The following is a 72,089-nucleotide window of genomic DNA, read 5'->3' on the forward strand; positions in this document are numbered from 1 at the left end:
TGAAAACTTCCAGGAATGCCCCCCTCATGAATATCCTCACATCAAAACAAGGCTCCCAAGAGTAATGTGTTAAATGTTTATTATGTGGACCATCAGAAAGTGGGTGTATTCCAAGCGAGTGTGAGGGAAAACACTCGCACACCAGTACTTGAATTCCTCTTATAGATACGTTAGGGAAAATTAGCTTCTTGTTTATAAAAGTTCAGCACTCATTCATGAAAAAGTTATCCCGTGGCTGACACAGCTATAATAGTGAAACCTAGCACTATGTCAGACAGGAGTTCTGTGAACTGCAAGCTCTGACTTTGAGAGGCAGTACTGAACAGCTTACCCGCTCCAAGGTTAAATGTACTTCTTTAAAAATTTGATATACAGCTTTTGTAAATTTTATCAGAAGAACAAAGAGAGAGAATACATTTAGTAGGAGAGTTTTTCTCACGTTGTAATAAAAAAAAAATTTTTTTTTTCAAAAAGTGGACCAATGAGGAATTCAAGTGTTTTATAAAAGGCTCTGTGTTTAGCAGAACCTTTTGTAAAATACCACTGAACTGTGAATGTCTTGACCAGGTTGTTCCAATTCCTATCTCAATGTTCAATGTGGTCTTTAAATGTTAAAAAAAAAAAAAAAAAAAAAGAAATCAGAACTGCCCACAGGACATTTTGCTCATGTTATTTTTTTTTTTCTGAATGTTTTTCTCCCTTTCTGCATAAAGATTTGCAATTTGTCCACCACTGTGCAGTTATGCTCTGAGTAATATACCGAGGAGAAATATCCTACCAAAACCTTCCTGACAACATGAATTAAAACATAAAAATTAAACAGAAAGAAAACCAAAATCAAACTAGAACATTTGTTTAAGAGGAGAGTTAGGCTATAAAAATGGATTTAGAAACTGACTCAGCATCTTTGTCCTGAACATTTTTTAATTTTATTTGTAGTGACATTCCTTTTTCTCCCTGTTTTTATAAGGATTAGCACTTACTGAATGCTATACGGAAGACGTGACGATGACGAAATACATGAAAACAATAGTATCTGACATACATAGCAAAGTCCTTATGAGAACTATTTTTATCCCTTCAGCTTAGCCTTCAGGCCCACAGATACTTAGTACCAATAGGGCTGCAAGCAGAGTTTCCAAGGAAAATTCCCTATGGAGCTTGCCTTTAAAGATTTACTGGCTGGAGATGTGGATAGGCCTTTCTTCATTCACTTTGCAAATATAAAAAAAAATGCAGGAAAAAGTAGGAATCAGGAACAGAAGTTCAAAATGAAATCCGTGTTTACCTTCCGCTGGCCTGCTCCCAGCAACACCTCTTCTGCCTGCAGGAAAAAAACACAGCACAATCCTAGCAGCAGCTATATTTTTCATTACAAACGGCATGACACATGACACAATTTCTCAAGAGGCTTTTTGCACAGGTAAGAACTTATTTATTCACAAAAGTCCCCTAAACATTTGCCCCATGTAGGTTACAACTAAATTGGTTTCAGCGAATAAGAAAATCTGTCTAAGAACAGTAACAAAACAGAAGATGGCAGATAAGGGCCATGCCAGTGAAAGATTTAGGATTTTTCTACTTCTAGTTACTGTTGGTGCTGAGCCCTCCCCTCCCCCCACTGTTTCTTAAAGCTAGATGTTATCAGGGTTGCCAGATGGGCGGTTTTCCCGCCCAATTGGGCGGTTTTCCGCAACCCGCCGCGGGAAATTTTTGCCCGCGGCGGGTTGCGGTTTTTTGGGCTGCTTTTTGGGCTTCGGGGCGGTTTTTTGGGTGGCATTTTCGGCCGCGGGCGGCGGAGTTAGTGACGTGTTTGGCCGGGGTTAGTGACGTTTTGGGCGGGGTTAGTGACGTGGGAGGCGGGGCCGGTGACGGGGGAGGCGGGGCCGGTGACGGCGGGGGTGATGACGCGGGGGTGGGGGTGTCAGGGGCGGGGTTTGAGTTTGGGCGGGTTTTGGGCGGGTTTTATGCCGGATTGGGTGGGAAAAAATTTTTCCACCTGGCAACACTGGATGTTATCCTGGGCTGCAGGACAAACTGCAGTAGCAGCAGGATAAACTGACACCACCACGAACCTCCCCGACTTTCCACAGACCACTTGGGGTGGAAAACTCTGCTTTTCTTAATGGGATGTACAATCAGGTAACGGGGCGTGTGTATGGCTTATTAGTTGTTGCATAGGGGTCAGCCTTTTTATCGTACAACAGCTTGATGTTCCTGAAAAGGCAACATAGCAAATTGTCCAATAAATTAAACTAGTGGGGCAGGCAACAGGGCTCTGTGGCTTAGATCCACCTAAATACTTGCAGTTTTGCTTCCCATAGATTTTAGATGCTGTGGGCGCAGGCCTGTAGGCCACTGATCTAGCTAAGGTTGTAGTCCAGTGGTTAACTGTCCAAGCTTTACTGCCTGCCAGATAATGCTTTTTATCCAACTCAGTTCTGCTGTATTCTTTAGTTGTAATACTATAGACTATGAAGGGTGCTCGGAATGACCAACCATCACTGTTTCTACCTCTACCATTATAGGATGCTGGCTTGATGAATACAGAAAATTGTATTTAGCCCAGCGCCCAGGCACTCCATCTTCCATGTTTTTTTGCCCAACCTCTTACCCTGTTCTTTCCACTGCCCTCAATTTTTGTCCAGAGCATGCTTAAATTCTGTCAGTTTCAGTTCTAGGCATCTACCAGTCTTTGGATAAAGAAGTATTTCACTCTTTACTTCATGTCAGTACTCCTTGTCCTAGAATTTATTTTTCTATGAAAAATTTCACTATTCTGAAGCCTATAAATAATTGTATTTTAATATCTCCCCCCACCCAACGCACACCTTTGTCCAACACGTCTGTCCCTTTCTACTACCTCATGGCCGTAGGTGCTGTTTAGCTGCTGCCAGCAATCTACAGTATAAATGTTGTGAGTTGTGGTAACATACCATAGATCCACTGAAATGTATGACGTGGAAAATCATAGGTCTGAGTGTCATCAGATATTATTCACAGCTTAATAGGAGCAACAATATATTATAAATGCTACACATTTTTTTCTTTCAAATGAAATCATTCCCGATTGTCCATAGACACATCAAAACTGTACATAGTGCCAACAAAATACAAATATTCTTAATTTGTTTTTTTTCTATGATTCGAGCACATAAATTAAAACCGCCTTGAAACAAACAATTCTTCTTTCTACAAAGTAAAAAGCTCCTTTCTTTAAAAAATACTTATTAATTTTAAAGCAGAGTCTATGCGACAGTTTGGGTCACAGAACCTCAGGCCCAATTTGAACTGTGGGACGGTTAAATGATTTTCCCAGGCTCACATTGTTCGTGATGGAGATGTGACCAAGGCTGGAGCTCTGTGGGTAGCGCCCTGGCCATGGTGGCTCACACATAGCAGTCACGGCTCATTTGTCTCCTCTTTCAAAGGTCAATTTTTTCCTCATATCTGCACATGCATGCTGCTCTCTGGCTCTCCAGGTAAGGCTTACATCCCAAATGTATGACTGCGTCAAACAGCAGAGCCACTGCCGATTCACATGCTACATAGAAACAGAACAGAAACACATTTAATTCACCAACAGAATCAACCATATAAACCTGATACTTCTTAGACCAGAACTTCCTAAACCCATCGCAGTGACCCCACGAACATTGGGTTTTCAGGCCTGCATGGGCTTTTACATGTCAAATATAAATGACCAACAAAATGCAAATAGCTATTTTAGAAAGCTGCTATTTACATGTTTAGAACTACAGCATAAAGTTTCCAAGGGGGTATGTTGTGGTAATAGCGATTAGCTTATCTGGGTTTAAAAAAAAAAGATTTGGACAAATTCCTGGACGAAAAGTTAATAGTCTGCTATTGAGATAGATATGGGGAGGCCACTGCTTGTCCCTGGGCTCAGTAGCATGAATCTTGCTACTATCTGGTTTCTGTCAGGTACTTGTGACTTGGATTAGCCACTGTTGGAAGCAGGATATGGGCTAAATGGACCATTGCTCTGACCCAGTATTGCTATTCTTATGTTGTAAGTGGACTGGAAAAATATGGGCCCAATTTTCAAAAAGACTTGCATATTTCCTAGCTGCCAGTCCTCTGACCACTGCATTTTACCAGCATTATGCAGCTGGTGCCAGTGAAAAATCACTCTAACCACTCTGGCACTATAGGGTTAATTTTATGAATTCAGAAACAGAGATCCAGCAGGAAAGAAGGCGCCTATTTTGAGCTAATTTTATAAAGATATATAAGTGTCTGTCTGTCTTTATAAAATAACAGCCCAAATCCAGCAGCAAGAGTGTGTACACTGGAGGTGCAGACATCATAAGTACATAAGTATTGCCGCACTGGGACAGACCAAAGGTCCATCAAGACCAGCATCCTGTTTCCAACAGTGGCCAATGTAGGTCACAAATACCTGGCAAGATCCCAAAAAAGCCCAATACATTTTATGTTGCTTATCCCAGAAATAAGCAGTGGATTTTCCCCAAGTCAATTTAATAATGGTCTACGGACTTTTCCTTTAAGAAGCCGTCCAGACCCTTTTTAAACCCTGCTAAGCTAACCGCCTTTACCACATTCTCTGGCAACGAATTCTGGAGTTTAATTACATGTTGAGTGAAGAAATATTTTCTCCAATTCATATTAAATTTACTACTTTGTAGCTTCAGCGCATGCCCCCTAGTATTTTTGGAAAGAGTAAACAAATGATTCACATCTACCCGTTGCACTCCACTCCTGCCCAAGAGACGGCGTGTTAGCACTGACCTTTTCATTCTACAACTTGGCGCCTATATGAATGTGCCATTTGCGTGCATAAATTTATAGAATGCCATGCACTTACAGAGATGCGTGTATAGTGTTATTCTATAACTGACACATGCGCATAAATACAAGCAAACGTTACCAAGGGAGGGGCATGGGTGGACCAACATTTATGCATGTCACATTTAGGTGCATGTATTTACTTCCTGCTACTGACATGGCACTAAGCACGTGCACCTAAATGTAGGCACACTGATATTGATTTACACAGATGCTGATTTACACTTGTATTCTAAAATTTATTTATTTGTTGCATTTGTATCCCACATTTTACCACCTATGGAATCTCAGATGCCATTACAGAATTAACACTCAGCACATTGCATTTATGCTCTTAGGGCCTGATTCTATACATGGTGCCTAAAAAATCTGCGTGGAACTAAGCGTATTCTATAAGATTTAGGTACGGTTTATAGAATATGCTTAGTCGATACCGTTGCACCTAAATCTACACGCTCCCAATTACACGTGGAACTTTTGGAATGCCCACGAAACACCCATAAACACACCCCTTTTAAACTATGCATGTTTGAACCGCAGTTCTTTATAGAATATGCTTAGCAATTTCTGCACATAAATTGATATTTGCCAATTAGTGCTCATTATTGCTTGTTAAGTACTGTTAAAAATGCTGATTGGCTTGTTACTTCAATTAAATTACATGCGTATTCCGCGCAGAAATCTAGGTGCCATATACAGGATCTGGGGGTTATAGTGATGTCCAGTATAGAACTGCCCCTACAGAGTTTGCAAGTGGATTGGTGTGTGTTTTATAATCAATGCATATGATATGATGGTCTACAAAGTACTTAGTGGTGTAGAATGGGTAAATGTAAATCAATTATTTACTTTTTCAGAAAGTACAAAGACTAGGAGACACTCAAAGAAGTACCTTGGAAATACTTCTAAAATGAACAGTAGGAAATATTTTTTTTACCCAACAAATAGTTAAGATCTGGAACTCTGTGCCGGAGGATGTGGTAACAGCGGTTCGTGTATCTGGGTTTAAAAAAGGGTTGGACAAGTTCCTGGAGAAAAAGTTCATAGTCTGTTATTGAGATGGACATGGGGGAATCCCTTGCTTGTCGCTGGGATCAGTAGCATGAATCTTGCTGATATTTGGGTTTCTGCCAGGTACTTGTGACCTGACTTGGCCACTGTTTGGAAAACAGGATACTGGGCTAGATGGACCATTGGTTTGATCCAATATGGCTATTCTTATGTTCTTATGTACTCTGCAATTCTGCTGCATGTCACCAAGACCGTGTACCTGGCGAAGCCTTCAGTAAGTCCATGTATGCTAATGCACAGACTTTTACACTACCTAATTCTATAAAATCCACAATACTTGTGTTTATTGTCAAAAAATGCTAAAACAACTTTATAAAATTACATATAAAATCTGGTCACCACCGGTGAAGATATTCAGCAGGTCTAACCGGTGGTGACCAGATTTTATATATATACATATTGTTTTTTAAATGAAGTGGCTGGCAGGAGTCAAGATGGCTGCAGTATAGAGGTAGGATGCTGAGCTCCGAGGCTGTTGGTGAAAGTTAGTGTTGGAAGAACATGCTTAAGTGCAAGGGGAAAACCCATTCTTACCCAAGTCGGATGCTAACCCCTCTCCCACGCTGCAGACCATCCTGACCTATTTGGTTTCTCTGTCCCCGGCATCAAATCCTTGGGACCAGCGATGGAAGAGGGAGCCCTCGTGCAGAGCATCCTGGATGCATCTCTGAGCCCTGAGGCTCACGAGATTCCACCCAGTCCTGGAAAAGGTGATGCATTGCCACTGCAAAGAATGCTTATGAATACCGAAGTGGTTCCTGGAATGCACCCCTCAGATGGAGCAGTGGAGAGCCCTGAAGCAGAGATAGAGTCAGGTGCAATTGGAGATGGTGAAATGGTGGGTTGAGCACCGGATGGGAATTTACCCCCACAATATTCAGCCAGCAGCGGGTCTGCGTTTTTTAAAACGCTGATTGTTGCTGGCTATATTATCCCACGATATTCAGTGCCGGGCCATATTTGGGCACTGGCACTGAGTATCGGGGGATAATTTGGGGCGGGCAGGCTGCAAGAGTTTATGCAGGCCTGGGCAATATTCAGCCAGGGCTGCATAAGAGTTACACGGCCATGGCTGAATAATGGGCCGCTTCGGCCTGCACAACTATTTTTGGTGTTTAAAAATTTTTTAAAAAAAAGCTTCCGCGCTCCCTCCCGCCCCAATGTCCCCTCTTTCCCTCCTCCTCTGTACATTAAGACACCCCCACAGCTTCCACCAACGGTGAAGGTACGCTTACCTACATCCCTGGTGGTCCAGAGGGGTCGTTGGGGTCAGGAGTGAAACTCCCTCGCTCCTGCCCCTTTCGGCACCTCAATAAAGTGGCTGCCGCGACCTCCTATGGTACTAAATGAAGAACCGCGAGCTGCCACAAGAGGTTGAAGCAGTCATTTTACCAAGGCGCCGCAAGGGGCAGGAGCGAGTGAGCTGTGCTCCTGCCCCCAAGGACCCCGCTGGACCACCAGGGATGTAGGTAAGCCCTTTCACCATTGGGGGAGGCTGAGGCTTGGGGGTTCTTGCATGGGGAGGTGTCTTAATGTGCGGGGGGAGGGAAAAATGGGACATTAGGGCGGGAAGTGGCTTGGGGGCTTTTTTTTTTTTTTTTTAAACAACAAAAAACAAGTTATGTGGGTGCTGACCCGATATTCAGAGCTGGCACCCGCATAGCTAAGTAGTCTTATTTAGGACAGCCCTTGAGCTCTCCTACATAAGCCACTTTGCTATGTAGGTGTCAGCATTGAATATTGTCAGCACCCGCGTAAACTGGGGCTCCTCCCCCAGTGCCGCCTCTGACCTGCCCATTTTTTGTTTGCGCTTCCTGATCAGTTGGCTCTACATGGAAAATTGTGCTCATCCTGACCTGGCGCTCCTAATTCCTATCTAGATGCCCTATGAAAAACAGGGCTTTGAATATGCAAGAGGTTTATTTTATTTTGCATACATTGGATCTCAATGTGGATATCCTGAAAATCAGACTGGCTGGTGTTCGCAGCACAGGTTTTCAAAGCTGTTATACAGCCACTTGAGGGTGTATTTTTATAAAAGGATGCTTTTTGTCACAGTTTCAGAAAGGTGCCTGTATTATTAAGGCTTAAACCACAAACACTTCTCCCACAAATATTTATATATGAATTGGACCATCAGATGGTGATTTCAGGGCCCCATTTACAAAGTGGTGGTAAGCCCACCTCAGGCTTAACGCTCGTTAAAAAGGAACTACTGCCGGGCTACCACAGCAGCCCGGCAGTAGTTCCCACCCCCAGCGCGCTGTCATATCCGGTGCTACAAAAATATATTTATTTTTGTGGCACAGGTGTGTACCCAGTGGTAATCGGGCAGTGCTGCTCGTTGCCCAGTTAGCGTGGGAGCCCTTACCGCCACCTCAATGGGTGGCAGTAAGGGCTCCCCACGAAATGGACAAGTAGCAAGTGCTATACTTGCCGCATAGCCATTTCCTGCAGAAAAGAAAGACCTACCTTTTACCTGGCTGCAGTAAAAGGGGGCCTCAGCACGCGTCAAAAAGATGTGCAGACACCAGTGCAGGCCTCCTTTTTCTGCAGCTTGGTAAAATGGGCCCTCAATGCTGTACTGTCACCTAACTGCTCATAGGTCCTTTAAAAAAACAAAAACAAGATTAGTTTTTTAAAATAATTTTGGGGCCCTTTTACTAAGCTGTGCTAAAATGTGGCCTGTGCTATAGCTAGCACGTGGGTTTACTATGACCTGAGGCCACTTTTAGCACGGCTGTAAAACAGCCATATTTACTAATTTCCCCCATTAATGGTTACGCGCTAATTTCTCAATTAGGGAACGAGAAAGGGAAATGGGACTTGATATACCGCCTTTCTGAGGTTTTTGCAACTACATTCAAACCGGTTTACATATATTCAGGTACTTATTTTTGTACCAGGGGCAATGGAGGGTTAAGTGACTTGCTCAGAGTCACAGGGAGCTGCAGTGGGAATTGAGCTCAGTTCCCCAGGATCAAAGTCCACTGCACTAACCACTAGGCTACTCCTCCACTAGCAAAATTCCATGTAGAAGCCTGCCCTTGCAGATCAGCAACGTGGCCGGGTAGGCTTCTGTTTCTGTGAGTCTGACGTCTTGCACGTACGTGCAGGACATCAGACTCACAGAAACAGAAGCCTGCGCGGCCGCGTTGCTGATCTGCAAAGGCAGGCTTCTACATGGAATTTTGCTAGTGGAGTCGTATTTTCAAAGCACTTAGACTTATGGAACTTTGTAAGTCTAAGAGCCCTGTTTACTAAGGTGAGCTACCGTTTTTAGTGTGTGCTAAATGCTAGAGACACCCATGTATTCCTATTGGTGTCCAGCGTTAGTGCTTGCTAAAAATGCTAGTGCGCCTATAGCGTGGCTTAGTAAAGAGGGCCCTAAGTGCTTTGAAAATGAGCCTAATAAACTCCTTCTTGCTGGTTAGATCAGTAATCCATGTGCCAAAATACATGTATTAGTCTTTATGTTGTTTTCTTATGTTTAAATCTTTTTATTGGCATTCAACAAGTCGTACAATAAAATAAGCAGGCATAAATGACAAAAGTATCTACCAAAGAAAGAACCACAACATGCCAAACAAGCTAAATGAACAGTGAAAAGCCTTGTTTCTTATAGCCTCTCACTACAAAAGACACAACCCATCAACCACTGAAATAAACCCTCAATATACTCCCTCCCCTCCTTCCCAATCCTCACCCTTGTTCACGTGGGGAAAAGAGGAGGAGCATGGGTCATAGAATTATTTGCCAAATGCATGTGTGTGTGTGTTTTGGGACGCAGGGATTGGTAGGTATGTTTGTACAGGACCAGATTAACACCATATTGAGCACAAGACAAGCATACATTTGTGGGCCCCCTACTACGGTTCTCCCAGAGATCTTGATTTATTTTCTCTCCCTCCCCACCCTCTGCTTTCAACACTCCAGAAGTACCAGGGAAAAGTGCAATAGCTAGCTCTGTAAAAGTTCTGTAAAGCCCTGGCCAAATTGAGCATGTATCTTTGAGCAGATTGAGCATATCTAGAAAGAAATGCCACTTGGTAGTTGATTTTTAAGGACGGCAGTGGGTACTGTATTTTTGTGTTTGTACGTGTGGCTGGGTGAATGTTCGTTGTGTCCAAATAATCCGCCTTGGTTTTGGCTATCGGTTGTCTTAACGAATCCGAGCACTTGCACTCAAGTCATCAGGAAAGAATACTGGCCATCACTTGGGCACTAGCCACTGCCAGACTTGCTTTCTGACATTTTGTGCTGGGCCATACACAGTTCTCTTCTAATATATTCTTATTAAAACAGAACTTTCACTGTCACAAGGTGATAGAATGTACACAGAGCCATTCCAGGTTAAACTCAGAGTCTGCCATAATTTTTACCATTAGCTACCAGAATAAACAGCTCCAACACCTTTATTATATTAAAACAAAGGTAGGCAGAGTCCCAGGATGCATTGCTACACAGACACCATAAGGGGCAATATATTCTGATTTCACTATAGAAGGTATGGAGAAAGCCATTTAAAGCTGCCCATAACAATCCAATTGAACTGAGCATAATACTGCCTTTCGAGGAAATAATTCATTAACTTACTATCAAAGCCACTTCATGTTTATCGCCTTCAAACCAGTGTGTGTTTGAGGTTCAGAATTGCTCTGCAGTACTTTCTTGGGGTTTTTTGTTTTTGTTTGTTTGTTTTTTTTACGTCAGAGCTTTCTTGCACTTTACAAATTTTGGGAGAGATGCACAAGTCTTATGGGAAGACCTTATTCGGGTTTATAGCTTATTCATATGTACCTATTCTGAAAATTTGGTTGCTGTAGATTTGGGAAGGTACTAAAACAAAAAAAAAAAAACCCAAATTTTGCTCAGATTTCTCAGACCTTCTATGGAAACCTATATGAGCTATAGGTGGGGACACAGAGAGACCACTTCTAAAAAGTAGAGTTATTCAGCCAGAAATACAGGCAAAAATGGATAAAACTGCGTTAGATTAAAAAAGAGAGAGGGGGTTAATTGTAATCTTCCAGAAGAAGTTCTTTCAAGGCCACTGTACAGCACAATGCATTCTTTTCTTCTCAAGATGACCTGATCTATCCTTGTAATGTATAAAAAATGAACTACCAAACACGATACCCCTTGGATCAATAATAGATGACTGAGCTGAGATACACAAGTGTATTGAATTCAGGGAACATTATCCTTCTGAAAAGTACATCCGTCTTTAGGCTGCCAACTGGATCAGCAGATGATCACAGGTGTCAAGGCTGCAGCACAGAGTGTTTTGGAAGATGTGAATTACTACTGCAACTCAAGGGATGCAGTCGTAAAAGTACATCAAGCTGTAGGAACAAAATCATAAATGCACAGGAAGCAGGCTCCTGCAATGATGGAGGAATAGGATGAAGGTGAAAGGGGGTAGGCTCGGGAGTAATCTACATAAGTACATAAGTACATAAGTAGTGCCATACTGGGAAAGACCAAAGGTCCATCTAGCCCAGCATCCTGTCACCGACAGTGGCCAATCCAGGTCAAGGGCACCTGGCACGCTCCCCAAACATAAAAACATTCCAGACAAGTTATACCTAAAAATGCGAAATTATTCCAAGTCCATTTAATAGCGGTCTATGGACTTGTCCTTTAGGAATCTATCTAACCCCTTTTTAAACTCCGTCAAGCTAACCGCCCGTACCACGTTCTCCGGCAACGAATTCCAGAGTCTAATTACACGTTGGGTGAAGAAAATTTTCTCCGATTCGTTTTAAATTTACCACACTGTAGCTTCAACTCATGCCCTCTAGTCCTAGTATTTTTGGATAGCGTGAACAGTCGCTTCACATCCACCCGATCCATTCCACTCATTATTTTATACACTTCTATCATATCTCCCCTCAGCCGTCTCTTCTCCAAGCTGAAAAGCCCTAGCCTTCTCAGCCTCTCTTCGTAGGAAAGTCGTCCCATCCCCACTATCATTTTCGTCGCCCTTCGCTGTACCTTTTCCAATTCTACTATATCTTTTTTGAGATACGGAGGAAATATTTTTGTTCAGAAAGGGTGGTGGAGTCAAGGACTGTATCTGAATTCAAGAAATCATGGGACAGTCACAGAGGATTTCTAAAGAGAAGAAGGGATTGTACAGTTTAGTAACTAGTATGAATGGGTAGAAAATGATGGCAGATAAAGACTACATGGTCTACGCCTCTCTAATCGATGTGAACTCTGACAACTAAATGTTACAGAATATTAGAGCCTATATATCTGCGCACCCTAAAGAGCGTCTGCAAAGCACCAACTCCAGTGGCGTAGCTGGGTGGGGTCATGGGGGCCTGGGCCCCCCAATCTGCTCTGGGCCCCTGGTTGGCTGGCAGGGATCCCCAGCCCCCGCCAGCTGAAGACTTCGTCCAGCGCTGATCTGCGGTGGCGCCACTGCCGCATTACCTGCCCTGCTCTCTCTTCACCTCACGTCGGGCAAGCTCCTTTTAGTGAAATTGAGAGTTTCACTAAAAGGAGCATGCTGGATGTGAGGGCAAGAGAGAGTAGGGCAGGGAATGTGGTGGCGCTGAAGACCAGCACTGGACGAAGTCTTCAGCTGGCGGGGGTTGGGGACTCCCGCCAGCCAAGATGTACAGCGGCAGCAGTGAGCAGCGGAGGGAGGGGGGCGGCAAGGCAGCGAAGGGGAGGCAGTGGCAGTGACCAAAATGAGCCCCCCCTCCACCCTGGGCTCGAGGTCTAGCTACGCCCCTGACCAACTCATCAGTTTCTTGACTTTATGACTTCCCCCTCTGGTCTTAATCGTACCTCTCCTCTCTTTTTATTTGGATATAAGGGACGAGTCTTTCATTAAACCTGTGCTTCCTGGATGGTTTGTTTTAAACAAACAACTTACTTTCTATAGTTATTTATTTGCTGTTCCTGATTTGTGTGTATTGGTAAAACAACAGTACTGTAGTAAGGGTCAGAAGCAGGACCCTGATTTACTTAATGAGAGACCCCCATAAGCAGGAAGAACTTCAAAATACTTTAATCATTAATATTCCCTCACAACTGAAATGAAATATATAATTATTTTTTGAAATGCAGTGTAGACTTGGCGCTCAGAATGTGGCATCAAGGCGCCTAAGTTGTAACACCCAGTTCTAGAACTGTCCCCATCCCTCTAATTCTATATAGTGCACCACAGGTCAGGCACCAATTTGGTAGGTAACTTTTGGCGCACAAACACAAGCTTAGCACCAAAATGGGGGTAAACGGCAGTTACACATGTCCTTGCTTTTAGGAACTATTCTAATATATTAGTGTGTAACTGGAAGAGGGCATGCACACATGCAAAACTTATAGAATAATGTAAATTGCATGCATAAATACTAACATTTACACCTGCTTTTTACATGGTGTAAGTGATAGTGCCCAAATGTTGGCATACAAATACAGAAAGAACGAAAGAGTTGGGGCAGACCGAAGGTCCATCAAGCCGCTATCCTGTTTCCAAGAGTAGCTAATCCAGGTCACAGTAAAACAGATTTTATGCTACTTATCCTTGAAATAAGCAGATTTTCCGAAGACCATCTTAATAATGGCTTATGGACTTTTCTTTGAGGAAATTATCCAAACCAGTTTTAAACCCTGCTAAGCTAAATGCTTTTATCACATTCTCTGACAACAAATTCCAGAGTTTAATTACATGTTAGTGAAGAAATATTTTCTCCAGTTTGTTTTAAATGTACTACTTAGTGGCTTCATTGTGTGCCCCCTAATCCTAGTATTTTTGGAAAGAGTAAACACACAATTCACATCTACCTGTTCCACTCCACTCAGTATTGTCTATTCTGGATAAAGTTATAGAATGCTACCTTTTAGGATTTTAGAATTGTGGGGCACTGGGGACCAACAAGGGAGCTTAAGCTGGCATATAGTGGAAGTATCAGTAGGAGGCTGGAGAAGGGACCGAATGCTTGGCCTGGGGGGACAAGTACTGGGGGAGGACAGAAGCAAGGGCAAATACAGAAAAAAGTGAAGATGGAGGAGAGAAGGTGTAAGGTTGGGGGTGGGGGTATGGTCATGGACAGAGCTTGACACGCCAATAAAAAGGTGCTCTGCTGCCCTGTTTCAAATGGCCTTTCCCTCTCATCTTCTTTCCTGATCAGCAGACCTGCCAAGTCTCCAGCATTCAACAGATATGAGGAGGGATAAGAGACACGAAGGGGAGATGCTCAACGTGGGGAGGAATAAGGGACATAGAGGGGAGATGCTGACCACATGTGAGGGACAGAGAAACAGAGGGGGACTGGGACACAGAAGGGCAATACTGCACAGGACAACAGCATGGACTGAGAGAGATGCTGGTCAGGGCAGACAGAAACACAGAGCGAAGATGGACAATGGACATGGAGAAAGAAGAAATGTCAAAATGAACAAGGAGACAATGGTAAGAGAGTTAAGAGAAAGGCAGAAACCAGAGACTGGGACAACACAACTAGCAAAATGAAATAAACAGCACAAGTAGAAAGAATAATTTTATTTTCTATTTATTGATTAGAATATGTCTGGTTTTGGAACATACATCAGCCAGATCTGGTGTAAGACATGGCCGGGGCCCATGAAAAATAAATCTCACTTACTGGCCTGTAATCTCCAGTACAGTGGTAGCAAATCTCCAGCTTTGAGATGGGCCACCCTTAATGTCTCTGATCCCACTCTGTCAGCAGCAGCAGCAGCATTATTAATAAGACATCATCTTTTGCTATCGCAGGGCCAGTCTTGTGATAAAGAGCTGCAAAATCTTACAGCTCTAATTGTGAGGCTGTTACTGTGGCAGCAAGAGATTACATTTTAGTAAGGCGCCTCCTGCTGCTGACGGAAGGGGAGGTGGCTGGTTGGTGCCACGAAGAATTGGAGGAATAGAAGGATGTGGAATTGAGGTATGCCAAGGAATGGAGCCAGAAGGTGGAGTGGGTGGGGCTAGGGAGGAGTGGGTGGGGAAGGTGTATCTTAAAATCGCCCTCTCAATAACTGGGCTCCTTGGCAGTTCTGGATCAGACACACAGAAAGCACACACACATACCAACATACATGCACAGAAACGGAGCTGGATTAAGGCATAAACAAACTAGGCATATGTATAGGGGCCTTATTAGATTTCTTAAGGACTCGGGTACCTAAAACTGCCAAAAGTCTGAATGTTTTCACAATTTTACAAATTTCTACATTAACTAATTATCTTAAAACCAGAATGATAGCTACTGGGTCTGGATTAGAGAGCTGCACAGGGATAAAAATCTAAGCCATCCCCGCAAGTATTGTAGCCCAACCCATGCCATCGTTCTGGAAATGAAATCAGAGCTGCACATTTCCCATACCTGACATACTCCAGTTGATAAATAAAATAAAATATTTTTGAGCATTTTATTTTTCCATTCAATTTTGTCTGTGTCTTCTGATTTTCTGTGTTTTTTCCTGCCTTTCTAAGGTCTTCTGTTGATTTGCATTTCTTCTTTCCCCATGTCTGCTATCCATCTTCTCTGTGTTCATATCTGTCCTGTCCAGCACCTCTCTTCTACAGTGGGGGAAATAAGTATTTGATCCCTTGCTGATTTTGTAAGTTTGCCCACTGACAAAGACATGAGCAGCCCATAATTGAAGGGTAGGTTATTGGTAACAGTGAGAGATAGCACATCACAAATTAAATCCGGAAAATCACATTGTGGAAAGTATATGAATTTATTTGCATTCTGCAGAGGGAAATAAGTATTTAATCCCTCTGGCAAACAAGACCTAATACTTGGTGGCAAAACCCTTGTTGGCAAGCACAGCGGTCAGACGTCTTCTGTAGTTGATGATGAGGTTTGCACACATGTCAGGAGGAATTTTGGTCCACTCCTCTTTGCAGATCATCTCTAAATCATTAAGAGTTCTGGGCTGTCGCTTGGCAACTCGCAGCTTCAGCTCCCTCCATAAGTTTTCAATGGGATTAAGGTCTGGTGACTGGCTAGGCCACTCCATGACCCTAATGTGCTTCTTCCTGAGCCACTCCTTTGTTGCCTTGGCTGTATGTTTTGGGTCATTGTCGTGCTGGAAGACCCAGCCACGACCCATTTTTAAGGCCCTGGCGGAGGGAAGGAGGTTGTCACTCAGAATTGTACGGTACATGGCCCCATCCATTCTCCCATTGATGCGGTGAAGTAGTCCTGTGCCCTTAGCAGAGAAACACCCCCAAAACATAACATTTCCACTTCCATGCTTGACAGTGGGGACGGTGTTCTTTGGGTCATAGGCAGCATTTCTCTTCCTCCAAACACGGCGAGTTGAGTTCATGCCAAAGAGCTCAATTTTTGTCTCATCTGACCACAGCACCTTCTCCCAATCACTCTCGGCATCATCCAGGTGTTCACTGGCAAACTTCAGACGGGCCGTCACATGTGCCTTCCGGAGCAGGGGGACCTTGCGGGCACTGCAGGATTGCAATCCGTTATGTCGTAATGTGTTACCAATGGTTTTCGTGGTGACAGTGGTCCCAGCTGCCTTGAGATCATTGACAAGTTCCCCCCTTGTAGTTGTAGGCTGATTTCTAACCTTCCTCATGATCAAGGATACCCCACGAGGTGAGATTTTGCGTGGAGCCCCAGATCTTTGTCGATTGACAGTCATTTTGTACTTCTTCCATTTTCTTACTATGGCACCAACAGTTGTCTCCTTCTCGCCCAGCGTCTTACTGATGGTTTTGTAGCCCATTCCAGCCTTGTGCAGGTGTATGATCTTGTCCCTGACATCCTTAGACAGCTCCTTGCTCTTGGCCATTTTGTAGAGGTTAGAGTCTGACTGATTCACTGAGTCTGTGGACAGGTGTCTTTCATACAGGTGACCATTGCCGACAGCTGTCTGTCATGCAGGTAACGAGTTGATTTGGAGCATCTACCTGGTCTGTAGGGGCCAGATCTCTTACTGGTTGGTGGGGGATCAAATACTTATTTCCCTCTGCAGAATGCAAATAAATTCATATACTTTCCACAATGTGATTTTCCGGATTTAATTTGTGATGTGCTATCTCTCACTGTTACCAATAACCTACCCTTCAATTATGGGCTGCTCATGTCTTTGTCAGTGGGCAAACTTACAAAATCAGCAAGGGATCAAATACTTATTTCCCCCACTGTATGTCTACTCCTCATGGGTCCAGCCCATCTCCCTCCAGCCCCCTTCCCAGGGTCCAGTCCATCTCCCTCAGGCCCCTCATGTGCCCCTCTTCAGCTTTCACCCAGCCTCTCTCATGCCCCCACCCCAGCCTTCACCCAGTCTCTCTACGGCCCCCTCCATCCTTCCCACAATCTCTCATGGCCCCCCTCCAGCCATTACTCACAGCGCTGTTTCAAAACCCCTCCTCTTCCCCTGCACAGCGATTGGGCTCTGCAGAGATTTAAGCCACGTGGTGCAGGAAGTTGGGGTAGTCTCACGGTTTGAAGTCCCACGAGACTTCCCCAACTTCCTGCACCGATTGACTCAAGTCTGTGCAGAGCAGCAGAGCTCGATCACTGTGCAGGGGAAGAGGAGGAGTTTGAAGCAGTGCTGATGATTAGGGACTAGGGAGAGAGGTAGCCTGGAATGGCTGTACACTACCGTGGGAAACCCAAAGGACCCGTGTTCATCCCCACGGGAGTCCCGTGGTCCTGGAGGGGATTCCCGCGGTACCTGCGGGGTTCCCGTAAATCCAGTTCCCGTGCAGCTGTCTAGTCTGGATATTTTTCAGAGTTTGGTCCTCTATAGCTCCCCAATCCTCCCCCTCTCTTCAAGTGCAGAGACTGTGGTAGGATCCAGGCTGCTTTAGTTACAGGAAGGAGGAGCTGAAATGCAAGAGCTGGTTTACTTTACTTTATGTTCCTGACCAGTATGAGAAATATCATCCCATCTCCTAGTCTTCATCTGGAAGGATTTCTTATGCAGCAAAATCTCCAGCATTCCAGCAGCAGCTGTTTCTGAGAGGTAATACTTAAGAATGATTCTCATTTGATCTACAGTATTAACTGACCAGATGTACAAGAGTTCTTTTTAGAACTTTTCTTTTTGTGTATTACCCATAACGAAGAGATGCTTCAAAACATGGTCACATTAGCTGTTTTATATTGTTAATAAAGCTTTTTGACACAATCTGCCGGACCTGCTGATTTGTATATGGAACTTGTCTGTGCAGACATTCATCTCAAAATCTTACAGAAAAAGTGCGGGCAGCAAATTGAGAACTTTACATAATGGTGGGTAGAGCTGGTTGAGGGGTGGAAGCACTGACGGAATGAGCAGACAATCAGCAGAAGCAGCACAGCCCCAGCTATGGCCCCCTCCCACCGCGAGGTCTGGCTACGCCCCTGCTACACCTTTTGAAGACAGTAACTTCTAAGGAAAAAAGCTACTGTTTGTGTTTTCTTTGCTTCCTGCTGGATGCCAATACGCCTAGCTGCCTTGTGATACCAAAAAATGGGGCAAGAAACAGAACTAAAATACAGTGCACCACTGCAAGTCACTACATAGGGATCACAGAAGAACTGAGGCACACTTATTTCAGTCTAATAAGAACAATTTTAAAAATATTTCTGTGGGTAGAACCTGCAGAGATGGGCTTATAGAAAACTGCAGTCCTCTATAGAGGAAACTTGCATGCCTAATCACTGTATGTGAGGAAGTTCACCTGCATTTCATAGAGCCAGTCCTAAGGTCAAGGAGCTTTCACTTACAGGCAGACTTCTGAATTTTCCCATTCCACAATCCAATTTAATATACTGCATATAGCAAAGAACCTAGATGATTAACAGTTAAAATAATAAAAAGACTACATTTATAGATAAAGGAAGAGCACAAGAGTAGGCCTAGATTACAAGCAGGGGGAAGGAGAGCGATTGTTCACATTCTCCCCGTGTAACATCTTTAGCAGAGGACAAGAAAACAAGAGTGCACTGTGCAAAGAAAGCATCCAATAACTGGGGGTGGAGTTAAGTGATAATATGGTGACAGACAAGCTAAGCAGATAGATCAGGAAAATGCCTTGGAGAAATTGTATCCCAATGATATTCAAAAGCATTTAACTGGCCAGGATTGGGACCTGGCTGGTTAAATGTCCCATAACTGGCTATCTATGAATTCTCAGTAGGACATGATCGGCCATTACCCGCTGAAAATTCAAGGCTAGCGCGTTATATCACGTGATATAACTGTCTGTCCACCGATTTTCAGCATGGGTTTGGTGGTCACATTCGGCCACGTCAATACGAGGCCTATCTTTGGCCGCTTCAAACTTAATTGGCTAGTGCTGAATATTGGCTTGGCCGATTAAGTTTGAACCGGCCAAAATTAAACCAGATATTCAATGCCAGTCACCGGAAACAGCCCAGCATTGAATATCCAGGCTAACTCCCGAGGTCTGAATATCAGGCCCTATGTCTTTAGCAATGCACTTCTTAAGCGTGGGTTCTAAGAGTATGACCAGTGGGGCTACTGCTGAAAAAAAAGAAGTTCTGGCAATGTGAGATTGAACCTGGAGATGAGCAGGAGTGACTAGCAAAAACTGTTGGGCAGAGTAAAGGGTGCAATAAGGGGTGTAAGGGATAAGGTAACTATGAAGAAAAGAGGGTAAACCTGTGTGATAAATTATGTGAGTTAGAGAGAGGATCTTGAAGTCAGGGCACCTAATGGTCTCATCTAAAACGCTCAGTTATCTGGATACTTACGTTGAATACTGGCAGTACCAGGATAACTTCCAGCTTTGTCCCTCGATTGTCCTGCACTACTAATGCTGTGTCAGCCAGATATAAAGGACTAGATTCTATACATGACACCTAAAAAAATCAGGGCCGAAACGAAATAAGTCTAAATTTCCGTGTGGTTTATAGAATACACTGAGCGCCCGTCCAAGCGACTAAATTTAGTCGTGGGCAGTTACGCCAAGTAAAACTTAGTGTAAATGCCAACATCTAAATTAGGGTCTATTCTATAACAACACACACAGATTTTAGAAACGCCCACGACCCGCCCATTCCATGCCCCGTTTTCAACTATGCGACTTAGAATTTATGTGCATCACATTATAGAATATGCTTAGACTGTTCTGTGCATAAATTCTAATTAAAGCCAACTAGTGTCAATAATTGGTTGTTAAGTGGCAATTATCGGCATTGATTAACTTAAGTAATTAAGTTGTGTGCATAAATCAAGAATACGACTGGATTTGCAAGCAACGTAAGTAGCACTATATAGAATCTGGGGGAAACCCTCTAATATCATGGCCAAGGCTCTTCTGTTTTGTTGCCCTATTCATGTTTCATTTTTCTTATCCTTATCAGAACTTCATTAGATGACCCACCAACAACCCGCTTTGGGACTGCCGGCCTTTCTGTCCAGAATAAAATGTGGCAGAGCTTCAAACACCATGCCGCTAATACCCCTGTCAGTGTAAGAATGCACCACTGTGGATTATTCAACTTGGCCACAACCTTAGGTGGTAGCAATGCAGCAAAATATCCTCCAAGGCTAGATATGCACATGACAAGGCAACAGTGGTGCGCAGGAAGTCAGTAGTCACCTTACCTTTCACGCTCTCCGATATCCCTAACGTTTTCTGCACGTCCCTGCAGATCTTTGAGAGGCAGCTCTGGAATTCTTCATCGCACTCGTTCTTCTTATTACCGCAAACTTCATAACACCGATCATGCTGATTACAGCACTTTGTCATGGAGGGGATGCCAATATCAAACTGGAGAGAACCAGGGAGAACAAAAAAATGAAAGTGTTAGCATTTCAGAACACACTGACAGCAAGAAAGAGAAGACAGTGCAATGGCACCCATGTCTGGAATTCTATGCTCAACTACACTTTTCAGATTCAGTGTGATGTCTACAGCACCAGTCCATGCTCGGGTGTAGTGCTTCTATAGATCACCACTATAGTCACTTCAGAGGTGACAGAAACACCCCAGCAAAAAGCACACATTAGGTATTTGATGCTTGTTTTCTGTCTGCCAAGGAGGCCGATAGTGGAGCATGCAGCAGAATGTTGAAATCTTTGTTCCAGACAAGGGGAGGGGAAGAGAAGGAATGAAGAACAAAATAGATGTATGCAGTTTAGTAGGGTAATATCCAGTCAGCGCAGTCACTGCATCACTTTAAGCAATGGCACAGCTGCTTAAATTAATACATATATTCAGAGCCGTTATCTGTATAGGTAGTGGTGGTGAACATATATATACCCCCTCATTCTCTAACAAGTCATCTAAACTTAGGTGCCAAGTGCGAACATAAATTATAGAATACTAACACATACGAGACTGTTAGTTTATGCGCATAAGGGCTTGCGGGCACGAGGTGGTATTCTATTTACATTTAGGAGAGAAGTCAATAAATGGTGCCGAAACTTGGGCACCAAAAAAATTCAGCGCTAAGCACTATTCCATAAAAGGCACGAGTAAAAATGTTCTATAATCTACTCCATTTTTGCATGTCAAGAGATTTCTTGTAATATTGTTAATACTTATAGAATGATGCTGTAAGTTAGCTGGTTAAGTTATCCGGATAGCAGACTGAATATTGTCACTATCTGGATATGTTTTGGCACTGAATATCCAGATACTTTTGGACCGCCTCAGCCAGTGTTTAAAAAAAAAAAAAAAGAAAAAAAGTTGACTGCAGGCAGCTGAATATCGACCCATAAATGTGTAAGTTGTTCATACACTGGCAATATTCAGCTGCTACCTGGATAATTATTTTAACTTCCTCTTGCTTTGACAAAACACAAAAGCATAAAAGGATTACCCACCCCAAACATCACCCCCACCACCCCAAACATTCTCTCATCCACCCACAGCTGGCCACCAACCCCAAACATCCCATAACTAAAGGTGGGGAGGCAGTTAATTTAATATAATGCATACAGTGTTACCGGTATATACACACCCAACAAGTTTACTTGAAGTTATTGCTGCTCAAGGTTACTAAATGAAAGGTTCACACAGAAATACTTATTGTTGAACCTTGTTACGGAGAAGATAATCTAAATATATCCTCGGGATTATATTTCTCTCTTATCAGGTTTTGGATTAGGATCTAATCATAATCATCCTAAGGGGTTTCACAAATTTCTCTCAGTATTTATCTGCTGACATCTACACTTCTGTATGTCTTTGTAAAAATACTTAGTATAATATATCCTGCCTGAAATAACACCCTTTGTACAAATAAACAAAGGAGAATGAGGTGGCAGTCTTCACCCATCTCTCTGTATATGCAATCTAGGCAGTTTGTCTACTTAAAAAAAAGTATTAACATTTTTGAAAGTACACTATATACTTGACTATAAGTTGATCATGTATAAGTCAAGGGCAGTTTTTGTTGGAATGTAATTGTATTTTACATGCATTGCCTGTCACCTATTATTTCTCTGTGATTACTCTGTGACCTCTGATGTGAATTACTTAGAGAGGTCACACTGCTATGCAACTTCCTGTGGGGGTTAGACACAGCACATGCAGCACATGGAGCACATGGAGCTCATGATCTCTCCTAACCTGAGAGGATCTATGGTGGTGTGAGCATCCATTACCATCTAAGCACATGGAAGGAGCTGATAATACAAATGTATAGTAATATGTATATATAAGCCTGTCTGATTATAATCTAACTGCAAACTGTGAGTAAACAGATGTTTTGTTACTTCAACTTTAAAGTGACTCAGCAGTGAATTATTCAGGGGTGAATGAGAGAGAGATGAAGAAAGAAATTAACATTTCTAAAGCTGAAGCTGTGTGTACTAAAATCTGCTAATTATTTACTACAAATAATCCCACAAAAGGGTTATGGGCCCAGGGCTCAGGAATTGAAAAAGAAGAGAAATATTACCAGGCAGAAAAAAAGGCCACATTTTTTCTCTTTTTTTTTTTTTTATTTATATTTATTAATTATTCATTTGAAATTTTACAAGAAACAACTTGCTTGGAAAAGTGTTTGTTACTTAGGAGATTACTTATAAAACAAAAAGGAATTGAAATACATTCATTTTAGGAAAAATTAACACTCAAGTCCATAAAATGAGATCCAAGAATTCAGAAAATATGGAGAACAATATAAAGAAGGATAAACATTCAGGATTAAACAACTCTGTTAAGTGAAGTTAGTGTCTTATTTATCTATGACGCTTTTCCATTTTTCACTGAGGCTAGAAGCGCCGACAGATGGGCAGGTTCTGTAAATATATATTTCTTTTCCCCAAGTCTTATTATGCACTTGCAGGGGTATCTTAAAAAGAAGGTACCCCCCAAGTGCAATACTTCAGGCTTGAGGATCAAAAATTGTTTCCTCCGTCGTCTTGTCTCCTTAGAGACATCAGGAAAAAGCAATATCTTAAAACCTAAAAAAGGTTTATCTTTATTACGGAAAAACAAACGGAATATCCAATTTTTGTCCGGTAATAAGGCAACCGCAACCACTAAAGTGGCTGCCGTTGCTAGCTCAGTATCAGAAGTCTCAAGCATGAGAGAAACATCTATTGGATTTTCAGTAATTGGATTTAAGTCCTTCCCTGGTATATAATATGCATGTGAAAATGGTGGCAGATTCTGGTCAGGAATATTCAAAATATCACGTAAATAACGTTTCAGCATCTCAAGAGGAGCGACATTTAACACTCTTGGAAAGTTAACAAATCTCAGGTTATGATTTTTGGTGTAATTATCAAATATCTCCATTCTCTGCCTGAGGCTTGTCAAGTCTTTTACCATTGCTGGTTGCATTGTTTCGCAATTCACAATTCTTTGATCAATATTTCCAATTTTATCATTCAGAGCCTTAATTTCTTCCTCTTATTTTTTTAAGTCATTTTCCAGAGATTTTACTCTCGGTTTAACTTCATTAATCTGTGCTATAAAAGTTTGTCCCAGGGTTGAAACCAAGTCCCATAATGCATCCAGTGTTACTTCTCTTGGTTTGACCACTAATGCTGCTGGAAGTTCATACCTTTCAGAAAAATGCCCACGAGTCTCGCCCATTCCCTCAGTCTCTCGACCTTCTATCCGTGGCGATTCTATGGGCAAAATGCCCTCCGCTCCTTCCTCTGCTGTAACAAGAACCTCCTGTCGACGCTCTTCTGGGCCCATGAATCCCACTTGGGGCGACCCTGTCGATTCTGAGAGGAAGGAGCTAGCGCCAATCGGTTGGGGAGGAGGGGTGCGTGCTGCGGGGCTCAAAGTGATGTCGAAACCAGGGGAAGCCGAATTCTCCCTTTCGCCGGCGTTCCCTACTGGAGGCATTCCGCCGTTTAAACCAACTCCCTGTGGTCGCAAAAAACGATCGATAGGACCAGGTAATGGGGAAGGTAGCGGGGAGGCTCTAGCCACTACTCTTCCTCTTCGTTTAGGCATTTTTTTTTTTTTCCAAAGGAACGCGAAGCACAGCGTCTTAACAGGGCGCCGCCATCTTGGATCTCCACATTTTTTCTCTTAAGTTTTAAAGGAAAGATTCAGTCTGTCTCTCTCTCCCCCACACAGCAGACAGAAGGCTAAGAAAATGGCTGAGGGAGGAAATTCACCATTTTTCTATTCTCTCAAGGTGCCTAAATTAACTGAGTTTAATTATCGGCAGTGGGAACTAAGATTCATATGTCTCCTTCGAGCAAAAAGATTAAATATATGCTTAGACCAAGACAGAACAGCTGAAAATATGGCTGAATGGGACAATGCAAACTATTATGTGAAGTGCATGCTTTTGGAAGCTCTCTCAGAGAAACAAGCCATATTAGTGGAGGGAAAAGATACACCAAAGGACATTTTATATAAACTGAGAACTATGTATGCAACTACATATGCAAAGCAGCAACCAATTTGGCTGGCAGAGTTGAATGAAACCAAATTAAGGGATAAAAGTAAATGTAATGATCACATTATGCATCTTATGTCTTCATTTCAAAAGCTAGAACTTTCTGGAATTCCCATGTGTGATGCATTGAAAAGAGCATTTCTTTTTACCTCACTATCAAAGAAGTTTGATGTTTTTAGGTCTGTAAATGAGGCCATTGAAGGGCAATCTTTTGAACAGGCAACATCAAAACTAAGGCAGGAATGCATAATAAATGATTCTGAGGAGATGTGTTCTCAAAGCAAGTCAGAGAGAAATGAAACAAATTTCTTGGCAAAGAACAGAGGAAGGCGGAGCTATGGGAAAACTCCACCCAAGGGCAAGCTGATTTGCTACTCATGTGGAAAGGAGGGACATGTATCTAAATGGTGTAAGGAAACACAAAACACTCCCTCTAGCTCACCTAAGCCAATGGAACTAAAGAATTTTCAAACCAGGAAATGTATGAAGGACAAAGATAAACACAAGGGCTTTCTAATGGCAGAAAAATCTTTGACTATGGTAAATAATAATTCAAATGAAAGTACTTGGATTTTGGATTCAGGGAGCACATGCCATTTAACCAATTGTAAGAATTTCTTTCAGGAAATGTGTCCAGAGGAAGGTATTCTTAAAACTGCAAACGCAGGGACTGCTAAGATCCAAGCAAAAGGTATTGGATTCTTAAAATGCAAAGTGTCTAATGAAGTTAAAGAAATTCCTGTAAGTGATGTCTTGTATATTCCCCAAGCAGTTTGCAATATGCTTAGTGTATCTACATTAGATAAGAAGGGATTTGTGATTCATTTTGAAAACAGTAAGTGCACAATCTCTAAAAATGATGAAGTGTATGCTGAAGCTTTTATGCATAATGATGTTTATAAACTGAGCATTTCAGGTGAAGCCTCACATCTGGCGCAAGTAAGGAAGAATGATGGTAAATGTAGTCTGGAAATCTGGCACCGCCGCCTGGGACATCGTGATTCTAAGGTGATCCAGGATCTTTACAGTGGGCAACTAGCCACCGGCATTCAGATAAGTGCAGATGCTGGTAAAATGGAGAAATGCATAGACTGTGTTACTCAAAAAGGTGTAAGACCCTCATTTCCTGCATACACAGGAAATAGGAGTAATAAAGTGCTGGACTTAATACACAGTGACTTATGTGGACCGTTTAATATCCCATCATTGGGAAATAACAGATTTGTGCTAATATTCTTGGATGATTTCTCTAGATATTGTGTGGCCTATTTGCTGAAAGAGAAAAGTCAAGTCACAGACATGCTGAAGAAATACGTAGCCATGGTGAGCAATAAATTTGAAAGAAAACCAAAGGTTCTTCAGACCGACAATGGTGGTGAGTTCACTTCACGAAGCATGCACACATTTCTAGAACAAGAAGGCATTCAGCATATCACAACAGTAGCTTACACACCAGAGCAAAATTCTGTTGCAGAGAGAAAATTTAGGTCACTTGTGGAAATGACCAGATGTATGCTGTCAGATAGCAATCTCCCTAAAAGACTATGGGGGGAAGCCATTCTCACAGCAGTGTACCTACAAAACAGAATGCCAACTAAAGGCGCTGAGCGCACACCACATGAGACATGGCATGGTAGGAAGCCAAACCTGTCACACATAAGAACATTTGGAAGTACAGCATATGCTCATGTACCAAAGCAAAGAAGGCATAAGCTGGATTCCACAACAGAAAGGGGCATTTTAGTTGGCTATGCTCCAGGACACAAAGGATATAGAATTTTGAATCTGAAAACTGGCATTGTTGGCATAAGACATGTTACATGTTTTGATGAAAACAAAAGGGTTGATAAAGGCTGGATTATCCCAGATGAGCCTTATCATCCAGAATATGAAACTAGAACCATAATAGACATGCCAGTGTATATAAATGCCATACCAAGGCAGATGTCTGAAAGCAACTCACCTGTATCTAACGAGGAACAGGCAGAGGAAACAGACACAGAAAGGATCATTGAAGAAGACAGTACAGTTGGAGAAGGGGAATCAATTGGAGAAGGACTCTCAGATTTAGAGGATGCAGAAAGGTCAGACCAACCTGTTGTCAGACGCTCATCCAGGGAAAACAAAGGTGTTCCACCCCCAAGACTGTCTTACCTAACAAAGTCAGCAGAAGCTCAAGAGCCCTTAACATGGGATGAGATTGAGAAAATGCCAGCAGAAGAAGCTGCTGAATGGCATAAAGCTGCACAAGAAGAAATTGATGCATTGGATAAAAATAATACTTGGATTCTTACAAAATTACCTCCTGGCAAGAAAGCTATAGGATGCAAATGGGTATTCAAGTTAAAAAGGAATGCACAAGGAAAAGTGGAAAGGTATAAAGCCAGATTAGTGGCAAAGGGATATCTTCAAAAATATGGAGAAGATTTTGATGAACTGTTTGCACCTGTAGTGAAACACACGACAATTAGAACACTTCTGAGCATTGCAGTCTCAAAAGGCATGCAAGTCAACCACATTGATGTGAAAACAGCGTTTCTTCACGGAGATATAACTGAAGACTTGTACATGGAACAACCAACAGGTTTCATAAATACAAAACAAAGACAGCTAGTGTGTAAATTAAACAAAGGTCTTTATGGATTAAAGCAAAGTGCAAAATGTTGGAATGATAAATTGCATGAAATATTGACAAATTTAGGATTTAAGCAAGGTGAAGCAGATAAATGCTTGTACACTAGGTGCACAAATGGACAATATGCATACATTTTAGCTTTTGTTGATGATCTGCTCATTGCAAGCAAAAGTGAGCAAGAGTACAAGGACATTGTAAAATGTTTAAACCTCAATGTTGAGATAAAAGAACTTGGTAATGTGTCATACTATCTTGGTATAGAAATTGAGAAACAAAATGATGGTTCTTATCTTCTAAGCCAGAAGCAGAAAATAAATGAGCTTATTGAAAGTTTAGGTATGCAAGATGCCCAAGTTGTAAGCACTCCCATGATCACTGATTTTCTGAAGGATGAAACAGTAAGAGAACCTTTACCAGATAACATCCAATATAGATCAGCCATAGGTAAGCTTTTATATCTAGCTACCACATACAGGGCTGATATAGCAAATGCAGTAGGAATTTTGAGCAGAAGGGTCAGCTCACCTACCAAATCAGATTGGACTGCAGTTAAAAGGATGGTAAGGTATTTAAAGGGTACCATTGATTGTAAATTAAAGATTTCAGCCAATAGTAATCCAAAACTAATATGTTACTGTGATTCAGATTGGGCAGGGGATCATTCTGATTATAAATCCACAAGTGGATATGTGTTTATGTATGGAAATGTACAAATTTCATGGGCCAGTCATAAACAAAGTATTGTGAGTCTGTCTTCTACAGAAGCTGAATATGTGGCCGTATCGGAAGCGTGCAGAGAACTGATGTGGATTGAAAAACTTTTGCTGGATTTCGGAATAGCTGAAAAGAGACCAATCCAGATAATGGAAGATAATCAGAGCTGCATCCGACTGTCACAGAATGACAAGGTTCAGTCACGCACCAAGCACATCGCAACGAAATACCACAACGTGCGAGAGTTGGTGAAAGAAGGGGTCATCAGTCTACACTATTGTCACACCAGTGAGATGACAGCTGACATCATGACCAAACCGTTACCCAGAGAACATTTTGTGAATCTGCGTATAAAGCTTGGACTTTGTATGAATAAATAATTGCATGACAGTTATGCATGAGAAGGGGTTTGTTGGAATGTAATTGTATTTTACATGCATTGCCTGTCACCTATTATTTCTCTGTGATTACTCTGTGACCTCTGATGTGAATTACTTAGAGAGGTCACACTGCTATGCAACTTCCTGTGGGGGTTAGACACAGCACATGCAGCACATGGAGCACATGGAGCTCATGATCTCTCCTAACCTGAGAGGATCTATGGTGGTGTGAGCATCCATTACCATCTAAGCACATGGAAGGAGCTGATAATACAAATGTATAGTAATATGTATATATAAGCCTGTCTGATTATAATCTAACTGCAAACTGTGAGTAAACAGATGTTTTGTTACTTCAACTTTAAAGTGACTCAGCAGTGAATTATTCAGGGGTGAATGAGAGAGAGATGAAGAAAGAAATTAACATTTCTAAAGCTGAAGCTGTGTGTACTAAAATCTGCTAATTATTTACTACAAATAATCCCACAGTTTTGGGGCTCAAAATGGCCAAAATGTGTTTGACTTGTGTATATAAGTCAAGGTCACACACACTTCTCCCTGCCTCACTCACACCCCTCCCCAGCCAGCATGTCCTCCTCCCTGCTTCACTCACACCCCACTACCCAGATCCAGCTGCCCTGTCTACCCATTACACAGGGGTAGAGTTTTCTTACTGCAATTGTAGGTTAAATATATGAATTTGTACCTTGGGAGAGGGTCCGAGCTCTGGACAGTCTCTGAGGGTAGCTGTGAGTGATGGTTGCGTTTCTCACGCGGACTGCGCAAGTGACATTCTGTGACTGCCTCATAGTGCATGGAGCTGGGAAGAGTGCTGTAGGAATGGCCCCTGGTCTGTCGAAGCCTCGGGGTTGACTAGGCTGCACTACCGTGCATATACAATGATGTCACGCACATGTGCAGCACTGCAGCCCAGTCCCGCAAGTCCTTAATTTCTACTATAAGTTGACTGTGCAACAAAAATTGGTTTGCCAAGGAAAGCAATCCTGCCATTTGTTGCCTGAGCCATATAAATATAGGCTGTGCCCTCCAATGGAGGACAGAATTCTACTAAATGCTAGCTGAACAACTTTAAAAGGATAAGTTATCCATATCTTCAGCCAGCCTGTATGTTTAAATGAAACAGTGGAAAATGCACATATAACTTTAAATGCATACCTTAGGTTACACTTGTTATTTAGCCATTTCAATTAAACACACAGGGGCTTATTTTTGAAAAATGTACAAAAATGGAACAAAGCGGCAGATGGATGTTTTCCTTCACAAAAAACATCCAAATAGCTATTTTCAAAACTCATTTTAAGATGTTTTTCTATGCAGTTCATCTAAATCTCAAGGGGGCATGTTAAGAGGTGTGTTTTGGGCAGGACTAGGGTGGGCTTACAAGTTGGACTGTTTTCTGCAATAATGGAACATTGTAAAAATGTCCAGGTCAAAAAAATAGAATGTTTTTAGCTAAACCCGTTTCAATAATGAGTAAAGGCATCTTTTATCAAGCCATGCGGCAATGTCGACAAAGCCATTCAAAATGAATGAGCTTTAATTGGCATTTCTGCACCAGGACACTGCTAAAAGAGGCCCTAAGTGTCAAAAAAGGTGCCTAAACTGACCAAATGACCACTGGAGGGATAAAGGCATGACCTCTTTAATCTCCCAGTGGTCACTGACCCCATTCCACCTCCCTAAGACGTGAAAGTGACAGCACATTCCAGGCGCTATGACAGTTGCAGATATAACGGCCATTCCTCTTAGAGCAGCAAGCAGGTCCTTAGAGTAGCCTAGTGGTTGGTGCAGTGGACTGTAGAGAGAGAGAGAGACCCAGGCCCATATTCCACTCTGGTACACTTGTGAGCACCCCAAAAACCGTAAAATATCTACTGAACCCACATATAGGTGACACCTGCAGGCATATGGGCTATTGTAGTAGTATACAGCAGGGTACAGTACATTTTTTGCTAATCCTGGAGGGCTCACCATACAATATAAAGGGGTTATCACTGTTTTCCTAAAGCTAGGGTTCAAAGCAGAATATAATCAGGGGAAATACTTATACAAGTACAGTAATAGCAGTCTCAAACACATTATAACAATTACTACTACTACTACTACTAATCACTTCTATAGCGCTACAAGGCATACGCAGCGCTGTACACCATACACCAAAAGAAAGTCCCTGCTCAAAGAGCTTACAATCTAAATAAGACAGGTAAACAGACAGAACAACTAAGAGGCAAGGGAATAAAGAGGTGGGGATAAAAGGACAGGGTTAGGAGTCAAAAGCAGTGGTAAAAAGAGGTGGGCTTTTAGTCTGGACTTGAAAATGGCCAAAGACGGGGCTAGACGTACAGGCTCGGGAAGTCTACTCCAGGCGTGAGGTGCAGCGAGATAAAAGGAACGGAGTCTGGAATTAGCAGTAGAGGAGAAGGAGACAGATAAGAGAGATTAATCAACAGAATGGAGTACCCGGGGGGGGGGGGGGGGGGGGGGCGTAGGGACAGACAAGAGTGGAGAGGTACTGGGGAGCGGCAGGATGCACTTATAGGTCAATAAGAGAAGTTTGAATGGAATGCGGAAACGGATAGGGAGCCAGTGAAGTGACTTAAGGAGAGGGCTAATGCGAGCATAGCGACTTTGGCAGAAAATGAGTCGCGCTTTTACTAAAGCTTAGCTAGAGTTATCCACAGCAGGGCCTGTAGGAATAAAATGGGCACTGCTGCACATAACTCGAGCTAAGCTTTAGGAAAAGAACTCCTATATTAATTAAGCCGGATCAAAAAGATATGTTTTCAACATCTTATGAAATGTCAAATAATTCTGTTCCACCCAAATTATTGAAGGAAGAGAATTCCATTCAGGAATAGTAATAGCCAAAAAGACAGATTTGACCACCCTCAGAAAACTCACTTTTCTAAAAGGAGGACTGGAAATGAGCTGATCCCACAAGCATAAAAAGTGAACAAATAATAATGATTTAGAAACTATATTTATTAGTAAATGAGAAGTTGAGCCATAAATAATTTGGAACAGTAGGCAAAGTGCCTGGAACAGCATCCATTCAGTCACTGGAAGCCAGTGTAATTTTGCCATAAATACTGAAATACTAGTAAACTTAATTACCCTAAAGATTAATCTCAGCGCAGTTTTCTGAATAAGTTGAAGCTTTTTAAGGTATTTAGAACATAGCCCTAAGTATGTTACAGTAGCTCAGATGAGGTAATATCAACATCTGGACTGAGAGTGAAAATTCCTCCTGAGTAAAAAAATGACTATTAGCTTGAGGAGAATGGGAAACACTAGTAGAACATCTCCACCACTTTTGAAGCCATATGAGTGAGCAAACTGGGAAATGCCGGTGCCCTTTGAAATGGGCGGATTTGTGTATTTTAGATTGGATGGGGATTACTATTATTATGTTTATTGCAGTTTGTATTATTTTCTTTACCAGACTTTGCAATTCTATTTACTATGTAAGCCGCATTGAACCTGCTGTGTGTGGGAAAGTGCGGGGTACAAATGTAATAAATAAATAATGTTTTTTTTTCCATAAATGGTTAACTTGAGAAGCATAAGATAGTGGTTTCAGGGATTCTTGTCTCATCGTTCCTACCAAGTCAGGTGCAGGGAAGATGTATCAGAAGTTTGGGCATCACCCTGTGGGGTTCCTCATGGTTTGCCCCTTTTGACGATTTTATTCAATATGGTTTTACAATCTTTGGCAGCTATATGGGAGCAAGCTCAGTTTAAAAGTTGTATATATGCAGATGATATTTCAGTGTTGTGTCCAGTCTTAGAAGATCGGAATACCACTTATGTGCAAATTTTAAGGTGTATGGATCTGATTGAGTCATGGGTTCTGCAATATAGGCTTAAGATTAATAAAGAAGAGACAAGGTTCCTATAGCTGGGGCCTTTTGACCACTCTTTTCGGTATAATACAGTATTTGCGGGATCAGATTGTTTTACTTTTGAGACAGAGCCACAAATTAACCCGGTTGTTAGGAAATCCTTTTATCAACTGAAAAAACTTTGTTATATTAGGAAGTATTTTGAAATCTCATCTTTAGATTTGTGATGCAAACATTAATCTTGCCTATTTTTGATTATTGTAACCTACGTGGGCTGTTCCAAATCCTCTTTGTTTCAACAATTTTTTATTGATGAGGTCACATGGTATACAATTCCATCTCAGTCAATATAAATCGTATAACAGCGAAATCTAGTACACATTACTAAACCTGAAACGTCCATCATCAATGTTTTCCAAACTTTTCTCCCCTATCCCTTCCTTCTTGTCCTCTCTTATATTTATAATGTGTACATGTATAATTACTGTGCAGTTGCATAACTATTAACAATAAACTTTTATATGAAACTCCAATATTTATAACTCGTGTTTTACTCAGTGTATTATCCCAACAATATTTACTGGTGGGTCCTCTTAATGTGCTCCTTCAAAGGATTGTTCTCCTATCTAATAATACACATGTCCCTCTATTATGCATTGAACATTACCCTTCCCACTCCTATACCCCCCTCCCCCACAACCTCCCTCCCCCTCTACTCGCATAAAATGTTCTCTACACATCATGGTTAGTTACTTCTACCTCTGCACATGCTATTACTACCAGAGTGTAAAATATTGGTCTTGCTTCTTTTGGCACTGTGCTCCTCTTATAATAGGGGCAGATTATTGAGCACTGCGCTTCTCGCTTTATGTGAGATACTGTGTAAATATCTGTTCCAAATTGAAATAAAGGCTTTTCTTTTCTTTGGGGTGCCGCGTGCCGCTCTAGCCTCCCATAACATCAACTTATGAAATGTATTCCTCCAAGACCAGATGGTGGGTGGTTCCTCTTGCATCCAATGCCTCAGTATACATTTTTTCCCCACTGCGTATGCTTTACCCAGTAATAGATCCATGTTCTTGTCTGATAGCTCATAGGCCCCCCCCCCCCCCCCCCCTTTTGTTTAATAACACCCCTCTCCATGAGGGAATCAGTCTGTGGCCTATGAGAGTCTCAAGGTAATTATGGATCCTTTTCCAGAATATTTTCACTTTGATACAACTCCAAAATGCATGCAGAAGTGTATTTCTCCCTCGTCTACACATTACACACTGAGCATCCGGTGCACAGCCCGCTCTTGCTGCCTGTGTTTGTGCCATGTATCCCCTATGTAATATCCTATACTGGCTCTCCAGTAGCTCTGCCCCGCTAACTTGCCTGGGGATATTGTTCCAAATCCTCTTTAAAAGTCCTGCAAATAGTTCAGAATGTGGCCGTGCGTTTGATTTATTCTTTGAATAAGTGCGAGCCTCTTTCACCTTATTACTTGAAAGTCCATTGTCTTCGGATTTATTATAAGTTAGGCGTTACAGTGTACAGGATGCTTCAGGGAGAGGTCCCTTTTTATTTTTTTGAAATGTCTGTATTGTGTGTGTGTGTGGGGGGGGGGGGGGGAGTTGAACCGTTTAAGGGCCCAGTGTTTTGTTACCTTTTCCATCAGCCAAGAATGTTAGGTATAAAAGAATTTTATCATCTTCTCTTCCTTATCACGTTCCTTTGGAACTGAGGCAAGGTCCTGACTTGCTTAAGTTCAGAAGGATGCTTAAGACTTTTTTGTTCAAGAAATTTGTAGTGGGATCCTTTAATTAAGTCTTTTTATTTTATGTTTATTATGGTATATTGTATTGTAGTCTAAACACTGTGTTCATTTCTTATTTTGTAACCCGCAGTGAACTGTAATGGTATTAGCGGGCTAAAAGTTCTGTATAAAAATAAATAAGAAAGGGAGGAGTCTAAAATAACCCCCAGCACAAAAGATTCAGTTTTGACAGTTAGCATCATGTTATCAGCTAATGTTAAAGAAGAAGGTACCATTAGATCAGATCTTTTAAATCATATGATCTTCATTTTACTTGGGTTCAGCTTCAGTTTATTAATCCCCAAAAGAACAGTATCAGGCAAGTCCATGATATTAAGAGGTACTGACATAAGAAGTAGAATATCATCCGCATATTGTAATAACAATTCATCAGTATTCAGGCTGATATTTCCCAGGGAAGACATAAAGAAATTAGACAAAACTGGAGACAGAGGTGAGCCCTGGGGGGACACCATAGCCCAGGGACCAGTAGCCAGAGAATGTTTTACTCCGTCACACACAGAAACCAGTTGAATACAGAACACAACAACATGAGATCATGTTCAATGACATCAAACGCAGTTGACATACCAAACTGGAGTAAGATAAATTTGTTTTCCAGCATCCAGTGCCTCCTTCCCAAAAGAAGTCAGCACAAGCAAAAGGGTCTCCGTGCTGTGGGATGGTCTGAAGCCGAACTGAGAGCAAAGCAAGCATGAAAATGTATTCATATAATCTATGAAAAGCTGACTCACGTAAGTCTCAACTAGTTTTGTAAATAAAGGTATGTTTGCCACAGGCCAATTGTTTGAGGGTAATAATAAATTTAAGTTAGAGCCCTTAGAGCTTTAGCACAATTTGACCTATATCAGGTGGTAAAGAATTAGATAGCAGCAGACTGTTTATCTCAGATGTCAGCCATTGAATAACTGCCTGTGGAATTGTTGAAAACAAGAGAAACCCGACAACTGTCTAAAATGCATTGAGATGAGAGCATCAAAAATATAAACGGCGAGTGACCGTACTCACTCGCAAATGCGTAGTAGAGACTTCCCTCTGTCCCCCCCCCGCGTCAATACGTGATGACGGGGGGGGGGGGGGGGGCGGGACAGAGAGGGAAACTGCGCGAAGGGGAGGGAACCGCCGAGGTCGCCACTGCTCCCCCTCCCCCTGAGGTCACCGCCACTGGTACCCCCCCCCCCCCCCCGGAGTTACCGCTGCCGCCACCCCTCTACCCGGCTCGTCTCTTCGCTATTCAACTTACATCTCAGCAGCAGGCAGATCAGCTGAGCTGCCATTGGCCTTCCTTCCCTGCCTGTGTCCCGCCCTCGCCGACGTTATGTCACACGAGGGCGGGACACAGGCAGAGAAGGAAGGCCGACAGGAGCTCAGCTGATCTGCCTGCTGCGATGATGTAAGTTGAATAGCGAAGAGACGGGCCGGGTGGAGGGGTGGCGGCGACTCGGGGGGGGGGGGGGGGTACCAGCAGCGGCAAACTCGGGGGGGGGGGAGGGGCCAGTGGCGACCTCGGGGGAGGGGGCAGCGGCGACCCACTAGCACGTTTTAACGGGCTCAAACGGCTAGTTTCTTCAATAAAGAAGCAGTAGTTGTGACCGAATGGATGGAAAAGAGTTCCAAACCTGATCCACCTACACCAGTTAAAACTCTACTAAAGTGTCCAATCTTAAAGCACTACATTTAGATTTAGATAATAAGTCTGTTTGAAGTTGTACTACTTTATTAAAGAAGAGATCAGCTAACTCCTGAGCAGACAGTAATGAAGGTTGAGCCCAGAATGGGCAATGACAGGAATTGTTAATAATTTCACTAAGGAAAAAAGCCTATTATTAGTAATAGAACCCATACTTATAAGTTGGCTGTAATAGTTTTTCCTGGCTACCGCTGTGCTTCTTTTGTAATGCTTAAAAGCAAGCTTCCAGACCAATTTATCATTCATATTGTTAGTTTTACGCCATCGCCTCTCATGTCTGTGACAATTTTGCTTCAATATTTTAAGATCTGAATTAAACCAAGGTGAATTTCTGTACGCATTTACCTTCTTAGTAACCAAAAGGTGAGATTTTATCAAGAACAGAAAGACAAGCTGAATCCCAGCAGGATTTGGGTGATTCAGTAACCTCAGCAGAAGCCAATATAGTGGTTATCTCAGACCAGTAGCGAGTGCTGTTGACTTTACCTCTAGTAGAAATCACCTTAGGGTGATGTTGTACAATACGTTTATCTAGACCAGGGGTGTCCAACCTCGGCCCTCGCCTGGTCAGGTTTTCAGAATTTCCACAATGAATATGCACGAGATCTGTTTGCATACAATGGAAACAGTGATTGCAAATGGATCTCATGCATATTCATTGGGGGAATCCTGAAATCCCAACTGGATTGTGGCCCTCGAAGAACCAAGTTGGACACCCCTGATCTAGGCCCAGATACATCAACCGTACGTAAAAAAATCTAAAACGTTAAAGAAGTTACCGAATGTAAAAAAACGAAGAATGCACGAAGGATAGGGAATGCAAATGAGCTGTTCATTGCAGCTCACTTGCATTCACTAACCCTTCGGTAAAAACGTCAGTAATCGGCCAGTAAGGCATGCGCAGAGCAGCCAAGCGTTATATGCTGGCTGCTCTGCGCATATCCCAAACGTCAAAACAAAAACAAAACAAAAAAACCCCAAAACACGTGTGTTTCGGGAGGGGGCAAAGGTGCTCATCAGGAGCATCCTTTATGAGCGTCCTTGCCCCCCCCCCCCCACTGCCCGAGGTTGCCGCTGCTCCCCGCTTGCCAAAAATCCAAAGTTTAAGCTGCCCCGGCTCGCCCCTCCCTTCTCTTTCTTCCCAGTTCCACCTCCCGCTATTCTCCGCCCCGTGCCCCGCCCCCGCCGCCCTCCCTGAAGTCGTCACCGCCGTTCCCCCCTCCACTGGTGCCCCCCTCCTTGTTACCGGGCCGTGCAGCGCCTCTCACCTCTGTGTGAGGGCGCTACATGGGGAAGAACAGCTGATCGTCTCCTCTGCAGTCTCCGACGGTCCTCCTCCCTCCTGGGCCTGCCCTCCTCTGACGTAACCAGACGAGGGCGGGCCAGGAGGGAGGAGGGACGTCGGAGACTGCAGAGGAGACGATCAGCTGTTCTTCCCCGTGCAGCGCCCTCACACAGAGGTGAGAGGCGCTGCAGGCCCGGTAACAAGGAGGGGGGCACCGGTGTGGGGGGGGGGGGGAACGGCGGCGACGACTTCAGGGAGGGGGGCGGGGCATGGGGCGGAGAATAGCGGGAGGCGGAACTGGGAAGAAAGAGAAGAGAGGAAGGGAGGGGCGAGCCAGGGCAGCTTAAACTTTGGATTTTTGGCAAGCGGGGAGCAGCGGCGACCTTGGGCGGTGGGGAGGGGGGCAAGGACGCTCATAAAGGACACTCCTGACGAGCGCCTTTGCCCCATCCCGATCCTTTTTTCCCCCCTTTTTTTTAAATGCAGGGGGAGCGGGGAGCAGCAGGGACCTCAGGCGTCAATAAAGGACGCTCCTGACGCCCGTTTTTGCCCCTCCCTCCCGATTTTTTTTTTTCATTACATTTTGGCAGCTGGGCAGCTCTAACGAGAGGTACAGACCTCTCGTTAGATTTCTTGGCGTTTCATTCGGTTTTCCTGCGTTAAATCGGAAAAGGTTAGTGCATGTCATTTCAATAGGGTTTCTACACTAATTGCTCATCTGCATTCCGTTTTCATTAGCTGCTACCATCGTCGGAAAATGGGCTTTAGTGCATGCAACGGTTTGAAAATTCTTCCTTAAAGGCTCATTTTTGGCTCGTTAAAGCTTAGTGCATCTGGCTCCTAGACAAATATTCAATATAAATTTTTCACCACTGCTTTTGGCTCCTAGCTACTACTCATTTGCCTCCCCTTGTTCCTTCTCACCCAGTACTTCCCTCGCCCTTGTCTTGTCTTAATTGACTTAATTCTCTTAATTGACTTGTCTTAATTATCTTAATTGACATCGCCCTTAATCGTCTTGTCTGTCTGTATTACTTTTAGATTGTAAGCTCTATTGAGCAGGGACTGTCTCTCTATGTCAGGTGTTCAGCGCTGCGTGCGTCTGGTAGCACTATACAAATGTTAATAATAATAATAGTAAATTCTAACTGAAAATGATATTGTCGACCAAACACACACATCGGCCAAATGTGATAGTAACATATAGTAACATAATAGATGACGGCAGAAAAAGACCTGTACGGTCCATCTAGTCTGCCCAACAAGATAAACTCATATGTGCTACTTCTTGTGTATACCTTACCTTGATTTGTATCTGCCATTTTCAGGACACAGACTGTAGAAGTCTTACCCAGAACTAGCCCCACCACCCAAACACCAGCCCCGCCTCCCAATCTCGTCTAAGCTTCTGAGGATCCTTTCCTTCTGCACAGGATTTCTTTATGTTTATCCCACGCATGTTTGAATTCCGCTACCGTTTTCATCTCCACCACCTCCCGCTGGTTGTTAAAATCACAACAAAGTTACTGCCTACAACTGAGATGGATGAGGATACATATTTAAGCAAACCTGGACTGCCCCTACTTGACATTTCGCCCTTTAGATTGTAAGCTCCTTGGAGCAGGGACTGTCCTTTATGTCAATTTATGTTAATCTGTACAGCACTGCGTAACCCTAGTAGCGCTCTAGAAATGTTAAGTAGTAGTTAAGTTTCAGCGTGCTTGTCTGACATTGCTGCCTGGATGTCTCAACGCCACCTGAAATTAAATATGACCAAAACCGAGCTTCTCATTTTCCCCCCCAAACCCACCTCCCCGCTCCCCCCGTTTTCTATTTCTGTTGATGGCTCTCTCATTCTCCCTGTCTCCTCAGCTCGAAACCTTGGGGTCATCTTTGACTCTTCTCTCTCCTTCTCTGCTCATATCCAGCAGACCGCCAAGACCTGTCGTTTCTTTCTTACAACATCCGTAAAATCCGCCCCTTTCTTTCTGAGCACTCTACCAAAACCCTCATCCACACCCTTGTCACCTCTCGTTTAGACTACTGCAATCTGCTTCTTGCTGGCCTCCCACTTAGTCACCTCTCCCCTCTCCAGTCGGTTCAAAACTCTGCTGCCCGTCTCATCTTCCGCCAGGGTCGCTTTACTCATACTACCCCTCTCCTCAAGACCCTTCACTGGCTCCCTATCCGTTTTCGCATCCTGTTCAAACTTCTTCTACTAACCTATAAATGTATTCACTCTGCTGCTCCCCAGTATCTCTCCACACTCGTCCTTCCCTACACCCTTCCCGTGCACTCCGCTCCATGGATAAATCTTCTTATCTGTTCCCTTCTCCACTACTGCCAACTTCAGACTTCGCGCCTTCTGTCTCGCTGCACCCTACGCCTGGAATAAACTTCCTGAGCCCCTACGTCTTGCCCCATCCTTGGCCACCTTTAAATCTAGACTGAAAGCCCACCTCTTTAACATTGCTTTTGACTCGTAACCACTTGTAACCACTCGCCTCCACCTACCCTCCTCTCTTCCTTCCCGTTCACATTAATTGATTTGATTACTTTATTTATTTTTTGTCTATTAGATTGTAAGCTCTTTGAGCAGGGACTGTCTTTCTTCTATGTTTGTGCAGCGCTGCGTATGCCTTGTAGCGCTATAGAAATGCTAAATAGTAGTAGTAGTAGTAGTAGTAGTAAGCATCCATGAGGTCCATTGAACGCAAAACAACACCCTTTTCTTAAATACGAGAAAACAGTATGCGAGTGTGATGGTTGAGCCCAGATGAGTACTCTTCTCAGAAAAAGACAGAGAAACCTTAGGCAATATTCTGATTTTATTAATCTTAGCAGCCAGGAACTAATTATGTTCCTCCATTCTTTGAGAAAGAATTAAACACAACGTCCCACAGGTAGGGAAGATTCAGGTTTGAAAGGCAACTGAATGTTTTCTGATGATTTAGTCAAAGTTAAGGGCTGCTTTGACTGAGGTGGAAGTGTCTGATTAGGCTACTTCCTCCCTTTGATGGTGCTTGGTATAAGTTTGTTACTCTGCCTGTTAAGCCTGCCTTATAAAAAGAAACCTTTTCCTGGAGGAAAAACTCCTATATTGATGACAGATTCTGAGACTAACACAGAAAGATGCTGCAGAGTTGTGCAATGGTCTTTTAAGGCATCTACAGTCAAATGTGATGAACTACTAGAGAGAAAATACAAAGTGTGTCCCTTCTCGTGTGTAGGCTCCTGCTTCCATTCAGGCCACAAGACTGCAAAGAGACTTAGGCCTTGTTTACTAAGGTGCGCTAGCGTTTTTAGCGCACGCTAACGCTAGGAACACCCATACGGGTGTCTCTAGTGTTAGCGCGTACTACAAACATTAGCATGCCTACGGCACGGCTTAGTAAACAAGGCCCTTTAAAATCAAAAACATTTGAATCATTTTTGTCCTCTAAATGCAAGTTTAAGTCCCCCTAGGATAACCATCTTGGAAAATTGACAAGAAACATCATACAATTCCTATTCTACCTTAACCCATGAACATGGAGGACAATATGTTAGAACTATTACAAGAGTCATCTTGAAACTGACATAACATAAATTCTAATTCAGTAGAAGATCCAGAAGAAATACGTGTTAAATTAAAAAAATGTCTTTAAAAAAATGATGTGATGTGTACTTGGGATCTTTTAAGTGAGGTTCACTGCAGTGCCCCCTAGGCTGCCCAACTGCTCTGCTGGGAGGTCCGTGTGGCCAGTCTAGTAAGACTGTCTGGCCTCCAGACATCCCAATAGCTTGTTTTTGTGCGTTTTTCCCTTGGACATTTTTTGCTGAAAATGGCCCTTTAAAGAAAGATGCACTGAGCACAAAAATGTCTAAATTAGGGTGATTTTCGAACCAAGAAGACAGACATTTTTCTGGTCTGAAAATGACTATGTTTGGCACTGGATTTTTGGACGCTTTGCAAAAATTAGATTCAGATGTCACATTGAAAACGACTGTCACAGGGTTTGATATTCAGCCAGAGGCAATCTGCAAAACAATGACTTCTGCCGGCTTTATCCTCTGATAGTCAATGCCTGGCCATTTCTAGGCACTGGCACCGAATATCTCGGCATATGTGGCTGGATTAAACTTATTTGATTATGTGCGATATTCCGCATTTAACCAGTTAAGGTGAACCGCATAAAGGCAGGGCTTCATAAAACAGAGTCCTATTTATGCGGTTACTTTATCTGGTTAAGGCCTGAATATCAGGACTTAATTTCCACTCCATACCACCCACAAAATAGCCGGTTACAGCTTAGGTGCTAACCAGGCACATTTACAGCTGGCCCTGGACAAGCGATTTAAACAGCCAGGACCTGTTTCTGTTAAAATTGCTTAAATATTGACCCCATAAACTTCTTTGGAAAGCAGCTGAATTTTACTGCTCAGTGCAGAACTTTTAGGGCCCCATACTCAAGAATGTTCCTAATCCTGCTTCCAGGTAGACAAATACATTTTGGCTGTATACCAAGTTATACAGTGAAACGTCGGTTTTCGTCGATAATCCGTCCGAAAACAATCGGCAAAATCCGAAACCGACGAAAACCGAGGCAATTAACGAGGACGCCCAAAATCGGGAGGACGTCCATCTTCCGATACAAATTGGGAGACGGACGTCCTTCTTTTTCGACGAAATCCGAGACAAATTTCTAGTTGAAAAAAATCTACGAAATCCAAAACCACCGAAAACTGATGTCAACGAAAGCCGAGGTTTCACTGTATCTCCTACAAAATTCCCAATGCATATATGACAATAACACTCACCCTATACCAATTTAAAAAATTAAGAATTATCAAGTCACTTTTGAGATTTTCTAAGATGTTCTCTTGAACATCTGGGAGAGGCCATACAATGCTGTGTATGCCATATAGCAATAGTAATATCAGCGAGTGTCACAAATCCCTTTCATTCACTAAAGCAACTTCAGTCCATATTGCCTTAACCCTCCATTGCCCCTGGTACAAAATAAGTACCTGAATTATGTAAACCGCTTTGAATGTAGTTGCAAAAACCTCAGAAAGGCGGTATATCAAGTCCCATTTCCATTCCCCTTTATATGGCAATATTATACTCAGTGGTGTAGCCAAGACTAATAGGCCCCAGTTGGAAAAATTAACATGGGCTCCTAAAACACCCTCTCTCCCAAGGTAACAGGGACGTGTGTGGGGGGGGGGGGGGGAAGCATCCATTCCAGACCTATATAGAAAACGTCATAATAAAGCAGTACTATTGTCCAGGCCTCAAATATTACCCTACCTTTAAAAAGGCAGCGCTCTAGAATACCATCGGTGTATCAGTGTTAGTCCCTGTCCTCCAAGCCGCAGCATCAGACCAATTTCCAAGCCCCAATTCCCGACTCTCACCTGCCTCTTTATGTCAGCCCCCTTCTCCCAAGTCCAGCATTAGAATGTTTGTCCTACACTCACCTCTTAGAATCTGCCCCTTCTCCCATCACCAGCCCCTGTGTTGACTCCAAACTCCCTTCTCCCAGCCCTAGCAGCAGACCTTTTTCCCAGCCCTAGTATGAGTCACATTCTGCTACCCATCTATCAACATCATCCCCCTTCTGCCATCCCAGTCCCTATGTCAACCCACAGCCCTCTTCTCCCACCTCGACTCCTGTGTCAACCCCAAACCCCAGCTTCAATTCTAGGGCAATTTTGGGGACCCCTGGTATGGAAGATAACTATCTCACAACTCCCCTCTCCCTCCCTCCCAGATTGCATCACTTCTCTTTCTCTCTCTATCCCCTACTGTTCTCCAGCATCTCTCCCTTTCTCTCTTCTGCCACCTGGTCTAACACCTCTCCCTCTCTTCCTTCCTGTTGTTCAGAATCTCTCCCTCCCTCTCCTCCATCCCCGTGTCTGGCAATTTTCCTCCCTTCCCATCCTAACCATGGTATGGCACCTCTCCCTCCACTCCACACCTCCTTGTCTGCGATCTGGCAGCTCTCTAACCTCTTCCTCTCCTGCATCTACCTTTAAATTTGTACTTATTGCTTTGCGCCTGCTGGCCTGCTCTAGAACCTTTGCTCTGATGCCTTTCTCCCCCCCAGGAAGGGTCAAAACAGAAGTTCTGGCCACTGTCAGCAACATTAGCAATAAAGACAAATTTGATGGTAGACGTGGGGGGGGGGGGGGGGGGGGGGGGGGAGGAATGCTAGACAGTGGGGGCAAGCGAAGGGAGGACTTGGTATCTCACAGCAAGCGACCCCTTACCATTGGGCAGCCCTGGGCTCGCTTCATAGTAGCTATGCCCCTGATTACACACTTTGTAAGATAAGTCTGTGATGGAAAATGGAACCCCTGAGCAACAGCACCTCAGCTTTCATTCCCAACCTTTGGATATTTATAAATAGATCTTTGTCCAGGTTTTCCATTTATGTTGGAGGTTCTGTAGGTAACACCCATGTGAACAGGGATTTCAACCTGCTAGATGTGGATAGGAATGTTCTATCTGCAGAATCATAAAGAAGTAGAGAGATTGTAGATGTCATTCAAAGTGGAATCCACAAGAGAAGGGGAGATGGTATTTAACCCATTAGTGCCCAATGTTCCCATAATAAATGACAAATGGTAATGGAATCCACAAGAGAAGGGGGGATGGGATTTAACCCATTAGTGCCCAATGTTCCCATAATAAGTGCCCATATGGGAACATTTGGCACCAATGGGTTAATATACTGCCTTTCTGTAATGTGGTTACAATCAAAGCAGTTTACATATTATATACAGGTACTTATTTTGTACCTGGGGCAACGGAGGGTTAAATGACTTCCAAGAGTCACAAGGAACTACAGTGAAAACTGAACCCAGTTCCCCTGGTTCGCAGGTCACTACACTAACCATTAGGCTACTCGTCCACTCCAAGGGGTGACTCTGGATCTCGTGCTCACAAGGGGGAAAATGTGTCTAATATCCAGGTGGGTGCCCCCCTTGGGCAGTAGGGATCATCACACCATATGGATCGATATACAAGCTAAAGCACAGTGCAGGAACACAAAACTCAAAAGTCCTAGATTTCAAACATGCTGACTTTCATAAAAAGAGGGCATACCTGAAGAAAGAATTGACAGGATGGGAGGCTATAAGAGAAGTGGAAAGTCATAGTCCAAACTGAAAGGAGCTATAAAAATGACAACAGATCTTTATATAGGGAAAGCAAACAAAAGCAAGAGGAAAAAGGAAACTGATATGGTTCACCAAACAAGTATCTGAAGGCATTAAGGAAAAAAGGTAGTATTTATGAAATACAGAAGAATGCAAAAAGAACACCGAAAATACCTCATAAAACTCAAAAGAAATGAGAGAGAAATACAGCTGGTGAAAGAGCAGGCAGAAGAAAAAATAGTAAGAGACCTAATGAGAGAAGGTAAGATTGGGGAAAGGAAGGCGGCTAGAAATGGAATTGTGAGACTGAAAGCTGCTGAGAACCGATATGCAGGGAGTGATGAGGAAAAGGCGGACATACTAAACAAATATTTCTGTTCTATGTTCATGAAAGAAAATCCTGGAGAAGGACCTTGGTCAACTGACATAGGCATATATGGGAGTGGAGTAGATATCACACTGTTCATGGAAAAAAGTGTCTACGAATAACTGGAAAAATTGAAAGTAGACAAAGCCATGGGGCCAGATGAAATATATTCAAGGATACTGAAAGAGCTTAGAGAGGTTCTGGTATAATAGATCCTTGGAGTGGATGTGTCCCTCTCCACAAAAATGATGATAGAGAAGTTAGAAACTACAGGCTGGCAAGCCTTACTTCAGTGGTAGGAAAAATAATGGAGGTGCTGTTGAAGGAAAGAATAGTAAAATCCTGGAATCCAATGGCTTTCAAGATCAAGGCAACATGGTTCACCAACGGAAAATTGTGTCAAACAAATCTGATTGATTTCTTTGAGTGGGCGACCAGAGAATTAGATCGAGGGCACACACTATATATGGTCTATTTAGATTCAGCAAAGCCTTTGACAGGGTTCCTCATAGAAGGCTCCTGAACAAATTGAACAGGCTGAGTCCAAAGTGATAGATTAGAAACTGGTTAACTGACAGATGATAAGTGAGTGGTGGTGAATGAAATTTGAATGGAGAAAAGAAAGGTGAGTAGTGGAATGCCCCAAGGACTGGTATTGAGGACTGATTCTATTCAATATATTTGTCAGTAACATTGCTAAAGGGTTTAGAAAGAAACCTTTGCCTTTTTCCAGACAACCTGAAGATTTACAATCGAGTGGACACCCCCAGAGGGAGTGGACACATGAGAAGTGATCTGAAAAATTAGAAGAATGGTCTAATATTTGGAAGTTTAAAATTTAATACGATAAAGTGCAGAGTAGAAATGCTAAATAGTAGTAGTAGTAGTAGAGTGATGCACATGTGGTGTAGAACCCCAAAGAGCTATATTTTCTAGGAGGTGAGAGGCCCGATTAGCACAGATCCAGAGGACCTTGAGATGATAGAGTTGGGAGATTCTTAAAGCAACAAAGCAATGCGACCAAGAAGGTGGTTATAGTTATAGCCACAATGATGCTAGGCTGCATAGAGAGAGGCATATCCAGTAGAAGAAAGGAATTGTAATGCCCCTGTACAAGTCATTGGTGATGTCCCATTTGGAGTACTGTGTTCAATTTGGAGGCTGTATCTCGCTAGGACATCAAAGACTTGAGGCTGTTCAGAGGAAGGCGACAAAATTATGGGGCTTGTGCCAAAAGATGTATGAGAAGAAACTTGAAGACTTGAACGTGATATCCTAGAGGAAAGAAGGGATAGGGGGGATATGACACAGACATTAAATAATTAAAAGATATAAATATGCAAGCTATCATTTTCAAAGACAGGGAAGTGATAGGAACAACAACTCACAACCTCTAGTTCTAAGTCTATCACCCTGCAACCTCATCAGAAATACTTTTTCACAGAAAGGGTGGTAGATGCCTGGAATACCCTCCCATGGGAGGCTGTGAAAACAAATTGGTGACGGGATTCAAAAATGCATGGTATAAACACAGAGGATCCTTCCATAGAAAAACTATAGAATCAAAGTAAAACAAAATTAAAATGCCCTCACAGCTGAGGCGAGGCTAGATTGTAAGCTCCTTGGAGCAGGGACTGTCCTTTATGTCAATTTATGTTAATCTGTACAGCGCTGCGTAACCCTAGTAGCACTCTAGAAATGTTAAGTAGTAGTAGTAGTAGTTGATGGTAGCTCCAGATGTCGGCAAATAAGACCATTGCTGGGCAGACTTCTAAGGTCCAGGTTCCGTAAATAGCAAAGTCAGATGAAAGAGACTGGAGTGGGCTTCGACACCAACTACAGTAGTTGGGAAGTAGAGCCGGTGCTGGGTAGATGTCTACACTCTGTGCCCAAGTAAGTGGATGAAGTTAGGATAGCAAAAGACTGTCTTAACTTTAGCCGCCAAACTAACTGAGTGCTAGTCTGAATATCAGCTGATATGCAGTTAACTTTTCCAGCTGGCCACTGTAACTGGATACTCAATGCTAGAGCCCACACATGGCCTGCAAATGAATATCCGGGCTAAGTCCAGCCCATGGCTGCCAAGCTATACATGGAAATGTGACATAGTAACATAGTAGATGACGGCAGAAAAAGGCCTGCACGGTCCATCCACACTGCCCAACAAGATAACTCACACTTATTAACGTAGAAAAAAAACAGATACAGAAATGTTATTTTATATCAGGCTTCAGCTAGTTTGGCAATTTCTTCAAAAATGTTAACACATTGGTTTGTAAACCTACTTTCTGTAACAGACTATTAAACCTGTTTGATTACCTGATACATACACTAATGTCTTCTGAGTTTCTTAGAATAATTAATATAAAATATAAAAAAAATAGGTATTTACATGAACACCAAACACTGGAGATCCACATCCATTTGGTGGGGAAGGTTTATAGCCATAACGTGGGAAAGGTTTAAACCCTGTAATAGAAAAAAAAAAGATATATAAATTTGGACCATTAAAATGTATTATACTAAAAGAAATCTGCTGTAATACGGTAAAATTATGTATAATCATACCTGATAATTTTCTTTCCATTAATCATAGCTGATCAATCCATAGACTGGTGGGTTGTGTCCATCTACCAGCAGGTGGAGATAGAGAGCAAACTTTTGCCTCCCTATATGTGGTCATGTGCTGCCGGAAACTCCTCAGTATGTCGATATCAAAGCTCCATCCGCAGGACTCAGCACTTAGAGAATTACACCCACGAAGGGACACTCTGCCCAGCTCACCACCGCCGAAACGGGGGAGGGAATTAACCCAGCTCATCCCCACACAAGTGGGGGAGGGGAATCCGTCCAGCTCATCCCCGCGGAGCGGGGGAGGGACACCACACCCGCCGATGCGGGGGGATCTGGCTTATCCTGCAACCGCAACCGCGGGAGGAGCTGACTGACCCGAACACCGCCGAAGCGGGAGGGGTATAAAGCTGCCCTACAGCCGCACGAAGCGGGAGGGAGTGCCGGCAGAATTTAAATCTCAATCCAGCCCCGTAAAACGGAGGGGAGAGGAATGCAGCAGCTCACTGTAACACAAACTCGTCTTAACTCTTGAAGAATCCAAGTGAAAAACTTGAACACGAAGTCTTCTGAAGTAACTGAAGGCTAAACTGGAACCTGAAATGCAACCAGAATAAAAACAGTACAGAAATCTGGGAGGGGCTATGGATTGATCAGCTATGATTAATGGAAAGAAAATTATCAGGTATGATTATACATAATTTTACCTTCCATATCATCAAGCTGATCAATCCATAGACTGGTGGGATGTACCGAAGCAGTACTCACCCAGGGCGGGACATAGAAATCCCTGACCTCAACACTGAAGCTCAAAACCGGGCCTCCGCCCGTAGCAGCCACAGTCAAACGGTAATGCTTGGAGAATGTATGAGCCGAAGCCCAAGTTGCCGCCTTGCATATCTCTTCCAAGGAGACGGATCCTGCCTCTGCCATCGAGGCCGCCTGAGCTCTCGTGGAGTGAGCCTTCAGCTGGATAGGCGGCACCTTCCCCGCGGCCACATAAGCCGCTGCAATGGCTTCCTTGACCCATCTTGCCACTGTAGGCTTAGCAGCCTGCAGACCCTTACGAGGACCTGCAAACAGAACAAACAGATGATCCGATTTCCGGAAATCATTGGTCACTTCCAAGTATCTGATGATGACTCGTCTCACATCCAGATATTTAAGAGCAGAGTACTCCTCTGGGTAGTCCTCCCTACGAAAGGAAGGGAGACAGAGCTGCTGATTCAAATGAAAGCGAGAAACAATCTTGGGCAGAAAGGAAGGCACTGTGCGAATAGTCACTCCTGCCTCAGTGAACTGCAGAAAAGGCTCTCGACATGAGAGCGCCTGGAGCTCGGAAACTCTTCTGGCTGAAGTGATAGCCACCAAAAAGACTGCTTTCAACGTCAGGTCTTTCAGAGATGCCCTTGACAAGGGTTCAAACGGCGGCTTCTGCAATGCTCTTAGCACCAGGTTGAGATTCCACGCAGGCACTACTGAGTGCAGAGGAGGGCGCAGGTGATTAACCCCCTTGAGAAAGCGCACCACATCTGGCTGCGAAGCCAGGGAAGCACCCTTCAGGCGGCCCCTGAAGCAAGCCAGAGCCGCTACCTGGACCTTAAGGGAACTGAGCGACAGGCCTTTGTCCAGACCTTCTTGCAGGAACGCCAACACTGAAGAAATTGGAGCAGTGAAAGGAGAAAGAGAGCCTGCTTCACACCACGCTGCAAAGATACGCCACACCCTGGCGTAAGCAGTAGAAGTAGAGCGTTTCCTCGCTCTTAGCATAGTGGCGATGACCTTGTCTGAGAAGCCCTTCTTCCTCAGACGCTGCCGCTCAATAGCCAGGCCGTAAGACCAAAGGGGGAGGGATCCTCCATCACCACGGGACCCTGATGTAACAGGCCCTGCTCCACTGGCAGACGCAGAGGATCGTCGACTGAGAGCCTGATCAAGTCCGCATACCAGGGACGTCTGGGCCAATCCGGACCCACCAGGATTATCCTGCCGGGGTGCTTTGCCACCCGGTCTAGCACCCTGCCCAACATGGGCCAGGGCGGGAACACATAGAGAAGCTCTTGTGTCGGCCATTGTTGGAGAAGAGCATCTACTCCCAGGGATCGAGGGTCCCGTCCTCTGCTGAAGAAGCGCGGCACTTGGCAATTGGCCGATGACGCCATCAGATCCAGGCTCGGCTGGCCCCAGCGCTTCGTGATGTCCAAGAACGCCTGAGCAGATAGCTGCCACTCTCCGGGCTCCAAGGTATGGCGACTGAGAAAGTCCGCCTTGACATTCATGACTCCGGCAATGTGGGCCGCTGACAGCTGTTCCAGGTTCGCTTCCGCCCACTGGCATAGACTCATAGCCTCCTTGGCTAGAGGGGCGCTCTTGGTACCTCCCTGACGGTTGACATAGGCCACAGCCGTGGCATTGTCCGACAGGACCCGTACAGGCTTCAACACCAGTACCGGAATGAACTCCAAAAGCGCCAACCGAATGGCTCTGAGTTCCAGGAGGTTGATAGACCACTTTGCCTCTGCAGGAGACCAAAGCCCCTGCGCTGTCCTTCCCAAACAGTGGGCTCCCCAGCCCGACAAAGAGGCGTCCGTCGTGACGACAATCCACTCTGGGGTCACCAGAGGCATTCCCGCAGACAACTTGTCTGTCTGCATCCACCAGCTCAGCGCCTTGCGCACTGCTGGATCCAAGGGAAGGCGCACAGCATAATCCTCCGACATCGGAGTCCAGCGCTGCAGTAGAGAGAGTTGAAGTGGTCTCATATGAGCCCTGGCCCAGGGCACTACTTCCATCGTGGCCGTCATAGAGCCCACAGCTGCACATAGTCCCAAGCCCGAAGAGGAGAGGCTACTAGGAACTGGTCCACCTGAGCCTGAAGTTTGACAATCCGATTGTCTGGCAGGAACACTCTGCCCACTTGGGTGTCGAATCGAACTCCCAGATACTTCAGGGACTGAGTCGGGCGCAGCTGGCTCTTCTCCCAGTTGATGATCCATCCCAGGGAGCTCAAAAGAGCAACTACCCGGTCCACAGCTTTGCCGCACTCTTGCATAAGAGGGGGCTCGGATCAACCAGTCGTCCAGATAAGGATGGACTTGTACTCCTTCCTTTCACAGGAAGGCCGCTATGACCACCATTACTTTGGAAAAGGTCCGCGGAGCAGTAGCCAACCCGAACGGGAGGGCTCTGAACTGGAAGTGTCGGCCCAGGACTGCAAAACGCAGAAAGCGTTGATGAGGAGGCCAGATGGGAATATGCAAGTATGCTTCCTTGATGTCCAAGGATGCCAGGTACTCCCCTGCCTTCACTGCCGCTATAACAGAACGGAGAGTCTCCATGCGAAAGTGCCGCACTTTCAAGGCCGATTGACTCCTTTGAGGTCGAGGATAGGCCGGACAGAACCTCCTTTCTTTGGTACCACAAAGTAAATGGAGTAACGCCCCTTGCCAAGCTGACTTTTCTGGCACCGGAACGACCGCCCCCAGGCGGATCAGATTGTCCAAGTCTGCTGCACTGCCACAGCTTTGACCGGAGACTTGCAGGGAGAGAGTACAAACCCGTCTCTTAAGGGTCGGCAGAACTCTAGCTTGTAGCCGTCTCTGATGACTTCCAGCACCCAAGCGTCTGAAGTGATTGTGGTCCACTCGCCCAGAAACGAGGACAGCCGTCCTCCAATCTGCACTGGGGCGTGGACCAAGACCCCGTCATTGGGTACGAGACCCTGGGGGAGGACCGGAGGGAGCACCTCCGGGACGGCGGTCTCTGCGAAAGGAATGCTGCTTGGGGGAGAAATTCCTCTTAAAGGAAGAGGGGGCAGAAACACCCGACCTGCCCGGGCGGTACCGACGGGCTTCCTGAAACCGTCCTCTGGAGGTACCGGGACGAGCACTAGCCCGAGCCCTGACCTCCGGTAACTTCTTGCCCTTAGACGTGCCGAGATCGGTCACGATTTTGTCCAGCTCGACCCCAAAGAGCAGCTTGCCTTTAAAAGGCAATTTAGCCAGGCGGGATTTAGAGGCATGGTCAGCAGACCAATGTTTCAGCCAAAGCCACCGCCGCGCAGAGACTGTCTGAGCCATGCCTTTAGCTGAGGCTCTCAAGACATCATACAGCAAGTCTGCCAAATAGGCTAAGCCCGATTCCAGGGCTGGCCAATCAGCCCTCAAGGAATGGTCCGAGGGGGAAGCCCGCTGCACCATAGTAAGGCACGCCCTGGCCACGTAGGAGCCGCAAACTGAGGCCTGCAAACTTAAAGCAGCCGCCTCAAAGGACGACCTTAAGGCCGCCTCCAATCTCCTGTCTTGGGCGTCCTTCAGGGCCGTGCCACCTTCCACCGGCAATGCCGTTTTCTTAGTCACCGCAGTGATTAAAGAATCCACGGTAGGCCACAGATAGGCCTCACGTTCACTCACAGCCAAAGGATAGAGGCGGGACATAGCCCTAGCCACTTTAAGGCTCGCTTCTGGGACATCCCATTGAGCCGAAATTAAGGTGTGCATGGCATCATGCACGTGGAAGGTTCTAGGCGGGCGCTTCGTCCCCAGCATAATGGCAGAGCCAACAGGGGCTGAGGGAGAGACGTCCTCCGGAGAGGATATCTTCAAAGTGTCCATGGCCTGTAACAACAGGTTGGGCAAATCCTCTGGGCCAAAAAAGCCGCGCTGCAGAGGGGTCATCCGCTCCATCCGAGCGGGGATCCGTCTCCTCCAAGGAATCCGCAAAGGACCGTTGGGAGACCTCAGACACGCTGCCCTCATCTACATCGGAGGAGACAAATTCCTCCAAGGCCTGAGAATCAACCCGAGGGCGTTTACCTCTGGGAACCTCAACCTCTTTACCAGACGAGGGAGCGGGGGCAGCGTTGTGCATGAGGAAGGCCTGATGCAACAGCAAAACAAACTCGGGGGAGAAACCCCCCAGACTGTGCACTTCCGCAGCCTGGGCAACAGCCCTAGGCGCGCTCTCAACCGGCGCTCGCAACAGCGGGGGAGAGACATGCTGCGCATCCAAAATGGCGTCCGGCGCGAAACTCCGCGAAGGAGCCGCGCGGGAAGAACGGCTCTTAATTTTAGCCGCTTCTGTGCCGTCGCCCAAATTAAGGGCGTTCATGGCATTAATGTCTCCAACCTCAAGGGCGGCCCAAGAAGAAGCCGGCCGAGCCGCGTGGCCGGCCAAGATGGCGGAGGCGAGGAGCGGGGGATGGGCGTTTATGGCGGAAAAACCGCCACGCCGGAGGAAGGACCGGAACATTCATCGGTCACGAAACTGTCACCCAACAAGGGCGAATCAGGCTTTAAGACCCCCGCATCCCCTCTAGAAGCGCTCAAGCGACCCGGGGAGCGACCCTTTGCGCCCTCGCCCTCCGACGCCATATGCCACGAGGAGAAGAATCGGGGAACCCCCTGCCCGCTATAAAAAGGTAAAATTACCTGCTTGCCGCTCCGAGCTGTAACGAACTGGTGTCCCAGTGAGTAGCTGCAATGAACGTTTAAATAAACGTCGAAATAAACGCCTTTAAGGACGTTTAAATTTTTTTTTTTTTTTTTTTTTTTAACGGAGCCAGCGGGAGGGGGGAGAAAAGGAGGGACCTGGCACCACCAGGTTTGCACTTGCTCAAAAGAGCCCTCAACCCCAGGCCTCAACAAAACCTAAGGATTAGGCTTGGAGGCCTAGCCAGAGCTGCTGCTGTGTGTGACCACCACCTGCTGAGATAGAGAACATACTGAGGAGTTTCCGGCAGCACATGACCACATATAGGGAGGCAAAAGTTTGCTCTCTATCTCCACCTGCTGGTAGATGGACACAACCCACCAGTCTATGGATTGATCAGCTTGATGATATGGAATTTAGTTTTGATAACTAAAATAAAAAGCATTAAAAGAAACAAGACTTTTGTTTTTCCCTTTAATATATTTTCTTTTTTTGACAAGAATAATGTGATCACGTCCCTGGTATGTTTGGTAGCCCCATATTGTATACGTTCTGAGTCTCAATCAAAATGTCAATATGGGACTGGCATAATTGTCTCCAGGGCTTGAATCATAACAGAAATGCTTATGGACGTATGTACCCAACATGCTGGGGGGTGGGGAGGGAGGAAATTAGAGGTCAACCAAAACTGGACTGAAATCCAGATCCAGGTTTTGTCTGAAAACATTTTTGGCTGAACACCGAAACTCATTCCTCCCTCCCTCGTGTTCACCCCTGCCCCACCCCCCTTAGGAAGGCCCAGTGGTCTAGTGGCGTCTTCCGGGGTATGAATGAACCCCACTTGCTCCTGCCGCTGCTCCATTTCAATGGGTGCCAAGACTCATGTGGGAGGTCCCGGTAGCCATTTTGTGATTGGTACTAGCATGGGCAGGAGGCTTGCCAAAACTGAGCACCCAATCGGTTTCGGCAGAATCTTGGGTTTGGTTGAGCCTTAAGGAAAATGCTTAGTACATAGCAGCGACATAACCAGGGCTGATATTTTTGGTGAGGGCCAAGGTTAACATAGGTGGGCACCAGGAGCAGACGGATAGTTACCTGCATTCCCTCTCCCAACCTCTCATCCAACCAAGATTACTGGTTTTGCAGCTGTTATAATACTTCTAAAACTCATCCCAGTCCTTGGGACACACACAGTCATTCAGGTTTTCAGGATATCCATGAGATAAAATTAGCATGCAAATCTATCCCATATTTGTTGCGGGTATTCTGAAAACATGAGTGGCTGGGTGTGTCCCAAGGACTGAGTTGAGAACCCCCTGCTCTAGACAAAACCCTAATGTAGACATATACATCATTAACTTGTGCTAGTACAGTGGAACACAGCACTGAAACAGTATTAGTGACTCTAATGAATAAATTCAAACAATCGCAACTGGCAATAACATACTTCTCCTACAATTTGACATGTCCAGTGCCTTTGACATGGTCAACATGGAATGCTTCTACATATTCTAGAATACTTTGGAGTTGGAGGTTAATGTTCTTAATTGGTTTAAAGAATTCCTGACCACAAGATCATACCAAGTAACTGCTAATGCGACAATTTCAGCCCCATGGACACCTGAATGTGGAGTTCCCCAAGGATCCCCCTTCTCGCCGACCCTCTTCAACTTAATGATGATACCTCTCGCCAAGTTACTAGCCAACCAAAATCTCAATCCATACATATATGCAGACGATGTCATGAACTACATCCCGTTCAAGAATGATCTAAAGGAAATCACCAACGCTTCCAAATTATGCACTCCTGGGCGGACGCATTTCAACTAAAACTTAATGCAAAAAAACACAATGCCTCATACTCACCTCCCAAAATAATACAAGTGAATTCACTATCATTACTACACCAAACGTTTCCCTCCCCGTTTCAAAAACTCTGAAAATTCTTAGAGTCAGCATTGATCGAAATCTCACACTCGAAAACCACAACTAAGATGTTCCACTCCACGTGGAAACTAAAAAGAGTTAAACCATTCTTCCCAAGGGCCATTTTTCGCCACCTAATACAATCAATAGTATTAAGCCACCTGGACTATTGCAACGCACTTTATACCGGCTGTAAAGAACAGACCATCAAGAAACTCCAAACAGCCCAGAATACCGCAGCTAGGCTCATTTTTGGAAAAACAAAATATGAAAGTGCAAGGCCACTAAGAAAGAAACTACATTGGCTCCCACTTAAAGAACGTACCACATTCAAGATCTGCACGATTGTTCATAAAATCATACACGGAGAGGATTGTTCATAAAATCATACACGGAGAGGCCCCATCATACATGATGGACCTCGTTGACCTGCCACCCAGAAATGCTAAAAGATCTGCCCGAACATTTCTTAATCTACACTTCCCCAGCTGTAAAGGAGTAAAATACAAACTAACACACGCGACCAGCTTTTCCTACATAAGTACGCAGTTGTGGAATGCACTCCCAACTCACTTGAAATCGATCAACGAACTAAATACCTTCTGCAAATCTCTGAAAACCTACCTCTTTAACAAGACTTACCAGGAGAACCCATAACTAACTATTACACAACTCGTATCTACCTTCATTCAGAAATTTTTTCCTATAACTACTTGACCAGATCCTCTTGTTTTCTTTGACCTCTGTATAACATCAATTGTATTCTGTACCCTGGTATGGTGATGCCATAACAGGTCTCTGTAAGCCACATTGAGCCTGCAAATAGGTGGGAAAATGTGGGATACAAGTGCAATAAATACATCTGGCATATAAATTTGGAAAGATCTTCATATTGTTTTGCTTTCTAAATGGTGATGAGGCTCTAAGGCAGTGGTTCTCAAACTTTTTCCAGTTGGAACACACCATACAGTTGATGCTCTAATAAAGGGGTGTCCAACCTTGGCCCTCGCCAGGTCAGATTTTCAGGATTTCCCCAATGAATATGCATGATATCTATTTGCATTCAATGGAGGCAGTACATACAAATAGATCTCATGCATATTCATTAGGGAAATCCTAAAAAACCTGACTGGACTGCGACCCTTGAGGACCGAGATTGGACAACACTGCTCTAATACATGACACACTGCATACGTGACCCTCACAGACCTTTCTGACACAGTATAGCAGTTCTTAGGAGTTAAATGTAAACATGCTGCATCCACAAAAATCCAACCTCCCTCCAACAGGTAAAGATCAGAACTAGAATATTTCTCCATGGAAGTCATAATGCAAAAAAATATTCTGATTCTCATATCACCTGAGTAATACCAAAATAACTCTCCTCTACTAGGCACATTATGAAATAATACAAAACCTGAAAAAGAATCCTAACTCACATATATGTGACAAACTTGCCATATAACAGTAGCAGTAACCCTATGATTTAAACAGCAAGAACCCTATGAATGAGCTACAAATATTACAGTGGGCCCTAAAACACCTACTACACATAAAACAGAACAAGTGAGATAGGTAAAGATCTCTAAACAGAAACTACTTGGATATAGACTACTGCAGTTGTGTCACATGCAAAACACGGACAGATCCTCACCAAATACAGGACAAGAGATCACAAATTAGAAACAGAAATATGAAGACAAAAATTGAACAGGGAACCCCAAGAAGTTAAACTTGGAATGGACTGCAACACTGGAGAAATAAAAACAGAAATGCATTTCCTTTTAGTACTGAACATAACAACAAAGATATCTGTAATGCACATTTCCCAAAGCAAGCATATTCCAGTTAATAGTTTCAAAATACAATTCTTTTTCTGCATTTGTTATCTGGAACCTGCATTTTTCTATCATGGTGGTCCCAGTTAATCTTTTCTGCTTTGCTATCTTCTGCTCTCTTTCCAGTTGCTGCTGTCCATTTGTCATTTCTCCTCTCTCCTGTCTTGTTCCATTCCCTCACAACACCTATCTCTGACAAATTGATCTTTCCCTTTTAGTTCTTCCCTCCTTTTTTTTTCTGCCTCTCCATCCACTCAAATTTTACCCTCTCTTACCCTCCAGTCCTCCATCTATTTCTTTTTACTTTTCACCTACTTATCAACTGTCCATCTCCTCCTCTTACTCCCTCCTATCTCTTCTTTCATCTACTCCCCATTAGCACATTAAAACCCTCTGTATTCACTATTTTCCACTAACTTATCTCTTTGACAACCCCCCTTCACTTGTCTCATATGGTTCTACAATTCCCAGCATCTTCCCTCCATCTCCCTCTGCTCTTGTAGCCCAGAATCTCTCCCCTCTGTCTCGCCCCCTCACTCTTGTAGTCTGATATCTCACTGTCCCTTCCACCCCAGCATCTCATCTCTCTTCTGCCCCCACCAATTTTTCAGCACCTCTCCCTCTCTCTTTGCTACTGTTCACTCTACCTCCCCCTGAATGGTCCAGCATCTTTCTCCCCCCTTCTTCTGTGGTCCAACATCTCTCCCAGCTCCCATTTTCCAGCATCTCTCCTTCGCTACCCTCTGATCTGTGTCCCATATCTCACCCTCTCTCTTATCTCCCTTCCCGGATCCAACATCTCTCCCTCTCTCTTCTATCCCTCCCTCCCACTGTCCAACATTTCTATCTCTCTCTTCTGCCTCACTCTATCCAATGTCTCTCCCTCCCTCTCTTCTGTCCCCAGTTTCAATCAATCAATCTCCCTCTCTCTTCCCTCCACTCTGCCCCCATGTCCAACATGGTGGAGGAGTGGCCTAGTGGTTAGGGTGGTGGACTTTGGTCCTGGGGAACTGAGGAACTGAGTTCGATTCCCAGCACAGGCAGCTCCTTGTGACTCTGGGCAAGTCACTTAACCCTCCATTGCCTGCCGCATTGAGCCTGCCATGAGTGGGAAAGCGCGGGGTACAAATGTAACAAAAATTAAAAAAAAAATTTAAAACATCTCTCTCTTCTCTCTCCTTCATCCTGGGTCAAACATCTCTCCCTCTCTCCCACCCCCAGATCAAACATCCCTTTCTCCTTTCCCTCTGCTCTTGGGTCCAATAGTTCTCCCTCTCTTTTCCCTCCTTCCCCTTCCTCACTGGGTTCTCCCTCTCTATTATCTCCCTTCCTCCCCATTGTCCAGCATTTCTGTCTCCATCCCACGTTCAGCGTCACTCCCACCAGTCTATCGAAAAACACGTCTTTTCCTGCAGAGGTCGCCAACAGTGAAAGAGATTTACATATGCTGCCTGTAGCCAGTCCTGGATCCTTCCTTATACCACATTTCACTCATGAAGAACAGGAAGTTACATCAGAGGGGGAGGAAAACAGCAGTGGTAAGGTTCCAGTATCAGCTGCAAGCAGCATATGTGAATCACTCCCTTTGTTGGTGACATCTAGTCTCAAGGGAAAGACACGTTTTAAGGTAGACCGGGGGGGGGGGGGGGGTGAGAGAGAGAGAGAGATGATGGACTGCCAGCAGGGCAGGGGGTTGAGAGAAAGGAGGAGATTCCAGACCTGGGGAAGAAGAAAGAGAGATGCTGGACAAATGGGAGGAGTTACCTAATCAGTCTGACCCTGATGAGCACCAAGCAGTGCAGATGCAACACCACTTCCTGTCCTCTCTTTGTTGTGTGCTGCTGCTGCTGTCTGGGTGGGCCTAAATCAAAAGTGTGTGTGTGTAAGGGGGTATGGTCTATCCATGGCTACACCCTTGGTACAGAGGACCCCAAAGTATCATGTACCTCTTGAGCCAGCTGACGCTAAAATTAGTGTCAGCAATGAAGAAATATACTACAATACAGTTTTAAACAAATGTTCGATTGAGTATGACTTTCATTAAAATTTAAAAATACATTTTTAGCATAAGAGAAAAAAAAACAAACAGCAGGATATGAAAGCCTACTGGAGAGGGAAATAAAAAAAAAAAGTGAGGTACCAGACTAAGAAGAAATAGGCAGTTAGCCAAAAAAAAAATGAAAGGAATTCAGGATCTTGGAACACAGGAAGAGTAAAGTAGGTAAAAGTTCAGTACTTCACACTATCTGCTTTATGCAAGAAAGAAAAAACAAAACAGGATGTAATAGTTTGGTCTCATTCTGGCCTGGGTTACCATCACTACACTTGTATTGGCACAGTCCGTCTTCGCCCCCCAGCAGGTCCAAGGCTGCATTCAGGTACAGATCTATGTTATGAACACCGTTGCGAATAGTCTTCAAAGTCCTCCTCCAGTCTGGGATCTTGGGTTGCTGCTCCTGACCATGGCAAAGATGACAACCCAGTGGAGGTAGTCCGCAAGCGAACAGCACAGCAAGCGCATACAGCTGCTGGAACATGCTGCGGCTGCCAGCCAGCCTGTGGAATATCCAAGACAATGTGACTGGCTCACCAGCGCAAGCTAACTAGAGTGTTGTAGAACATCTCCAGCCTCAGGGCTCCAAAGCTTCCAGAATACTTCCCTGTGGGCTTGTTACATAAGAATGAATAAGTTAATGTTGGCTGGCTGGCTGCCCCAGTGTTGCTAGACCTGAAATACAAAATAAACATATAGGTACTACAAAATGATTGCATTTTATCAAAAATTATTGCACACTGCAAATATGTCAAATGTGCAGAACAAAGTGCGACAGAAAACAGATTTTCAAACTACACATAAGTAGAGAGGTGTGGTAGCCGTGTTAGTCCACTCTTAAAGGTTATCAACAGAAATCAAACAAAATAAAACATGGAAAAGAAAATACGATGATATCTTTTTTATTGGGCATAAATGTATTAAGTTATGTCCAATAAAAAAGGTATCATCTTATTTTCTTTTCCATGTTTTATTTTGTTTGATTTCTATTGATAACAAACTACACATATAAATCCAAGGCTTTGTAAACAACAGATTTGACCTTAGGAGCAGCAGGACAGTCAAAGCCCAGAAGTTAATAAACATATGCCACCGTACAATTCCTCCTTCTGCCTGCCCTCTCTGCACCCCATGGCAGCAAAAAGCACATTTAAGTAGCAAACTCTGTTCAGCCTATTATCTACCCTCAACTGGAGCTCCAGGAGACATGAAGCACTAACAGCTTTCAGAGGCACCCAGATCCCAAGATCATAATCAAGAAGCTAACTCTGTTATCTCTCCCCTGCCTCACATACCTCCAGGCTGGCAATAATTGAAGAAGGAAGTTTCAGCTGACTGCCTGTACCGCAGATAGGGAGCAGAAAATGGATCAGAGCAGACTCAGCAAAGCCTAAGGCTCCGTTCTCTCCCCACCCCTTCCAGCAGCAGGAACTCAGTTGATTGGCTGCAAGTTAGAGCAAGAACAAGGGTTCGGGTAAAACTTGGATCCTATGGATCCCGCGAACTACTACTACTACTAATGCAGGCTGTTGTAATGAAAAGAGAGTAAACATGTGCCTTCCCAAGGTGCAAGAAGTCGGAGGGCTCACTCAGACCAAGGAGGTTAGATTGGGAACTTCCTTGAGTCAGGCTCCGTTGTAGAAGTAACCAGGAAGTAGCATTGGAAGACAGACAGCAAGCTAGGCATGACGTGTTAATAATGAAGCTCTTCTGTTTCTGCCTCATGCTATGCAGGAATCAGTGAGAACCCCCCCCCCCAAAAAAAAAAAAAACCAAACCTTTGCTGTAACTTTTCAGTTGTTAGATTTGTTTGTCATAGTTTCTATTGTGGAACCTGTTGTATACATTACACAGGGGGTTGGTATTCTTCGTGAGATGGGAGGATTGCACAACTCCAGAACATCCATCTGCCCCCACAACAACCTCATTCATGAACGTCTAACACGCGCCACCCCAATAACATTTGCTCCCATCTGCTTGGCTGTTGAAGTGCTTCAGTGGGTTCTGGTACTTGTACTAAAAATGATACTTTATTGAAACAAAGATGGCTATAGACAGTGGATTAGAAAAGCTCTTCAGTTTATGTAACTAGCACAGAGCGTGAAGGGTCAGCAGAGATTAATAGGAAAAGAGTACAGATAGTAATAAGTGGAATACTAGGTTCTGAGTTCACTGGATTTGCATAGGAGGCACAGATTAGGTTGTATAAATGAGTACATGGTGTTGCCAGTGTCTCTTCATGTAAGCCTACTGTTTTTTTTTTTTTTTTTTTGCTGTGCATATTCTACATAAGAATAGCCAAACTGAATCAGACTGATGATTTTCACCTAGCCCAGCATGCTGCTTCCAACAGTGGCCAATCCAGATCACAAGTACCTGGCAGAATTCCAAAGAATAGTAAGATTCCATTCTGCTGATCCCAGGGATAAGTAATGGTTTGCCTGTCTTAATAGCAGACTTTTCCTCCAGCTCCAGGAATTTGTCCAAACTTTTTTAAAACAGATATGCTAACTGCTACCACCACATCATCTGGCAAAGCTGAAGTGCCCTAACCTCTTTTTTTTTTCCAGAATAATTTTTATTGAAATTGAAAAGTTTTTTTTCCTACAAAAAAAAAAGAAGATTCAACAATTTTACAATACCCTAATGTCAATCTAAACCTCATAACATTAATGTATCAGAGTCCTTTCCCATGTGTGACTGTCATTTCCCGAGAAAATAGAGGTAGTTTTTTTTTTTTGTACCCCACGCTTTCCCACTCATGGCAGGCTCAATGTGGCTTAGGTACTTATTTGTACCTGGGGCAATGGAGGGTTAAGTGACTTGCCCAGAGTTACAAGGAGCTGCCTGTGCCTGCAGTGGGAATTGAACCCAGGCCCAAAGTCCACCACTAGGCCACTCCTCCACTCCTACACTAATAGCATTTATATAGTACTACCAGACGCACGCAGTGCTGAACATTTGACATAGATAGACAGTCCCTGCTCAAAGAGCTTACAATCTAGGTATAGGTTTCATCTATTTCTTACATACATGCAGCTACCTTGGCAACGCCTCTCTATTATTTTTGTAATTAATTATTGGTTTCTAATTTAGGCATGAGGTATTGAGTAGGGCTGTTCATCGATCAAAATATTTAATTGCACAATTAATCATGAGTAAAAATTTTTATCACACGATTAATTGTGTAAAACATCTCCACTCACATTTGTTACAAATAGCACCCAGATAACCTGAGAACCTATTCCAAAATAGGACTCATAAAATCAGATTGATGAAACAAGTCTTAATTAATTTATTGTCCAAAAGTCAAAAGCACATTCTTGCAAGAATGGGTGCATCTCCAAACACAAGCAGGCGCACACACTTCCATAAGATTCTACAGATTTTATAGTTACATTTAAGTGTCTGCCTCTAAGTTTTCTCATTGTACACTGATCACATTTACCCCCCTTCACTTGCTTCCTTGCTAATTATCATATGACAGCCCTCTAAAACTTTCCATCAAGCAAGCCTGAGCCTCTGTTAAGTCTTATCTCCTACCTTCCTGTGAAAGTTCTGCTTAACAAGCTAGCACCTGGAATTTCTCACTCCCTCCCTTCTGCTTTCTTTGTTTAGAGTTCACAACTTGCAGTTGGCTGACCTTGAAGATTTTTTACAGCCCCCATTTTCTCTCCCTTCATGGTCTAATGCTACCTTAACTCTGGGGCCTGACTTTGACGTTTGCATGCCAGCAGTTTGTGGGCTTCTTACAGAGAAACACAGTTCCTTTGTCCAGTGATTCAGACAGCTATAATGTAATGCTTTCTGTTAGAAAAGGGATAGCTAGGGCTTATATTCTACTTTTACAACTATGTTATATGAAAACGCAATATATTTAAACATTTCTCACACATTTACTCCTGTTCAGTACAAAATATATACAGCAAGAAGAAAATTCTCAGAACTGACATGTTTCAATTACTAAACTGAAAATTAAATCATTTTCCTACCTTTGTGGTCTGGTGATTTTTTTAAATTTTTCTAATCATCTTGTTCCCTGTCTCTGGTTCTGCTTCACTGTCTCTGCGCTCTGAACTCTGTTTCCAAGACCTCCTGTCCATTCACTACATCTTTTCTTTCCTCATTTCTTCATTCCCTGCCCTATATCCAACTTTCTCCCAATTTTCTGCATCCTTCTCATGTCTTATCTAGTTTCCAATTCTTCCCTTTCCCTCTATCTATGGGCTGCAAATCCTTCCTTCCTTTCCCTGCCATCTTTGTGCATTTTCCCTCTCTTCCTTCTACCTTCTGTTCATATCCACCATTTCGCTTCTTTCTTTTTTTCTTTCATCCCCCATTTCCACATCTATCCCTCTCTTCCCCTGCCATTCAGCATCACCCCTTTCTCTCCCGCTTTTCCCTCTTTCCCCAATCATCCAGCATTGCTTCTCACTCTCTCTTTCCTATCACCATCCAGCATCACCTCTCTGTCTCTCTCCCCCCACTGTTCAGTATCACCCATCTCTTCCCTCTCATACACCATCACCATCCAACATTACTCTGTCTCTTGGTCCTGCCTCCCAACTGCGAACGCCTCTCTGGTACTATGTAAGCCACATTGAACCTGCAAATAGGTGGAAAAGTGTGAGATACAAATGTAACAAATAAATAAACAACTATCTACCTTCATTCCGTCTTTCCTCCTTTCCCCACCACCACTACCAAACAACAAAACCAACATCCCTCACTTCCCCACCTCTCTCTCACACAGAGGGGAGCATCCCTGCGCCTTTCTTTTGCTTGGCGCTGCTACAGCCATGTTGAAGAAAGAAGCAGGGGATTGGCGCATGAGCTCCAGACCATCTATAACTAACTTCCTGTTTCTGGGTCCAGCAGAGCCAGCGGCAGCACGCAGAGGGGAAAGTCCCTGTGCCTGTCTTTTGCTTGCCACTACAGCCACGGTGAAGAAAGAAGCAGGGGATCGGTGCACAAGCTCCAGACCATCTAAAATGAGTAAGTCAGTGGGAGGGGGAGAGGACAAGGAGACAAGACGAGGCAAAGCTGGATTTGGGGGATGGGGAGACAGAGGAATGCGTTAACTGCATTAAAAGCATTCAGCTCATTAACCGCTTTATTAACACGTTAAATGTACAGCCCTATTAAAACCTAAAGCTAGTTGGAACTCAGCATGAAGTGAATGGGGTTACACACTGGTTTGCTGTATTTCGGACTTCTGAACTGTAAGAGCAGGGTTTCTCACTGCCTCTATTGTTTTTGTGTTGCTGAGGAATCCCATGGTCACACAATAAAGTGGTTCTCTCCTCCACCAGCCGGTGGTATAGCCACGGGTAGGCACAGGTCCACTCACTTTGAGCTCAGGCCCACCCAGCAGCGGCACAGGAGTCCCCAAGCCATGCCAACTGAAGACTCCTGGAAATCTGACATCCTTAACTTTCTCCCCCAGCCTTGGGCTGGCAGTGAGCCACAACTCATACCAGATGCTTTCACCAGCCTTGAGTCTTCCCTGTGACAAACTTGCTATTCACAGGACCAGAAAGTTGCATCTGAGGGAAGGCTCAGGGCCAGCGCAGGAACCGGTATGAGTTGTTGCTCACTGCTGGCCCAGCACTGAAAGATTTAAAAAGGTACTGGGGGGGGTAGGTTGAGGGAGTGAAGTTAAGAGATGCCGGATCACTGGGGGGAAGGAAGATGTGGTGCAGGGGGCGGGGCTCCCATGCCCATCCACTTGAGACTGAAGTCCACCCAAAATTGGGTGCCTGGCTACGCCCGGGAGTGTGGGATAGGAGCCAAGGAGTGCCCATCCCAGAAACAGGGTGAACCAATGCAAAGGTCACCCTGGAGGAAGGTCAGATCATGGAGGGTCTGGACCTGTAAAAGTGAAAGGACCACAGCCTTTGGGACAATTTTCTCTGGGATAGGCATGGACAAGAGTTGTACAAAGTGTAAATAGTCCTGCTGAAAAGCCTCTGTATATAAACACAAGGAAGGCGAATACAGGAGTTCCATTTGGGAAATAATAGAAGGATTGTGGTTTTAAAAGACTTGCCTTAAACATCTTAAATGTTGGAGAGTGAGCCTAGTTGATGTTGCAGAGCTGAAGAATAAACAGTTGAGTTTGTATGAACTGTTGACTCCACAGTGGTTTTTGGATTTGAGAGAACAGGGGCGTAGCCATGGGTGCTACCCACTTTTGCCCAAGGCTCACCAAGAATCTGGGCTAAAATTCTTCCCCCACCCCGGGATGGCCGGCATTGATTCATGTTCGGGATCTCTGCAGCTTTGGCTTCGGCTTCCTTCTCCTTCCCCATCCACCGCTGCATAGTGTACTGCTTGCAGCTTACACTTTCGGGATGCCCAGCAGCAGCGATTCACAGAGGCACTCCAGATCCATCCGTCTCTCTGCCGCATCTGGCCCTCCCTAAACAGGAAGTTACATCAGATAGGACCAGATGCAGCAAAGGGAAGGATTTGGAGTGTCTTTGTGAATTGCTGCTAGGCGTCCTGAAAGTGTAAGCTGCAAGCAGTGCACTGCAGCAGTGGTGGGGGAAAAAGAAGGAAGCCGAAGCTACAGCGATCCCAGACATACGGCAGGGAAGCCAGTGAGGGATGCTCAATTGTGGGTCGGTGGCTGGACTCGGGGAAGGGAGACTGTGCTGGACATGTGGGAGGAGGGGGGGCTGTGGCTGCAGGGAAGGATGTGCTAGACTTGTAGTGGGAGGGGGGCTGCAGGGAAGGCAGAGGTGTGTGCTGGACTTGTTGTGGGAGGAGGGGGCTGCATGGAAGAAAGAGGTGTGCTGGACTTCGGGGGCTGCAGGGAAGGAAGAGGTGTGCTGGGCTTGTGGGAGGAGGGGGCTGCAGGGAAGGGAGATGTTTGCTGGACTTGTGGGAGTTGGGGGGCTGCAGGGAAGAGAAGTGTGCTGGACTTGGTGGGAGGCTGCAGGGAAGGGTGAGGTGTGTTGGGCTTGTTGTGGGAGGAGGGGGGGCTGTAGGGAAGAGAGAGAGGTGTGGGAGTTGGGGGCTGCAGGGAAGGCAGAGGTGTGCTGTACTTGTGTGGGAGGAGGGATCATTGGGATGCAGGAGAAGCCAGAGTTTAAATAAAGAGTTTTGAAAATATCGATTTGAACATTTTGGCAAGAAAAACATCAAAATGCTGCTTTTTGAATGCTTTTCATAGCATATAGCCAACTAAATGTAAGTGAATTCTCAATTGAGCTTAGGAACCTAAATCTAGGCAAGTAAAACATGACTGTGGACTGCATGCCTAGTATTCATTCACTTAAATTTGTACCCTTTAGATTGAAACTCAGCAATAAAAGAGCAGTGCTGTAACAGTTCTTATAGGCAGGCGACCAGAGGGTGCCTGGCAGCAAGGCCAGCCTTAGGAGGGGCAGACAGGGCCAGGGCCAGTGTTGGAGGGGCACAGCTCCAGGAGGCCCTGTGGTCCGGGCATCTCTTACCTTTCTCACTATGATCCATCTCTTCCTCCTCCCATGCCGGGGCCCCCTTGAGAAGGGAAAATGATTTTTAAAGAAGACCAGGAAGGTGAGGGGAAGAGAAGAAGACTGATGGTGATGGGATGAAGGGGAAGAGCTGCCCGGATCACAGGGCTTAACCTAGGGGTGGGGGTGGAGGTGGGGAGGGACGAGAGAGCGGGGGAAATGCCAACCAAGGTGGGTGAGGGGACTAGAAAAAAACAGAGGAGAGAGAGAGAGTGTGAGTAATTGAGTGGCAGAGATGTTGGACCTAGGGGAGGCAGGTCTGGGGGATGAGAAGATGCTGGATGAAAGGGCAGACTGGAAGAAAGAGATGTTGGAACAGGGGATGAGAGGGAGGGAGAGAAGGAGAAATGTTGGAGCTGGGGGTGGGCAGGAGGGAGGGATAGATGCTGGATCATAAGGAGAGATGAGGGAAGAACAGCAGGAAAGAGAGTGAGAGCAATGTTGGACCATGAGGGGAGGAGAGAGAGGAGGTGAGATGATGGACTGTGGAGGGAGGGACAGGAGGGAAGAGAGATGGGACAGGAAGATAGTGGAGGAAAAGGATAGGGAGATGTCAGACCATGAGAGGGAGAGAGGAGATGCTGGGCTACAAGAATGGAGGGAGGGGATATACTGGAAATTGTGGAATCATGTGGGAGAGGTGGGGGGGGGAGGAGATGAATGAGAGGAGGATAGTAAGTACAGAGATAGAAATGTGATAATAAGGAGTAGGTGAAAGTTAGAAGGGAATAGGAGGCTGGGGAAGGAGGGAATGGGAGAGCTAGAGCATGAGAAAAAGAGATGGAAAGTTGGTAGGTAGCTGAAAATTAAAAACAAGGAGAAATGTGAGAAAGAGGGTGAAATTTGAGTGGACCAAGAGGCAGAGAAGTAAAAAAGGGAGGGAAGAGGTAAAAGGAAAGATCAGTATATCAGAGACAGGTGTAAAGAGAGAATGAAACAAGACAGGAGAGAGGAGAAAAAAAACAAATGGACAGCAACCACTGGAAAGGGAATTATCAGAAGACACAGGAAAGCAGAAGAAACAAAATGGGATCAACATGATGGAAAAATAAAATATCCAGACAACAAAGATAGAAAAAAGTGTTTTGTTTTGAATTTATTAATTGGAATATGTTAGCTTTGGGATATGTGCATCGCAAATATTTGTGTTGTGTTCAATGGCTTAGCCAGACAGCTGACGGATGGGGGTGGGGGGGGGGGGGGGGGACAGCAGTCCTGAGCCCAAAGTGGGTGGACACCAAATTTTCTCCGCACCCTACCACATGCCCCCTGTCCACTTTCCCAAGCCCTGCCAGCTAAAGACTTCTTCTTGTCTGGTGGCCAGAACACTCCAACCTTTACAACTGGTAGCAGCTCGGGGACACTGCCGCTAGCTGAGGAGCTTAGAAATTTCTGGCTGCCAGACCAGAGGAAGTGGTCTTCAGCTGGCAGGGCTTCGGGATCTCCACCAGCCACAGCAAGGGAGGTGGCTAATTGTTTTTTTTTTTTTGGGGGGGGGGGGGGGAAGAGTACTGGTACCGGGACCCCAGTGTGTTCAGTACAAAATGGTGCATGCCAGTTTTTATTTCACCAGTGTTGTAGTACTTTCTGAGTTGAATTTCTTGGGGTTTCCAGTTCAATTTCTATTTGTGATTCCTTGTTCTGTATTTGGTGAAGATTTGTCTCTGTTTTGTGTGTGAAGAAGTCACTTAAAGTTGCTTTACATGTGAGAGTAATGGCAGGTGGGGAGATCGGGGGGAGGGGCAGAGAGGAGAGGGATCAAGGACCCCCTCCTTAATTTCTGCCCTGGGCCCCAGCATGTCTAAAACCAGCCCCGGATGATTGTGTTTTGTTCCATTTTGGCGGAAAAACATCCAAGTGTTAGTCGCCCAAATCCCACCCTCGACATGCCCCTGACATGCCCCCTTGTGATTTGCAAGCACTGTCGACAAACTGTATACCAAAACATTTTAATAATGAGTTTTGGAAATACCAATTTGAATGTTTTGGCAAGAAAAACATCCAAATACTGCTTTGTGACACTTTTTTGAATGTTTTTCCATTTTGAAAATGAACCCCATAGCTAACTAAATTTAGGTAAATTCTCATCTCATCTAGGCAAGTAAAATGTGACTGTGAACTGTAGGCCTAGGATTCATTCACTTAAATTTGGGCAAAGTGATGCATGTCGGAAAGAGGAACCCGAACTTTAGCTACATAATGCAAGGTTCCACATTAAGATTCACCGACTAGGAAAGGGATCTAGGCGTCATCATTGATGATACGTTGAAACTCTCTTCTCAGTATGTGGCAGTGGCTAAGAAAGCAAATGGAGTGTTATGCATTATTAGGAAAGGAATGGAAAACAGAAATGAGGATGTTATAATGCCTTTGTATCGCTCTATGTTGCGATCGCACCTTGACTATTGTGTTCAATTCTGGTCACCACATCTCAAAAAAGATATAGTGGAATTAGAAAAGGTACTGAAAAGGGTGACAAAAATGATAAAGGGGATGGAAAGACTTCCCTATAAATAAAGGCTAAAGCAGCTAGTGCTCTTCAGCTTGGAGAAAAAATGGCTGAGGGGAGATATGATAGAGGTCTATAAAATAATGAGTGGTGTGGAACTGTTAGACGTGAATCGCTTGTTTACTCTTTCCAAAAGTACTAGGAATAGGGGGCACGCGATGAAGCTACATAGTAGTAAATTTTTCTTCACTTAACATGTAATTAAACTTTGGAATTCGTTGCCAGAGAAAGTAGTAAAAGCAGTTAGCTTAGTGGGGTTTTAAAAAAGTGTTGGATGACTTCCTACAGGAAAAATCCACAGATCATTATTAAAATGGACTTAGGGAAAATCCACTGCTTATTTCTAGGATAACAACATAAAATGTATTGTACTTTTTTGGGATCTTGCCAGGTACCTGTGACCTGGATTGGCCATTGTTGGAAACAGGATGCTGGGCTTGATGGACCTTCGGTCTGTCCCAGTATGGTAATACTTATGTACTTATGTACTAAAAGGGCAGTGCTGTAACAGGTGCATATAGACAGGCGACCAGACCTGGCAGATCCCGATTCTTTAAAGAAATGTAGATGCCTACTTTCCTTTATAGAATACTAGCCTAAGAGTTTAGATACATGCCTATAATTTAGGCACAGGCACTTAAGCCAGCCATAGAGCTGATGGTAAGCGTTTGTGCCAAATGTCAGAGAAACATGCGTAATTTACAATATTCTCTATGTTGTGCATGAATGAGTCATGCCCAAGCTCTGCCCTGTTCACACACTATGCAAGGTAAGTGCATATTTACAGAATAGTGCTTAAGTGGATTGTCAGCATATACACACATCTGCATATAATGTGTATGTAAATGTTCGCAACTATGTTATAAAACTGCCCTCAAGAATGTAATAAAAGGGCCAGAATATCAGCACATTTGTGCATAAATGCCAGCTATGTGCTGTTCTATAAAATGGTGCCTAAATACAATGGCAAGTAGTGTGGAGGTGGGCGTATACATGGGCAGAGTCTACTTATTGTTAGAATAGTTATGTTATGTTACACGACTTTTCTATTTCACAATAACCAGAAATAATTCTACGCAGATCACAAAATCAAGATAAAGGGAAAAATAATGCAGAATTACATTACAATTTACCCATAAACCAATATTAAAAACATTCACTAAATATATGAGTCTTAAGTCTCTTATGAAAGATTAAATAATTTGATAAAACACAAATCGGTAAAGGTAACAAATTCCACACAAATAGCTTGATAATACAAAGAAGACGCAAACATTTTAAATCTTATAACCTGTTTAGATGATGGAAAACAAAGTAACCTTTGATTGTGAGTCCTGCAAATCCATTAAAAAGAAGAACTACCCAATCAGCTAAATATAACGGAGCATCACCTTACATAATCTGAAAAACTAAGGTGCAGAGTTTAAATTGTGCTCTGGCATGCATAGGCAGCCAGTTTAATTTCTTAAGTAATGAAGAAGCAGAATCATATCTTTTCGCGAAGAATATCAGCCTGGTGGCTATGTTTTGCACAAGTTGCATTTATGTGCATTTTTTTCTAGCAATCTAGGCATGAGCATTTACACCAACTCTACACCTATTGTAAGTGGTTGTGCTTAAAATATAGGCATGTACAGTGGGGGAAATAAGTATTTGATCCCTTGCTGATTTTGTAAGTGTGCCCACTGACAAAGACATGAGCAGCCCATAATTGAAGGGTAGGTTATTGGTAACAGTGAGAGATAGCACATCACAAATTAAATCCGGAAAATCACATTGTGGAAAGTATATGAATGTATTTGCATTCTGCAGAGGGAAATAAGTATTTAATCCCTCTGGCAAACAAGACCTAATACTTGGTGGCAAAACCCTTGTTGGCAAGCACAGCGGTCAGACGTCTTCTGTAGTTGATGATGAGGTTTGCACACATGTCAGGAGGAATTTTGGTCCACTCCTCTTTGCAGATCATCTCTAAATCATTAAGAGTTCTGGGCTGTCGCTTGGCAACTCGCAGCTTCAGCTCCCTCCATAAGTTTTCAATGGGATTAAGGTCTGGTGACTGGCTAGGCCACTCCATGACCCTAATGTGCTTCTTCCTGAGCCACTCCTTTGTTGCCTTGGCTGTATGTTTTGGGTCATTGTCGTGCTGGAAGACCCAGCCACGACCCATTTTTAAGGCCCTGGCGGAGGGAAGGAGGTTGTCACTCAGAATTGTACGGTACATGGCCCCATCCATTCTCCCATTGATGCGGTGAAGTAGTCCTGTGCCCTTAGCAGAGAAACACCCCCAAAACATAACATTTCCACCTCCATGCTTGACAGTGGGGACGGTGTTCTTTGGGTCATAGGCAGCATTTCTCTTCCTCCAAACACGGCGAGTTGAGTTCATGCCAAAGAGCTCAATTTTTGTCTCATCTGACCACAGCACCTTCTCCCAATCACTCTCGGCATCATCCAGGTGTTCACTGGCAAACTTCAGACGGGCCGTCACATGTGCCTTCCGGAGCAGGGGGACCTTGCGGGCACTGCAGGATTGCAATCCGTTATGTCGTAATGTGTTACCAATGGTTTTCGTGGTGACAGTGGTCCCAGCTGCCTTGAGATCATTGACAAGTTCCCCCCTTGTAGTTGTAGGCTGATTTCTAACCTTCCTCATGATCAAGGATACCCCACGAGGTGAGATTTTGCGTGGAGCCCCAGATCTTTGTCGATTGACAGTCATTTTGTACTTCTTCCATTTTCTTACTATGGCACCAACAGTTGTCTCCTTCTCGCCCAGCGTCTTACTGATGGTTTTGTAGCCCATTCCAGCCTTGTGCAGGTGTATGATCTTGTCCCTGACATCCTTAGACAGCTCCTTGCTCTTGGCCATTTTGTAGAGGTTAGAGTCTGACTGATTCACTGAGTCTGTGGACAGGTGTCTTTCATACAGGTGACCATTGCCGACAGCTGTCTGTCATGCAGGTAACGAGTTGATTTGGAGCATCTACCTGGTCTGTAGGGGCCAGATCTCTTACTGGTTGGTGGGGGATCAAATACTTATTTCCCTCTGCAGAATGCAAATAAATTCATATACTTTCCACAATGTGATTTTCCGGATTTAATTTGTGATGTGCTATCTCTCACTGTTACCAATAACCTACCCTTCAATTATGGGCTGCTCATGTCTTTGTCAGTGGGCACACTTACAAAATCAGCAAGGGATCAAATACTTATTTCCCCCACTGTATTTGCCCTGCTATGCTAACATTCTAAAAAGGAAAGTAGGTGCCTATTTTCCTTTATAGAATAGGCTGCAAATAGGCATCTTCTTGGTGCTTAAATGTAGGTGACCTTTTATAGAATTGCCCTCCATGCACCTGATTTGCTTCCATTGACCAAATCCCGCCCTGTTTCTGTTCATGTTTTGGCTACCTAAATTTAGGGCCTTTGTGAAACTGGGTTCTTAACTATAGGAACTTAGTTTTCAAATGGATAAATTTGGGAAGCACCTTAACATGGCTGAGCCCTCCCTTCCCCAGTGTAACATAGAGGGGCATTTTTGAAAGGGACGTCCTTGCAAAACGGCAAAATCGAGGGGCGGGGAAACCAGTATTTTCGAAACAAGATGGACGTCCA

General features: G+C 44.2%; 1 protein-coding gene across 1 annotated transcript; it reads right to left on the minus strand.

Annotated features, from left to right (window-relative positions):
* Nucleotides 1-1,938: 1,938 nt before the first annotated feature.
* PLA2G12A (phospholipase A2 group XIIA) lies at nt 1,939-60,089 on the minus strand. The gene is made up of 5 exons (XM_030190811.1): nt 59,756-60,089; nt 58,722-59,135; nt 47,035-47,111; nt 20,470-20,635; nt 1,939-3,544 (listed from the first exon to the last, which is right to left on the minus strand). Exons 2-5 carry the CDS (start codon nt 58,942-58,944, stop codon nt 3,426-3,428), a joined length of 585 nt encoding a protein of 194 aa, XP_030046671.1. The 5' UTR covers nt 58,945-59,135; nt 59,756-60,089; the 3' UTR covers nt 1,939-3,425.
* Nucleotides 60,090-72,089: the final 12,000 nt, after the last annotated feature.

This window comes from Microcaecilia unicolor, chromosome 2, assembly GCF_901765095.1.
Source record: "Microcaecilia unicolor chromosome 2, aMicUni1.1, whole genome shotgun sequence".
NCBI classification, from domain to species: Eukaryota; Metazoa; Chordata; class Amphibia; order Gymnophiona; family Siphonopidae; genus Microcaecilia; species Microcaecilia unicolor.

Excerpts from the sequence above, each read along its gene's own strand:
- PLA2G12A (XM_030190811.1), bottom strand. The coding sequence starts at position 58,944 with ATGTTCCAGCAGCTGTATGCGCTTGCTGTGCTGTTCGCTTGCGGACTA. Across the intron at positions 20,636-47,034 it reads CTCCAGTGTTTGGTGTTCAT|TTTGATATTGGCATCCCCTC; the intron begins GTAAATACCTAT and ends GGTTCTCTCCAG. Across the intron at positions 3,545-20,469 it reads GATATCGGAGAGCGTGAAAG|CATGTGAATCGGCAGTGGCT; the intron begins GTAAGGTGACTA and ends GTTTCTATGTAG.